Consider the following 72,089-nt stretch of genomic DNA (forward strand, 5'->3'; position numbering starts at 1 on the left):
ACTGTTTTTTCTTTCTTTAATTAAAAGCTTTTCTTGTTTAAGAACCTGATTGTTTTTTTTATTCTGGTGTGAGATCCCAGGGGACTGGGTCTGGATCCACCAGGGAATTGGTGGGGAGAAAGGAGGGAAGGGGGAGAGAAATTTCTCTCTGTGTTAGGATTACTTTCTCTCTCAGGGAGAGTCTGGGGGGGGGAGAGAGAAGGAGGGGGGAAGGTGAATTTTCCTCTCTGTTTTAAGATTCAAGGAGTTTGAATCACAGTAATTTTCCAGGGTAAACCAGGGAGGGGAAGCCTGGGAGAGGCAACGGTGAGGGAAAGGGTTTACTTTCCTTGTGTTAAGATCCAGAGGGACTGGGTCTTGGGGGTCCCCGGGCAAGGTTTTGGGGGGACCAGAGTGTACCAGGCACTGGAATTCCTGGTTGGTGGCAGTGCTACAAGTACTAAGCTGGTTGACCTTAGAGGAATTCATGCTGGTACCCCATCTTTTGGATGCTAAGGTTCAGAGTGGGGAATTATAAAAAAATTATTTAAAAAAAAGCCACATCTGAGGCCTTTGAGGCCACAGTAGTTGACACTAATGCATTAGTGAATGCATCAAAAGACTATTTCCATCCACCTACCAAAAAAACTAAGTGTTTTACATCTGTGACTATTGTACGTCACAACCCAGGAAGCATGAGTCCTCTGCTATATTTCTGAGCTAGGGCCTGTCGCATGTGTTAGCATGACATTGGACCAGTGTGGAATTCTTCTTTATACACAAGTTAAACCTGTAGAATAGTCACATCATGATTTGTTTTCCATTGTGCTGAACATCCTCTGTATAAAATAAAGAAACAGAGCATCACCTTGTTCTCCAAAAACACAATTTTTGACCTTCACCATTAGTGCAAAAACTGTTGATTACCTGCAATACTGTACTACACCAGCAGAGGCTAGCCTGAAGCTAACAGAGTAAGATGCTATTTACATCTTCTGAATGAAAAATGGCTAGCAGTTATCTCATAGTCTTTGGTGAAAGAAAACAAATGCCACCTTGGTAGAAAACACATCTATCTAATGATTAAAATGGTAACAAAAATGGGACTTACCTTACTTGTTAAGTCCAGTTTTTAATCTGAGTCTATTAGCAGTTCCTCAGTAGCAGTGGTTAAATTGCTAGAGCTCACTGTTTAAAAAATTACAGGGAAGCATAAAATACTGGTTATTATTTTTTCCAGCACATTCAAACTGCTTCCCAGACGATATACAACTCTGCAAAGCTTTGACATGTGGGAAGAAATAAGAAAAACCAGGCTGCTTATGAAAATAACTCTTCCAAATCAATATTAGCTCAAAGATGCAGCCATTCTGCTTTCTAGCACCGTTAACACTATTCTCTTGAATTGTTTGGTAAAGTGAAATTTCATGTCAGCTTTACAAGATGAGTAATTTTTATGCAAATCAATTTCCAACAATTCTTTCAGTTTCTAAAACGAATAGACTTTCAGGCAGTAACTGATACATTTACATCTGAAAAGCTATAGTATTGTTTTCTCTTTTGGAACAGTGTTTAAAAAAAGACAAGCTACTTAGTTTACAAATAAGACTATTTGCTAAAATATTGGCTACACTGGTCATTTCTACCCTGAAGGAATTATTTCAGCAATTCTGTGTTCATTGCATTATGTCAAATTATCCAGACAGTGATGCAAGTTGTGACAGATATGAGAAGTTCCTGTCATATCTAAGAAAAAAAATATGGACTGCAAAAGTTGTGTATTATGAGCTTGGATAATCAAAGGATTATATTGAACAAGATGGTAGACAAAGACTTTTTTTCGGACAATACATATGACGTGAACTTCTTGGGAAAATATCTAGGGGGAAGTAAAGACAAACTCCCCACCCATGGTTATCCAAAAGCCTATCTTTTTGAAGCTACATCCTAAGGAGTGGGCCTCTATCTGCTGATCACCTGAGCTACTCATGGGCGTGGTTATTCTGAACTAAGACTGTTATGAATTTGTAACCACAGGAAAACCTGTTGTGGGATTCGAAGGACTGACTCCTATCATGGTCCTTATTGGAGCTGGGAGTGCAGGGGGGAGATTATCGCTTGTAAGCTTATTAGCATGTGTGTTATGATTAGTGTTTTTAATATGTTCTCAACTTCAAAATAAATGTGCTTGCTTATAAAGGATTGTGTGGTAATTTATTACTGTTGGCAATTAGTGCTATTCATAGCCTTCAAAGAAAACGCAAAGTGCAGACGCTAGCCTGTTTAGGAAATATCACAGTGTAGCAGTGCTTAATTTGTGCCGAGGCTTGTCCAGGCTGAGCCCCGGCACCTCTGGTTTGGCAGTTCATAGCCCTGGCACCTCTGGGCTTGTTGCATCAGTTATGAAAGTAAAAATAACTTGTTTTCTTAAACAAGTTCTTCCCTGTGCATAAGAGATTCAAGCAGCAGCAGTACAATGCTCCTCCTCCACTCACAAGTCATTCAGCTGCCAGAGTAACCTCCCTGGAGAGTTATGTTACTAACACCTCTTGCTTGAGTGTTGTCACCTCTTTCAAATGTGTTCAGGGAACTGTGCAGCCTGGAAAAAAACCTTGTCAAGAGGGAGAGAGAGACATGGGTCTCTCTGCCCAGGAGAGGTGAGGAGCCGGGAGCCAACAGTGGGTATCCTCGACTCAAGGGACCACAGAGGGGGAATACAGGTGCAGTGGCCCCAAACAAAGACACAAGTAATGGACACTATTGTAATCTAGGGAAACAAGATCATTGCTGCTTTATTGATGCTGCACCAGTTTAACATTTAGTCTGATTTGACTGAAATTGATGGACATTATGTGAATAAAATGTTGTATAGTTTACTTGTCTGAAGCAGTTAATCAAATCACACTTACATGCCAAGGGCCTCAGATCAGGAGTTGGCTCTACGATAAACCTGCTCTACTAACTCCAAAAGAAGTATGTAAAGTTCCAGTGGCATGATAGTGTGCTAAGGTAAGTCACAGATACAGAAATTATCTACCAACTGAAGGAGTGAATAATAGGGGATAGTATTAACAAAAATACCTGGAGGAAAGCAATCAAATGTGGAAATATATGGAAATATGTTCAAGATAAAATAATGGTGTTTTTATACTCTTAGTATCACACTGCCATAGGACAGATGTTCCTTGAAGAATTTATGGGAAATCATAACACAGCAGTTTTACAAAACTGGGGGGAGGAGGAGGGAAGAGGAGATAAACTATAGATGCATAAGGCCCTTGTTGCGAAGAAGGCTAACAGCATTTTGGGCTGTATAAGTAGGGGCATTGCCAGCAGATCGAGGGACGTGATCATTCCCCTCTATTCGACATTGGTAAGGCTTCATCTGGAGTACTGTGTCCAGTTTTGGGCCCCACACTACAAGAAGGATGTGGAAAAATTGGAAAGAGTCCAGTGGAGGGCAACAAAAATGATTAGGGGCCTGGAGCACATGACTTATGAGGAGAGGCTGAGGGAAGTGGGATTGTTTAGTCTGCAGAAAAGAAGAATGAGGAGGGATTTGATAGCTGCTTTCAACTACCTGAAAGGGGGTTCCAAACATGGATCTAGACTGTTCTCAGTGATACCTGATGACAGAACAAGGAGTAATGGTCTCAAGTTGCAGTGGGGGAGATTTAGGTTAGATATTAGGAAAAACTTTTTCACTAGGAGGGTAGTGAAGCACTGGAATGGGTTACCTAGGGAGGTGATAGAAACTCTTTCCTTAGAGGTTTTTAAGGTCAGGCTTGACAAAGCCCTGGCTGAGATGATTTAGCTGGGAATTGGTCCTACTTTGAGCAGGGAGTTGGACTAGATGACCTCCTGAGGTGGCTTCCAACCCTGATATTCTATGATTCTATGATTTTATGATTTTATTGCTTGTAATGAAATAACTTCAGTTATTTGCAGAATTGTATTAAAATGCAATATACTATATACATTTGTGTCAGTGTTACCTTTGTTAAATCAAAGAGATTAGATAGTAATTTTTCTGCTGTCTCAGATATTGTGACCTGAAGTAGAGACTCCAAGATGGATACTTTTCACTGGTGATAACACTGTAAAGATCTCACAATCTGTAATAAGGATTATAAAGGACTGATATTCCTGCTTCTTTGACACAAAGGTTTTTGATGTCCTCATCAGTTTGAAAGCAATATAACAAAGATGTGATGTTAGTTACAATATATAATAAAGCAAAATTGGCTAGAAAGTATCATAGAAATCAGAACAGCAAACTTAGGAACTACCAGATTGTGTGCCAAATTCTACCTCTTATATGCCACTTTGAAAATCTGAATATTGATAGGGAAATAAATACATTCTGAGCAGCATAACAGAAACCCAGCCCTTTAAATGAAAAAAAAAACAATAGATACAATTTTGACAAAAATATTGGCTGATGCTTTGTAAAGATATTTACATTTGCATTTTCATTCATGAAATTTCTAGGGCTTCTTTTCATTTTGTCATTTTTAAATATATGTCTCCACACTCTATTGCATGTGTACACTCAGTAAAGAACATGTAAGCTACACCCTTTTGTTTTATAACTTCTTGTTAGAGGGAGAGCAGCAGTGGGGAACAGGAAGGAAGGGATTTGCTGCAATCCGCTGTGTTTCTATATGTACGCAGAAAGCAAAGCAGGGAAACAGCTACAAGTGCAGGGACCAAAAAAAAAGATCTAGAGGAGAGGGTGTTGATTAGTACTTGAAGCCAACATGGAACCTGTCATGACAGCCGAGTCTCAACAATCAGCACACAGGGATAAGTGAGCTGAGATTATATGTGTGGGCCAGAGCCCTCCATTTTGTGTAAATTGGCTTAGGCCAATCATTGTCTAAGACCATTAATAATGCCACAGCTGAAAGCCATATTATAGACACTTGTGAAGACTGTGTATTGAGGCACTGTGGGATGCATTACTATTTGCTGCCAATAGGAGACTGCTAGAGGGGTTGGAGTTTGCACTAGTTTGGGGAGTTTCTACCTGGGGAACTTGTAGCTCTCACTAAAGGAGAGTATCAGAGGGGTAGCCACGTTAGTCTGGATCTGTAAAAGCAGCAAAGAGTCCTGTGGCACCTTATAGACTAACAGATGTACATGTGACGGATGTGTCCGACGAAACGGGTATTCACCCATGAAAGCTCATGCTCCTATATGTCTGTTAGACTATAAAGTGCCATAGGACTCTTTGCTGCTTCTACTAAAGGAGAAGCTATTCTGGATTTGTTTCTGACAAACAGCAAGGAACTAGTTGTTGAGAACTAGAGGGTGGAAGGCAGTTTGGTTGAAAGTGATCATGAAATGGTAGAGTTCATGATCCTAAGGAATAGTAGGAGGGAAAACAACAGAATAAAGACAGTTGACTACAAGAAGGCAGACTTTAGCAAACCAGAAGTCCTTTCTTCAGCAATAGACTGGAGGCAGCACAGGAAGGAGCAGAGCACAGCAGATTTCAATGAGTTAATTCAAATTAGCCCCCTAGAGACAAACTGTGGTGGTTTCTGCATGTTTGTTAACTGCCTGCAGCAAAAGTCTCTCCCTATTACCCTGCTCTGGGAATATCAGGCCCAGCAATAGGCAAGTTTTTTCCCCTCAGTTTGGGTGAGAGGAAGAGCTTTCAGAGCTGTGGGGGGATCCTGAGCCTGGAAGGGGTGTTAGGTAGAAGGGGGAAGGATTCTGAGCCAGCAGATGGATTTTCTGAGAGAGTTGGAGAGTTTTTTGTTGGGAGGGAGGCATATGGGGTGGTCTGAGCTGGGGTTCTCAAGTAGCAGAGGGTTCAGAACTGAATGTTTGCCTTCTAGCTGTGGAAAATTTAAAAAAGCAAGAGGAGGGGTTCTCAGTCTGGGGAAATGGGTTCGGGGCGATTGTTACTGAGTTGGAGAGGACTGCAGTGTTAGGGAGGATCTGAGCAAGGAAGGGAATGGTTGGATTAGCAGAAATGAGTGCAGGGTTGAATGGAGCCAATTGGTGAATGGGGATATGGGTGAATTAGTGAGTCAGCTGGATGGGAGGGGAATGGCTGAGAAAAAGCTAGATTGGAGGATGAGAGGTTGGAACTACGAGAAAAACGAAAAAAGTATCATGGAGAAATAAATACTGTTTTATATCCACTTACTCTTTACCCACTTCCCCACAAACATGCTTCTCATGCAATCTGTTTGAAAGGATGGTAAACCTGCAGTGGAGGGAAGGCAGCCATAGCCCTCTCATATGCCTGGTTGGTTCTATCAATGGGCTTCTACAAGGCGGTGAGCTCTCCCTTCTTAATCCAGCAAAATATTTAAGTGACATGGGGAGAGGCTATTCTGGATTTGTTTATGACAAACAGGGAGGAACTAGTTGAGAACTTGAAGGTGGAAGGCAGCTTGGGTGAAAGTGATTATGAAATGGTAAGAAATGGTAGGAGGGAAAACAGCAGAAGAAAAACAGTGAATAAAGACAATGGATAATAAGAAGGAAGACTTCAGCAAACTCAGAGAATTGGTAGGTAAAATATTGTAATCCCTGAATGGATAGCCCTGTCATTGCCACTCAGGGAATTTGTAGAAAATAAAGATAAGGTGGACCTAAGTTGCCTGTATATGGAAATAGGCACAGGCAGCTCCTAAGGCTAATGCTGAATCAATCTGCAGAGAAAAAAAATGTACTTTTGGAAAAGCTTTCAATCCCATGACATAGCCCTGAGACATTTATCTGAAAGGTTGCTCTGTTTTCTATCTGCTTAAACTAAGTTTTGAAATATTGAAATAAATCCAGGGGAAAGGAGTGGGCAGAGGACAGGTATGGCAGTCAATGGGTGCATGATAAACGTATATTGTAACTTAGATATTTATGTAATAAATTGCTATCTCTATCTAAAATGTCATCTGCTACCCCCACGCTAATTACACAGCCTTACCAATAGTGGAGTATCAAATAGCAATTGGGGTTCTTTTTCAATGTACTCAAATACTTTTGTATTACAATATTTGCTGATATGAACCATTTCAAAATTGCCAAAGGCTCCTGAAAAGGAGAACCCAAAATCACGTCTATATGTCATTAGATTCCAGGGGATGATCTAAAATGACCAATGCCACACCTTTTATAATAATGTAAAGAGTCGTCATAACCAAAGTCATATGGATATTAACTAAGTACCGAGATACTGTGTGTCAGCTCATCTAAGGAATGCGTATGTACAATTTCACAGGTCAAGCTATGTCTGTTAGTTCCTTTCTCTCAAGGTACAGAGTGAAGTTGTACCAACTAATGAAATGGATCATTCTGTAATTTATGGATTGATAAATAGCCTCCTTTACTTTGTAGCAGGCCTCCTTGAGTCAACTACCACTACAGTCTTTTATGATCTCCAGTGTGTAGTAGTAGTTTTATTTTTGTTGTTGCTTTGTACTAGAAAACTAACTGCATAGATATCAGTGCAGAGTTTCAGCAAAATAATTTTCAACATGCATCCTATCTACATTTCACATACACTCACATTATGTTACCCAGTTACAATATGGTAGAAACTTGTCATATGGCTGAGATCTAACTGTGTTGGAACTGGGATAAAGGCTCAAGGCTTTAATTCAACTTTACAACACTGCCAAATCACGTGCACTGTACAGACTTAGCCATGTTGCTACAGGTTCCCCTAAATGCTGCTATTGCAAATGGGTTGGGTCTTACATTGTATATTTCTCGTTTTTCTTATCCTTTTCTATCATTTTTTACAATGTTGCCTCATTGCTTATTACACAGACTTGATTGCTCTTGATTCTTTGGCTTTCCCTAGCTGCTTTTTATAAATATAACTATCTTTCCTTTGAAATCCACAAGTTCCTTTGGCATGCACAACTCTCTTGGGAATCCTCTCTTGATCCAAGTGAACCATATCATCAGTGAAAACTACATCTTAATAAGAAAAGGGACCAATGGCCCTACTGTCCTGATGTTAAGCTTATCTCCCACTGAGTTCCCAGCCCCAGGGTCAAGGCTACCAGCTTCTAATTTAAAACAAAAAACCAAGAGTTGCACCAGTGGAAGTAATAATGTAACTCCTATCTGATGATGATAAGCTAAGCAATGTAGTACAGTGAGAGTTACCCTGAATACACAGAATAGTTCTTGAAGCTATAGGAAAAGTTGCTTCCAGAATCAAGGCTAATCTCCACTAACATTCAAGACTGATTCCTATTTGAAATAGGAAGATCACTACAAGACCCATTCCAATTACATAGATTTTTGGACTTCTATAGAGAGATCAACATGCAATAACAGATCCAATAAGTTATCATTCAAGTGTTCTGTGCCATGAAACTTAGAAATGATAAACAGATGTTGCTGAAAGGTGCTTATCTTTGAACTGCCAAATGAGCCTAAGCAAAATGGTTGGTTGCTTTTTTTTCAAAGTATATATATGAAAAGTTAATCAGACCTCTTCTACTTGAGCTAAAGAAGCAATTGAGAGAAGAAGGCTGTCTTATGTCCTATGTGGCCAGCCACTAGAAAGGGACATGACACACACTTTGCCAGTGGGTTATACGGCTATTTGTAAGAACGTTGGTTAGAAGGGTGTCTGGATTCTGCTCCTCAGTCAGGGAACAGAGTGTGATAGCCATAGATCTGGCAGTCACTCTGAAAAGCATTGTAGTTCACATTTCAAACTGCTACATTAAAGACCAGGATCTATTTCCAGCTCTATCTGAAGTGACCTCGTGCAGCCTCTTAGGTACCTTCTTTGGAAAATAGGGGAATGAGAATTGCTTCTGGAATAGAAATAATAACTATGAAGTATACAGAAATATTAAAAGCATTTAGTAGAAGAGGTGAGATCAGACCCAGAATACCGGAGCTTTGGGCCCAGAGCACCTTCACCCACAGCAAAGTGTACTTTGACAGCACACTCTTCCCCCACAATTTCACCATGACAGTCATGTCGTCAGTCAGTCTTTTCTCTGGATGAAAAGGCCTTTATGCACATACATACTTACACAAAGGAACAGAAAACCCCTTAAATTAAAATACATAAGTAAATAAATAAATTGGAACATGCTATTTCAAAGGAACTCAGATACTGGAATGTCTGAAATCAGTCAATTAAAAAATCAATTTGACAATGTTTTAAGATTTTTAGATTTCTATACAAAAGGATGGTGCAGTTCACAATCTTTACTGATCTGAATGAGTTAAGGGTGTGCAGCATATTGTTAGGTTGAGCCATGAATCTGCAATTTTGGCTTTTTAATCTGTGATTCTCTCCAGTAAACAAAAATCATAGTCCAGGAGGACTTCAACCTTTACATTAGATTACACTTATCTTAAGTAAACTGAGGGGTGAAGGTACGTAGGTTTAATGAATGCATTATTTTGAGTTTTACTGTGTAAGAGGGTACTGGAGTATGCAGCATACATGTGTGTCCACTGCTCTTAAGGCTTTTGGGTCCTTGAAGACTGAAAGCTGTAATTGCAGGTCACATATTGGTTTCCTGTCACTTATGCATGAAGTGGAAGACACCGTATCACCAACCAACTAACATCCCAGTATTGATGCCCACTGTGATGCTCTGTACCTCAGCGGAACACTCTACACCCCCATGTTCATCTTTATCGAATGACTGTGTGGTATCCAATCAACAGTTGTCATGTTGGGTGTCTTCGGAAGGCTCATGATGCACTGAGCATGGTTGTTATAGTGATGTTATAGTAATTGTTACAGTACTGTTATAGGTTATAATTTCATGTATATAGTTATGAGGCTGAAAATGTATCCTCATGGCTTAAAATAAGACCAGGCAAAAACTCTCCAAGAGCAGAGAGGCAGTTCACATCTCATCAGGGCTGGTATGGGACAAACCCAGCCCAGCTTCAGAGGAACAAAGGATTCTGGCCCAGGTGCCAGTCCTCCTGCTCTACTGAATATTTAATTATTTGTAAAAAGTGGAAGAGCTTCAAAAACAGAGACTGAAATTCAAATCTTTCCTCCACATCACGCAGAGGATACTGAACCCAGCTCTCTGGGTGACTGCTCTACCACTGCACTAAAAGTTCCAGGAAGGCACCACCTCCTCTGGTTGTTTTTTGTGGGTTTAGATGTGCTCAGAACACATCTCCTGGATTAGGTTCCAAAGATAAGAGAGGCAGGTGAATGGCTTGTTTGTGAATTCTCCTGGGTCATAGGCATCCGCTAGACACTGAGCTTCTGGGTGGTAACAGGATACAGGCAGCTGTGTGCATGCCTGCTACTTAAATTTAGGAGCCATGGGGACTTTAATGGCAGAAAATTATGCATCTATAGACTTTAGGCACTTATGGGGTTATGCAGCAGCTGAGTGTGGTTTTTGTCAATGCCATAGGTGCCTAAATGTTGAGTTTTGTGGCTTAAGTCCTATTGTGAACTCTACCTCTAGGCTCTAGTGCGATGCCAACATCTGTTTTTTGTAGCCACTATTCTTCCCTGACTTCTTGGGGTATGTCTATGCTGGGAGGGAAGGGAGTACTAAAAAACCCTGATGTAGCAAGTCTCTACAGACTCGGGCTTGCACTGTGGTGCTGAAAATAGCAGCATAGAGGTTCCCATTCGGGCTGGAGATTGGGCTCTGAAACCTGGCAATAGGGGTAGGCTTCAGAGCCCAGACAGGATTATCTACACTGCTATTTTTAGTGCTGTAGTATGAGCCCCACAATCCTAAGACTCTAGACCTGGGCTCTGAGACTTGCTGCCATGGGTTTTGTTTTGGGCAGTGTTGTCAGTTGGCATGTGCGTGCTCTCTCCATATAGCGCATCGGCTGTGAAGACAGCCGGCTCAGCAGACCTCAGTAGTACTGGTCAGAAAGGCCAGACTTGGTTTGATGGCGAAGGCGCTCGGCCAGGCTTATTGCTGATGAAGCCTGGTACCAGTGCCTAATAAGCTCTAAGGGTACACTAATGCACGTATGCCCATGACAATGGACTCAACTCAGTCAGCAGTGGGACTTTCTGCTTCCACCGAGGCTGGACCAAGGTACCCCTCCTATGATTTCTCTTTTATACATTGATACAAATAAGTTACGTATTACACTCTTGATGTGGTTAGTTACCAACCCTACACCTTGTATCTGTTAGTTCAAACAAAACATTTTCATCCATCATCCTATCCTGTCCTCCAATCCTTGTTTTACACAGGGGTGTGTTCCTGAACTTTCTCCTATGATTGTGTTTGTGGGGGGGGGGTACCTTACTAACCTTCTCGAATGTATACATAAATACCTTGTGCCTCATACTTCTTACGAGTGCTTGTGTTTTTGCAATGCTCAGTGCTTTTGCCAAGTTCCTGTACCAGACAGTGAACCTGTAAGCAAGCATTTGCTTTATGATCGGGCCTTTTCTCATAGCATGGCTTTTGCTGACTTTGGTTCAAGCCTCAAGCCTTGCACGAGGCCCTCTGCTCCAGGCTCACTCGCTCTCTCTCCCTCTCCAGTACTACAGACATTGCCTTAGTTGCTTATTCTGGTCAACATATGAGACTAGTGCTTTGTCTAGATGCACCACAACTAGAAACTTTTTGATATCCTGTGGAGATTTAGTTGCAAGCTTTCCCTCCTATGCAACTAGAGTGCAACAGACTCCCTTCCACTATGCCCTTCCCAAGCCAGGGTCACTATCCCTATCTATCTACTATTTATACAGGTTGCTCTTCTATGCACAAAAAGAGCATAAGGTTCTGTTTGTATATGGAGCAAAAAATGATGATTCAGAGAGTAAATAACGGCCAGATAAACAGAAAAGCTGATTATAGGAAGTGTAAACAGGCAAAGAATGAAATGAGGAGTTGTGTAACTACAAAGCAGTAATGGAAGAATAGTCATTGGAATAAACCTTTTGGGATGTCACATAGTATCTGTGGAACACTGAATCCAGGTTTTTCTTAGAAAATGAGCTGCTATTGAAACAAAGGAAATTAAAAAAGAGAATCTTCCCTGAAATAAGATTGAAAAAGTATTAGGAAAAACTGGGGGAAATCTCAAAAACATGTCAAGAACAGTAATTCTCATATTCTGGGCATTAGAGAGGGTTTAGAAGGTAAAAATATATTTTTTGCCCTTCAGCAAAAGCTCTCACGGGCTACCAAACCTTCCTCCATTCATTATGGAGACAGTGCAGTGAATATGCTAAAAATGGTAGAAAAATGCTAAAGCAAGGGCTGTGATATTTAAACTAATAATAATGGATTAAGTCTTTTCTTTTGATATCTTATTGCAATATAAAATGTTAAATAATATAACCTTCAACCAGAGACTCCATGTCTCCTCACTCCCTTAAAAACAAATCAAGTATGAAATTATAAATTTAACCTCATGAGAGAACTTGAACAAGTGGTTCTAGTGAAACTTTTTACATTATTCCTATCTTAATACTTTTGGAAAATCATCAATTTATGTAAAACAGTGAGCTGTATGAATTCAACCAGTGACAGCCAGAGAGAACGGTGAAAGCAGAATACTGTGTCTATTAAAGAAAGATGGAGCATTTCTTCCAGCTCCTGTTTTCATCAATGGCAAAATTTCTATTGATCTAAATAGGAGAGGGATTGCCCTACTGCTAAGTACATTTTTTTCCCCTCTGAAATAAACTGTAGTTAGTTTACAGCCACAATGTGGAGTAATAGAACAGGGAATGATAATCAGAACTCTTGGGTTCTATTCACAGCACTGCCACTGTGTAATTTTGAAAAGGTCAATTGAAAAAAATTTCTGAAACTTCCATTAGTTTTGGGTTCCTCTGTTTGTGTATCCAGCCTGAGACACTAAAGGCCTGACAGTCAGAAATGCTTAATACCTGCAACTCCCATTTACCTCAGCCATTGCTTTACAGTGTATGTGTAAGGTCTACAGCGTGGCTTTTAGCCAAGAAAAACTCAGGTCCTTGCAAGCTCTGCCTAGCGGAGTTCCTGCTAAGTCACTGCTGCCTACAAAATCAGAAGTGCTCTACTTCAAGGAGTGTGATAATGAGCACACTAGTGTTTTGCCAATGAACTGAGACCTGAGCAGTTTCTGAACTATCTGCCCTTTAGTTTCCAGACACAATGTGTATCAGTGGGTGCTTGTGTACTTAAGAGTAGGATCCAAACCCTCATTGATTTTTCTTTCTATGGGGAATTTTCACATTTTATAATGCCGAGTAAAGCCCAAATTAAAATGTAGTAACATGCCATATTAACTTTAGGCATCTGAGACAGAATAAAAGGGAAGTCTGGACATGCTTGCAGATACTTGTTTACTTCACAATGAAAGCTGAACAAGTCTTGATAAGGAAGATATGAAAGGGCTTTAATAGTTTTGAAAAAAAAATAATCCTCCTTCACCATCAACCCCTGGAATCTTGAAACATATCACCTTCTTGTGCACAGCTTGGGTGTTTTGTTTTTTAAATGGTGATCATTATTATTGGGCTGCTTGTAATCAACTCCTACATAAATATTAAAGCTTTAATTCTAGGCCTAGAAGCCACATTACCAAGAAGTCAGAATATGTGGACTTTGCAACATATTCAGAGCAAAGCCAATTGTTGGGCTCTAAAATTCTTTTCATTGTCACTGATGGGTCATGTGATTCAAGTGCTAATAGGCAACACCAATGGCCAAGGAGGAAAATACACACTACAATTCATTCCGAAGTGATGATATTGTGGAACTGGTATTTGGATAACCACATGCACATGGTGGCCATTCACTAAGGAAGCAAGGAAAAGAGACAGGAAGACCAGCTGATAGTGGCAGCTTCATTCCAGCATCTCCAGGATTCTTGGTTTAACCATTGCCCTCAGTGTTGTTTTAAACGTAGCAATTTCTACATAGTCCATGTTTAACAGAATCAGATTACTTAAAATACACTCAAAAAGGTTTGAAAATAATGCCACTACGTTACAGGAAACTGCTAAAAGTCCAGATTACATTTTGCATACCAATATGGAACACCTTTCATCCCAAAAGATTCCAAAGGCTCTTGTAGAATTCACCTGAGATACAAGCTTTGGGCATAGTCCTGGGCCCACTGAGGTCAGTAATAAAATTCCAAACTGACTTAAATGAAAACAGAATTGGGCCTTTTCATTTACCACTGAAATGTAGCCAGTTCTAGCTAGAATAGTACACAGCAGCTCTACAGGCTTAGGGCAGGTAAGTAATATATCCAACTGAACCTGTAACAGAGATTTATACAACCTTAAATAAATTAGCAGAGCTGGTATCTGGCAAAGGTAAAAAATTGTACTGGATTCTGAAAACTGTTAGTCTCCTGAACAACTAACATTTATTCAAAAGAAAGTAGTTGATAGGTGGTATATTTAGTAACCATTATCTGCAGTTCAACTACTTATAGCCAAAAAAAAAAAAGTGCCACATTTGGTTAACTGCAAGCAATTTTATTGTAAAATTTAAACTTTAAATGATTAGAAACAAAATTACTATTTTCATCACTACCTCCCTTGCATAAAATATACCCAACCTGATATTTTCATAAGTAAGCAAAACCAACTTTAGCTTTCAGTTGTTATTCCACCTAGATATGAATTAACTACTTACAGATACATTGTACTGCAGGAAACTAGAGTTAAGCAAGAAAGTTACTGTATGTATGAAGTTCCTTTACTTCTTGCAATGTATTTATTTATTTATTTTTAACTGTAATGCTCACATTACACATACTGGGCAATTTATTTGTGACAAAATCAAGTGAAGTTCTATCAACTTGAACACCCTATTAGTTCACCTATATTGATAATCACAGTATTTTTAAGTTGTTTTCAGAAGTTTAGCCAGAAATTAGGGTCCTTACCTCAAAAAACCAATTGAAACACAATCTTTTCATTTAAGTATTTTGAGTTAATTTCCAAAACTAAACAAAAATAAATGTTTAGCCTTGAAGAGAGATCTGCATAAAATCATTACCAGCCTAGAGCACTTAGTGTTAGAAGGTACTAAATTATTAGTCAGTCAATCACTTTTGATTGCAGACATAAGAATAGACACTTTGTATTACTGCATCAAGCCTGAAAAGCATTTCTATCTTGTGCGGACATCTGCTACATTTGTTAACATCTTTGACAGCTTATACTCCAGCTAGGTGGATGTAAAATCCATGGACGGACCAAACGCATGTAGCAACCAGGTTACAGATTAGATCGTTCCTTTGGAGACGCTGGACGTGTAGGTTGTGTATACGTTCTAATCACATCCTAAAAGCAACATGAAATTAATTAGGCTATGAAAAACACATTTAGGGCAAATTCTACTAAAAGACGTTTCTTAAATGTGAATGCAGTCAAATCAACATTTTAAAGAAATTAACCAGGGCTTATTTAGTAAACAGCACAAGTGAAACATTTTGTTTAGTAATTGCCATTTTTATCCCTTTTCCTTTATGCAATTTTAGCAGGTAAGGTTATCATGTGTTAAGCTAACTAGCGTATCAAGTATATGCATGAGCACTTTCTGAAATATAAAACCACTAAATTCAGTCCTTGTAATGCATCAACTAATTTGTACCAATTATCATTGCAATTAAAGGTAATTATCTCATTGTTTTGCAATTAAAGGTAATTATCTCATTGTATGACTGACTATCAAAACACTGAATTACCTCCAAGTTTAAAAAAAAAAACAAACCTCAATTATATTCCATCAAGGTAGAGAGTCACAAAACAAGTTAAGGTATTCAGCCACTCAAAGCCTTGTTAACTAGAAAGAAACCATCCCTAACATACCTGTTTGCCAGCTTCAGCATTGTATTTGTCCAGCAGAGCTTGAACACGGGCACCATACTCAGGATGAACATCAGTGAAGTTTTTCACCTGAAATAGTAAGGAAAATCACGGCATGAACAATTTCTCAGTTTCACCTTCATGCTTGGCTCTTGCCAATTCCAAAGCCTGCCATCAATATGCAGTACCTAATAAGAATTATCATCAAGAAGTCCCCAAACTCAAGCACCAGTTCATATCAATAGACCAGGTAGCAAGGAGTGAATGAGAGGTATTAAGTCACCTAGGACAACATCCTGATTTACTGCAAACTAAACAAACATTGCACAGGCGTTTTCCATTGGAGATGATGAAGCCATTCTTCTTCCTAGCACCATTAATGCTACTCTCCTGGATATTTCAGTGAAGTTAAATTTTGGGAAATTTTCATCCTCCAAATAAAACCTTTATGGCCTTGACCAAATGAGAGTGGTTGGGGTTTTTTGTTTTTGTTTTGTTTTGAGTAAGAGATCCCTATTTTAAACACCTAGTGCAAAGCACTTATGCAGTTTAATACCTTTACAATTCTGTTAGCCCACCCCACAATACAGGAAGCACAAATCACTATACTTCCACATTTGTGTGTTGAAAGTGTCAGCTCATCATGCTGCCAGCTTTAGCATTCTCCTTGTTAATTATGTAAAAAAATTGTTATTTCTTTACACTCTACTGGTCTTTTTCGCATAAAATAAAGAACAGATCACCTTATTCTCCAAAAATACAATTTCTGACCCTCTTTTCATTCCCAAATTTGTTGATCAACTGCAATACTGTAACACACCAGCAGAAGCTAGATTTAAGCTAACACAGTAAGATCCTACAGTAAAAGTTGTGTTAGCTGGCACTTTACTAACCAGAAAGCTCTAAAACCAGCACTACTGGTATCCATTAAAAGCCTGGTTAGTGTGGGGCCAGCAGGCTCCCTTCCTGGCTTTGTGTGGCTCCTCTGAAGCGGGAATCATGTCCCTACTGCTCCTAGGCAGAGGATCAGCCACTGGGGCTCCGTGTGCTGCCCCTGCCCTGAGCGATGGCTCCACAGCTCTCATCGGCTGGGAACCATGGCCAATGGGAAATGCGGGGGCAGCGCCTGCGGGAAGAGGCAGCGCGCACAGCCGCCTGGCCACTCCTCTGTCTAGGAGCAGAAAGATATGATGCAGTTATGGGGAATTTCCCAAGGTGAGAGCTGCCCAGATCCAGCACACTGAAACCATTCCTACCCCAAGTCCCCTCTCACAACAAAACTCCCTCCCAGAGCCTGTGCCCCGCACTCTTTTCCATGTCCCAATCCTAAGCCGCCTCCTGCACTCAAACTCCTCTCTCCATAGATAAGTATAACTCTTAGTTAACCGGAATTTTTGATGACTTGGCACGCTCTCTTTCCCCAACACACCATATAAAGCTTTTACTGTACTTACAGCTTTCTTCTGGATGAAATGCTGAGCATCTTTAAGATGGCTAGCAATGTTCTCACAGAGTCTTTGGCGTTCATCTTCTTTCAGCACTTTGGTATAGAACACTCTCACCTTAGGATCAAAGTCAGTAGTTTAGTTTATGCAAGGCAAGGCCAGTTTTTAAACTGATTCTATCAAAAGCTCTTCATTAATAATAGTGAAACTGTTAAAGCTCAGATCTTTACACTATTACAAGAAAGCATGAAATACTGGTTTGTATTTTCCCAGCACATTCAAAACTGCTTCCTGCCATAATGTACAACTTTAAGTTTTTAGAGGAGGGAAGAAATAAGAAAGCGGCAAAGAGAAGGACATGCTGATGATGAAACTAGCACTTCCAAATCAACATTAGATTAAAGATGCAGCCATTCTACTTCCTAGAACCATTAACACTATTCTGCTGGACAGTTTTGCAAAATTAAATTTTGAAATTTTACATCTGCTTTATAAGACAAATCAATTTTAACTACTCTTCCAGTTTCTAAAATTAGACTATTTCAGGAAGTAACTGTTACAATTGTATCTTTCAATTACATATTTCTCCTTTATGACACTATCTGTAAAAAAAAAAAAATGTATGAATGAGATTTGCAAATGTACTGGTAACACTGTTTCTAGCAGTATGTCACAAATTTGGTGTTCACTGCTGTTTGTCTAATTACTTTAATTCTTATATATCAATGTAATTCAGTTCTGTTGGAACCGATTAACACTATGTGATACGAATGTTATAGTTTAGATATCCGCAGCAACTAATTACATCAAGCTTGGAAAAAATCAGGACTAAATTTTGCATCTGGGTATTAGTGTTCAGGTTGGCCCAAAAAATTTACTATTTGCATTACATAGTGTAAAGAAACATTTTTTAAAGGTTCTCTGAAATGACAGTATTCTAAAGGGAAATGTGGTACTTAAGAGTAGGGGTAGTGTTACCAAGATACCTAGAGAAAAATGATGAAATATGGAGAAATACGTTCCTGGTAAAATATTGGACTTCATATTTTCTTGGTATCACACTGCAATAAAAGAGGTGATCTCACCTTTGCAGGTGCAATTTTGCATGCTTCAGTCTCAAAGGCATGTACATGAAAATTTGAACATGTCATGTCTGTTAAATTGAACAAAATGCTGTGCAAGAAGAATTTGAGAGGAACCAGTTTGTTTGCTGGGCAGTCAAACTCAAAGCAGTCCATTACATTAAGGCTGTCAAACTATTCAAAAATTAATCTTTATTAAATTGCGAGATTTAAAAAGCATATCAATTAGCTGCAGTTTTAATTGCACTGTTAAACAATAGAATACCAATTAAAATTTATTATAAATGTATGGAGGTTTCTGTATTTTCAAATATTCTGATTTCAATTACAAAGCGTACAGCATTCACTTTATATTTTTTATTACAAGTATTTGCACTATAAAAAGAATATTTTTCAATTCACCTCATACAAGTACTGTAATGTGATCTCTTTATTGTGAAACTGCAACTTACAAATGTAGATTTTTTCTTTTTGCTACACGATTCCCCTAAAAAACAATGTAAAACTTCAGAGCTCAGAAGTCCACTCAGTCCCATTTTTTATTCAGCCCATTGCTAAGACAAACAAGTTTGTTTACGTACACGGAATTATAATGCTGCCCACTTCTTATTTACAATGTCCCTTGAAAGTGAGAACCGGCATTCACATGGCACCTTTGTAGCTAGCATTGCAAGGTATTTACATGCCAGATATGCTAAATATTCATGGTTCAGCCACCATTCCAGAGGACATGCTTCCATGCTGATGACACACATTAAAAAAATGTGTTAATTAAATTTGTGACTGAATTCCTTGGGGGAGAACTGTATGTCTCCTGCTCTGTACCCGCATTCTGCCATATATTTGTAAGCTGCACTTTCACAATAGGGATCAGACTATAGTACTTGTATGAGGTAAATTGAAAAATACAAATTTAAAAAAAAGTGAGCACTGTACGCTTTGTATTCTGTGTTGTAATTGAAATCAATATATTTGAAAAATGTAGAAACATCAAGTATTTATAAATTTCAGTTGGTATTCTACTATTGTTTAGAAATGTGATTAATCATGATTAATCACAATTTTTCTTTTAGTTAATCACAAGTTAACTGCAATTAATTTGCAGCCATACTTGAAATGAATTGGCAAAGATCTTTCAAAGCCTCCTCAGAATGGTCCTTAAATTTAGGCTCGATGCTTCAAAGGAAAACCCACATCCAGATAACACAATCAAGTTCTATGACAGACAATGTAATAAGTCCTTTTCACATAGTTTACCTGAGACACATTATCCTCATTTGCACTATTGAAGCGCTGCACATCACAGCTTGCGACAGACATGTGGCTCTCCTTCAAACTGGGCTGATCTTCAGGACCAGTAAAACTGTTTGGATAATAATTTGGGGCACCACCTTTAAGAGAAAAGATCAGAATATCAGTCCTTTTAGTCTAAATTAGGAGACAGTGAAATTATAAAGCACATTTGAAGGAATATATTCAAACTGATTTAGATAATCCTTTTACCCTGCTATCATGCCTATATTTCCTTCGCTTTCTTTGTAAAAGAACTGCGAACACTTTGCCTCACACTCTTCAAAAGATACAGCTCAGCAGTTACAATGTCCTGCATTCTGAAACGTGTATCTGATATAGTTGGCCAAAACTTGGAATTTTGAACATTTGTTTTTGTTCTAAATCAGAACAAAAGCAAAGTTTCCTGTGAAATGGAAATTCTGAAAAAATAAAATAAGAGTATTTCAAATGTCAATCACATTAAGCACTATTACTACAGGTGTCATGAAATAAAGCACCTAAAAATATACAAAAAGTTAGTTTTGAAACAATATTTCCATTTTTCTGAAATGACGTCCGCAAACAAAAAAAAATTCTATTTTGGAAAATTTGCTTTTGTGGGAAATTTCTTTTAAAAAACCCCAGAACCCCACAGTTTTGTCAAAATGATGTTTTCTGAAGGCAAACTTTCAACAAAAATTTTCCAACCAGCTCTAATATCTGAATTTGAATCTACCTATTTCTCATTTTCTGAGTTTTCTTAAAAATTTCTGGTATTAAAACTTACGACAGGCTCTAAACCCCACGCCCTGTGTGGAGGGAACCTGTTCCGTGCAAAAAGGAGGCTCAGTCACCTGCACATACAGTCTCTCATCACATTTTTAATGGCTCAGTTATGCAAGATGCCGAGAGCTCTGACCACAATCGCAAAACACTTGAACACATGCTTAGCTTTAAGCCTATGAGTAGTCCCATTTACTTGATATATACCACTGACGTCAATGGGACCACTCACATTCCTAACAATTAATCATGTGTTTGATTGCTTTGCTGGAACAGGGGCCAGAATGCTCAGCATCTTGTAGGATCAAGGCCTGTGGGAGATAAAAAGGGTGTTTAAAATTGTTGAGCACCAACTACCTTTATCCCAAAAATTACTTAATTAGTCTAGTAAAACAAAAAATGGCAGGCCATATCTTAATTGTCTCTCAATACCAATTCAGGGATGCTACTCCCACAATTTTAGTCAAATGGGGTTCATCACTCCTCAGGGAACACCACAATTAAAGACAAACAAAAGAATCTATTAATGACTACCAACAAAAGCGCTGGTGTGGACAGTGCTGTTGGTGGGAGACACTCTCCTACTGACATAGCCTCCATTGCTCGTCATTTAATTATGCTAATGGGAGAGAGCACTCCTGTTCGCATAGAACAGCTACACAGGAGACCTTACAGCGGTGCAGCTGCAGTGATACAGCTCTGCTGCTGTAAGGACTGTAGTGCAGACACAGCCTTATTGTCTCATGGATAACCATGAACAAAGACATTTTGTTTAGGGGTTGATGAATCCTGTTTGATTTATCACGGACAACCTAAATAGTTTATAAATGAGCAGAGTTATGTAATCTTAACTATGGTCCTATGAAATCAAAGTTTTTGACTTGGTTAATTTAAAGAAGCCAGTCAAGATAGAGTTTTGATGCAGGAAAATGAAAGAAAACTAAGAATCTTACATTCAAATTAAATCCCATTATTTCTTGCAGTTTACCAAGGATAGCTCATGTTTCCTTTCTAGGAATACATAGTCTAAATATTCTGGCATTTAACAAGAGAAGCTGTTAATACCTTAAATTACAATACCATTTCACTATCCCATTAAAATTATTACAGGAAAAATTTAAAGCAAATCCTTTGGCACTGCTTTTGTTATCTCCATCTCACCAATGATGCTATACTCTAGGTGGCAGAGGCAGTGCTGCATTGGGAGGGTGTTTCTTCCTGATGCTGTGTTGCGGCTTCTTTGCCTTCTCAGCTATCTTGTTGCTGCTGCTTCTTGCTTGTAAAGAGGCGAACTGTGCTGATCTGAGTGCTGCTTTTACTCCTTTAGTTCAGAGAGGTTTATTTATTCCTCTCTTCTCTTTCCATTATCTTTCTGTAGAGGAAAGAAACCCCTCTTTCAGGGGCTTGGTTGCCTCGGATATCAGTCATAGTTCAGTAACTTAACACCTTTGTCTGATGATTTTAGTATCTTCATCTTACGAATATGCCGTATGCTACTGAATATGCAGCAGGATTGTAATTCTTCAACTTTATGGTTATTTTGCATTAGTCTTTGTGGTGGTAAATTAGCAGAACATCTTTAAGGATAGAATTTTAACTTTTTATTCAGCATATTTTGTTAGATTAATTCTTTGAACTCCACCAGGGCTCACAAGTTGAAATTCCCTTTCAAATGAATCCAAACACTATTTCCTCTGAGCTCTGAAAGTAATTTTTGTAAAATTAAATAGTTCTTAACAGTAGGGATGTAAAATGTTAACCGGTTAACCCATCTTAACTGCTTACCCTTGCACTAGCCCCAGCTACACGCCAGCCGGCCCTTTAATCAGTTAGCCATTTAAACTATTACAAAATATTTTGTTTAAATGGTTAGCTTTTTAAATGGTATTTAGATCCCTACTTAAGAGTGTCTTTGAACTTAAATGGTCATCACAGATGGTATTGTCTTTTTTTCTTACCATTCTTGGAAAGAAGGTTCTTGTCTTTGAGTTTGGTAACTAGTTGCTTAAGCAATCCCAGATATTAATTGGAGAATTAGTTATCAATACTTTATATTAAAATGGCTTCTTAGTAACCAGTTATAGCACTGAATTATCTTGTTATATTTGTACATAATATCTCACTATTCACACAACCATGGATCAGGCAGCTATTATATGATGGCTTGCATTTAGATGCAAAACTGCAAATATCTCAAAAACAATTTTATGCCATTTTAAGAATTTGAGAAGCAACGGTTTTCTTTCACCTTAAACATGGAAAGGATGGAAGTAACTAATAGCTTCTGTAAAATATTTCCCAATCAAATATTCTCCTTCAAATTTAAACCATGAAAACTTCAGAGTGTTTACATAGGAAATCAACTTCAAGAAGGATTTTTCTAGAATTCTTTGTGTGGGTTTAAACTAAGGGTTTTCTTGGCAAAGAGGAGGAAGACACTCATTTTTCCCCCTTCGTTTATAATTCTGGTAACACATCCTGCCAGGGTTCCTTCCTCACTCTGAACTCTGGAGTATAGATGTGGAGATCCGCATGAAAGACCCTCTAAGTTTATTTTTATCAGCTTAGATTAAAAACTTTCCCAAGGCACAAATTCCACCTTGTCCTTGAACAGTATGCTGCCACCACCAAGTGATTTAGACAAAGACTCAGGGAAAGGACCACTTGGAGTCCTATTCCCCCCAAGCCCTACACCCCCATTCCTGGGGAAGGCTTGAGAATAATATCCTCCCCAATTGGTACAGGCGAACACAGACCCAAACCCTTGAATCTTAAGAACAATGAAAAATCAAATCAGGTTCTTAAAAGAAGAATTTATTAAAAAAAAGATAAAAGAATCATCTCTGTAAAATCAGGATGGAAGATAACTTTACAGGGTAACAAAAAGATTCAAAACACAGAGGATTTCCCCTCAAGGCAAAACTTTAAAGTTACAAAAACAGGGATAAGTCTCCCTCTTAGCACAGGGAAAATTCACAAGCTGCAACAAAAGATAGTTTAATGCATTTCCTTACTATTACTTACCATTTCTGCAATATTAGATGCTTAGTTCAGATATGGCTTCGGGAAATGTATTTTCCCTGCCTTGGTTCCTCGGTGACTCCGAGAGAACAAAAACAAAACGTTCCCCCACAGATTTGAAAACATCTTCTCCCCTTATTGGTCCTTTTGGTCAGGTGCCAACCAGGTTATCTGAGCTTCTTAACTCTTTACAGCTAAGGAGGGATTTTATAAACAAGGCAGTATGCTTAAAGGGGAAATGCGCATCTCTCACACACACACACACCTCTGTCTGCAATGTCTCCCGTCCCTCCATTCCTGCTGCCTTGTAGAGTGGAACAGTTAACCCTTGAGGGCTCAGCCAATTGCTAGTTCATCATTTAGCAGTAAGGGAAATATCCCACGCTCTGACTTCTCCACCTCAACCAAGCTTCACAATTATCACTGTGTACCAGTATTAAATTGTTTGTTTAAAAACAGAGAGAGAGAGAGAGAGACTGTGCGTGTGTGTCTGGGTGTGTGTGTGTGTGTCTGGTGAAAAAAATTTCCCTAGAACCTAACCCCCTCGTTTACATTAATTCTTATGGGGAAATTGGATTCACTTAACATCATTTCACTTCGAGTTGCATTTTTCAGGACTGTAACTACAATGTTAAGTAGGACTTACAGTAATTAAATAAGTAACTAAATATAAGCATGTAAGCTATTATATTCTCCAAGCATTGTATGTATGAAAACAATTGTGAGTAACATAAGAATAAATTATAACCATTTTTGTATCAATACTGAGGTCTATACCTGCATCTCTATGCATAAGTGATAAAAATTGATCAGATATTAACAATGATATGCACTTAAATATTATGGATCCATGATTGAAAATTTAGTAAAGTTCTTATTAAGGAGCAGCTTCTGCATACTTCTACTACACTTTAATTACAAAAAAGGTAAACCTCGTTATTTAGAAAAAACAAAATCTATATGGAGCTGAATATATTCAGTCTGTTTACTGCTACAAAGACACTGAAGAGTATTTTAATGTTTCACTGCTCAGTTTGTTTTCAACTACTCCTGCTAAGTGACGGGTTGATTTTGTTCTGAAATGACCTATCTTCAAGATTAAACAAATAATTTTAATGACTCTATACATAATGCAAATATATTACTTTCTAAAAAGTATTTTTCAGGATACCTTGGTTGTCAGACACACACATAGGTCCATCTCTCTGATAGTTGGCCACACGAGTCCTGTAGGGACAATTCACAGGTATTTGTAGGTAGTTGGGTCCTAAACGGTGTCGGTGAGTATCAGGATACGAGAAAAGACGACCCTAAAAATCACAATGACATGTTGTATAGTCAACATTTTTTATATTTAGTCAGAGTTTAAGGCCAGAAGGGACCACTAGATGATCTAGTCTGAACTCCTATATATCACAGGCCACCATGCAGCACCCTCATGCTAAATCCAACAACCTAAATTAGACCAAAGTATTACAGATAACAGGAGACTAGGCTATTGTGTGTCACGGGCAGCGAATAGGAAGACTGAGGTGTACCAATGCCTGAAGTCTCCACGATGGCAGGGAAATTGAGATATACTCGGATAATCCTGGAAAGTGACTAGCATCCCACCCCACAGGAGATGACCAGAACCTCCCACAGTCACTGCCAAATTGACTGGGGGGAAAATTCCTTCCCAACTCCACAAATGGCAATCAGTTTGACCCTGGGCATATTTTTCATGACTACCTTTTGAAACTAAACACTGAAATAAGCAGTTGTGTGAGGAAATGCACATTTTGCAACATGGAAATAATCATTTCATAATCCTTAATCCTTATATAGATAAAGAGTCAAAATAACAAGCTGTTCTGAACTTTCAATGATTCTTTCTGAAATTCTGTTTGTCTCTCATACACCTCCCTTTATTTTTCTTTCATATTTCCATAACAACATTGCAGTGACTATTTTTGAAACGAGGCTTTGAAGTAGGTAATGTGGCATAAGCACAAGTGACTCCTTATGTAATACTAGAAAAAAATTGTTCACTACTTTATAGAAACAAATTAAAATCCCCACTGTAAACCAAACCATGAAGGGGCTGACAGAAGGAGTGATCAAAAGAATGTCTGACTGAAAATAGAAAATGTTGTTGTAGCTCCACAACAATCACGTGAACTATTTACTACGGACTGCCCCTAGCCCAAAAACTTATTAGTTAGTTAAAGCCTTTAATCTTTTATTGTTTAACTAATCACATCAATTTTGTAATTGATTAAACCAGTTTCCTGCCATTAAATCATGGAAACAGGTGAGTTTTATAATCCCTGTAGTTCTAGGAGTAAGTGTGTGTATTGAATGAAGTATCTGCAGAAAGTAGAAGCTTCCCAGAATTATGGTTTGGGAGAAAGAAGTTAATTTGCAAACCAGGTGAGAGAAGTGTACAAAAAACCTGTGCTCAGAAATCAGAGATCTTTTAAATTATTCATAAATGAATTATAAAGATTTATACTTGTAAAAGCATAAATATATGCAAACACATTACTAGAAGCAGTATGAGCAGTTACTTAAAATGGACTTCCATTAATTCTAAAAATTTGGGGGCTTGTTTTTGAGAAATGGCCACTGATTTTGCAACTGGTAATAAATGCAGGTGTATTTTACACCACTTGAAGTGCACCTGTACACCCCTGATATCAATGTAAGTGGCTATAGACTGTAGGCATTCTAGGCTACACAGTAATAAGTAATTCAATTACTTATTTCCAAATGCTTGAGACATATTGACTTGATTGTTCAACATTTAATTAAAAAGCCTGACTAAAGAGAGAGAAGGAGTTAAGAGGAGAATAAGATGATTAAAGGAAAATGCAAAGCTCAGCGTGACTCAGTATAGAAATTAGGTTATCAAAGCGGATATGGAATTCACCAGTCCAAAAGAAGAGATCAGTACAGGGTAAAATCATAAACATGGGATAATCAAAAGATGTTATATTGCCTACCAGGATATGTAACACCCATGCTAATAAGAAAGCTTTAGGCATAAACACTAAAAAGTTAGGCTGATCCAACTACATCGCTCAGGGATGTGAAAAATCCACATCTCTAAGTGATGTTGTTAAACCAACCTAATCCCTGGTGTAGACTGCACAAGGTCAATGGAAGAATTTTTCTCTGGACCTAGCTACTATCTCTCGCTGAGGTGGCTTAAATATAGTGACGTAAGAACCCTTTTGGTCACTGTAATGAGTATCTACACTGAAATGCTGCAGCTGTGCCACTGAAGTGGTTTAAGTGTAGACATAGCCTTACAAAGAGGAAATGACACTTAGGAGATTTCTCTGTGTCAGAGTAATATACCAAGCTGCTCTGTTTACCTGTAACATTTTATCAGGGCTAGGTTCAATGCCTGCTGGCATGTTGCTTGGATCAAAAGCTATTTGTTCTACTTCTGCAAAATAATTGACAGGGTTCCTGTTCAAGACAAGTTTTCCCACAGGAATTAGAGGATACGATTTGTGAGGCCAAACCTAGAAAACATAATACATATATTGTGATTACTACATGTTATAAAACACAGCAAGAAAACAGATTCAACTACCTAATGCAGTCATTGTGCCTAGATTTAATCTTGGTAATGAATGATATTGGGTGGTGGGGTTGGGGGGGAAGTATACACTTTAAGAAACATAGTAGTACTTTCCATTATAAGATTTTGCTTTCAGCAGCTTATAAATTTGCCAAATTTGGGTGGAAATTTTCCATGCTGGCCCAGGCTGGATTTTTTTTTTTTAAACTAAAAGTACTTGAGCAAAAATAGTTTAACCACTTTCAAGAGGAATGTTAGATAAAAGCATGCAGGGCTTGCCAATGTTAACATTTTCCCCTACTGTTCTTTTTTAAGCACTCTAGCATTGCCATACTTTGAAGCAAGAACTTGATGATTGGCAGAGGATTAGACCTGATATCAGAGAAGTACATTTTACTGTTCTCCAGGAAAACCCACCTAAATTTAGCTAAGTTATGAGACTCTGAAAAAAAAAAAAAAAAACAACCCTGCCATTTGAACACGCTCTGAAGAGCTTGTCAGAGCTTGCTGATACAATCACAGAACATGGTCCATCTATAAGAAGCATGCTCCCAGGCACCTACACAGCTTCCTATGTGGTAGGTACAGAGATTATGCTTGAGTTGGACCCCAGAAGCAGCAGTCATCCCATCCTTTTGGCCTCACGGAAGTTGTGCTGAGCAAGGAAGAGATCATAAGTTCCAGTCTCAATTCCTCTTCCACTGACTGGTGTTAATGCTTTGTACTGCAAAGTCATCATTATTGAGGAAGGCTTCATGCTCCTATTTTACATGATAAAGTAACCGAGAGGCTGTTCAAGGTAGTTTCTATCAGAGCTGGGGAAAGAACTCAGGTTTCTAACATTGCAGAGCCAAGCCTGATCCAAACAGCAACACAGCCTTTCAAAAAGAACATTCCCAATCTATCTACTAGATCACAGCCTTCCAGAGCCAATACCAGAAACCAAGATTCCCAACTCCAAATATCTACTACCTACTTAGTTGCATAATCCACTGGTAAACTGTATCACATCACCCTATGCTGTTTAATAGCCTTTTCTTGCTACCATCTCCACAGGTAATAGAGGTCTGTGGTATGAATCTAGAAATCCTGGGCTCAAATCCTGCTCATTAACCCCCCCCCCTTTTTTTTTTCCTTTTTCTTTTTTTTCTTGGAGCAGGAGTGGAAGGAGGGACAGGAATAGTTCCACGGGATGGAATTTTTCTCTTTTTGAAAGAAAGCTGAAAACAAAGATCTAGGAAATTACACGTTAAGGTTGCAAAGTCAAGCACCCAAATATTAGACAATTCCAGAATTAAGGTTGCTATGCAGCCCTATTTTGGCCCCATTATGTGTATGCATTATGATATGCTCTTTATTCACATGATCACATTATCTGACTAAGATTCCCTCCTCATTCAGAGCACATAATGAATAGTGAATGAAGAGGGAGGTAGTAAAAAAAGAGGATATTCTTTTGTGTTTCAGGCATTAGACTGGGACCCAGGAGAGGAAGGTCTATTGCTGGTTCTGTGAGATGTTAGGACACAATGTATATGTAGAAGGGGAAGGGAAGAATTAAGTTTGCACAAACAACTTTAATACTGGCATTTCCTCTCTGACTGCTTGACTTTGTAACTTTAATTTTTTTTTGTATACACTGACACATACATACACCACAGTTAGTTACCTTAGTTACATCAAAAGGATTAAATGGGAACTTCTCTGCTTCTTCAAATGTCATAATCTGAATGCAGAAAGTCCAGGATGGACAGTTTCCATTGGCAATGGCATTATAAAGGTCACGCAATCCATAGTCAGGATCAGTGGAAGCCAATCTTCCTGCTTCTTCGACAGAAAGGTTTTTGATGCCCTGATCAGTCTAATAGTAATTAAATGAAGTGACACTCATTATCATTTGTAATTAAACAAAACTGGGTATGAAATACCACAGGAATAAAAAAAGCGCAAACTGAAGAACTATTAGACTGTTTGCATATTCCACTTTACATCTGAATTTCAGCAGGTAAACTAAATGCCACTCAACAGTACAATCTGAACATTGTCCTCTTTATTAATTTGAGCTCGGCAAAGTAACAGAATATTTTTAAAATAATAAAATTAGGTAACTGCTTAATGTACTCTTTGTTTGGTACTAGAGGTCAGATTCTATATTCCCTTTTATGCCACCCAAGAGGCATAAAAGGGGCATGAATGGAACAAAAACATCCCCTAGGGTACATCCTCTGAAAAAGAGGGCTTCCTACCCAGCTAGAGCTGATCTACATAAATCTACTCTCTCCTGTAAAGGGTGTTTTGGGGGTGAAGAGAGGGCAAGAGGGATGCAGTCTTTGGTGTTGAAAGACTGATTAAAAGTATCTTCTTGAGAATAGTGCTTTTTATTTCTGGAATATTTTTCAGTGCTTAGAAACTGCACTCTCATTTATTTGTGTTTTGGAGCGAAGAAAAAAGGCTCAGAGTTGCCTCAAAGCAGCTAGGAAGGGCCCAAGGATTCAAAGGCCTACATCAGCAGTAGAAAAAGCAAGTTCTCAGGGAACCTCTTTTAGCTTTATATTGGGGAATTAATGCAACAGCAATAGTTTCTGGAGCCTTAATTAGCTTAAGATCCTAAGGACATTTCAGCACCCTCTTGGACGGGCTAGGCCCTAAAGCTCCCTTCTAGCCTGGGGACAGGGGTCTGAGGGCTTTGGTTCCAAAGAGCTACCAAAACCAGAGCCCTTGACTTGAGGTCTTTGGCTTGACTCCAACTGGAGCTACAACCACATTAGACTTAGTCTTATCTCTGGCAAGTGATGGTAAGAATTCAAATTCGCTCAGGTGTTAATGACAGCCAGTCCAGACCTCGCATGTAACCCAGACCATGGACCTCAGACTGTTCTACAGATTTTGCCTGCTGAAACTTCAGCATTAGGAAGATCTGGAGCCTTGCCTGACTGTTTTTATGGACTTTGGATGTGAAAGCCCAACACACCTCTCACCCATCAGGAGATATGATTCTCCTAAGCAAAAAGGGAACTAGAAGTAAGCACTGGACTCCAAAAAAATCCTTGATAAGAAAGTCCAGAGAGGGATTCAGTAGATGCACTATATCCTAGGCTGTATGAACCAAGTGCATCACATGCACAAAATAGACTAAAATACACACAAAACCCCCAAAATCCTTACTATACTAGAAATTATTCTTAGTACTTAAATAAATATATATAAAAGAACTTTAAGGAAAATAAAGTGTGATAGGGCTGGGCATGGGTATATGTAGGATTCCTACATCTGCACTGAATGGCAGCAAGAAAGGTGTTCAGGATTGTTCCTCCCTTACACAACCTCAGACCCAAAACCTATGGTGTCATAAGAGAGAGCTGCAGCAGACACAACCAGCAAGGTTTTCCAGAAGCTCACTGTGTAAACACCTTGAATACCATAAGTGGTAACATACCAAGATCTCTGAAGAATCATCTCTGCTAATCACAGCATATGGGAAGCAGAGTGGAAATCAAAGCAGGGACAACCTGGCCCTTTATGTATGTTTAATGATGGATTGAAAAGATTCTTGTAATAACAGCCAGTAAAACATACAGAAAAACCTTTTACAGATCTCTTAAATTAGACTATTACTCTAATGCCTGTAAGATCTTTCCTGAATGAGACCTGCAAGATTACATAATATTGCCAAGATTTACATACAAATTTGCAGAACCACCTATTGCAGAACATTTTGACCTATTGTACCTCTAATTTATAATGGTGGATTCGTATTTAGCACAAAGTAGGTGAACTTAAAACCAATACCTTAGCATGAAACTTGCAGTAAACGGCTTTGCCATGAGCATTAATCAGTTTAAAGGTATGAGATCCATATCCATTCATATGACGGTGCCCATCTGGAATACCACGATCACTGAACATGAAGGACACCTAAATAAAAAGCATAGTCAATTCTAGTAACTAATAAACTGATCCAATATAAAGTCATTAATCCATAAACAGCACATAGGCTCCTCTAATCAAAAGGTATAAATGGAAATGGTCTTATACTGCAGGACCATAATGACTGTTCATGTGCCAAGCCCTGTTTGACTAAATTTCTTGTTTGAAAACTTCTGAAACTAATCACAACAGCTCTAATAACTGGATCATTGAAGATGCTGAACATGCAATAAAGTTAAGTCTATATGAAATATTTAACAAGGAAGTGAAAGATGGGAACCAACCTAATGTGTGATTAAAATGATTTTTTTCAAAAGGAAAAAGTTAGCTACTGTAGTTTTAGGGCTAACTGTGACAACTTTTCCAGCAAGCACCATATTTTGAACTTAAAAAAATAAAAGTTAAAATCCTGAACAAACCAGTTTTAGCAAAACCCTTCAAGGCAGAGTAATTCCATCCATAGCATTCAATAGCCCAGAGAATGCTGTTTGTTCTTGAATTTGGGGTTGCACAAAACCCTTTAGTGTCAAGCACTTTTTCTTAAAGTTACTGAGCTTTTCACCTTTTACCAATGTTTACTTTTACACTAACATTCCAAATGTATACCGCACTCTTTATATACTGTTTTCTGACCATCACTGTTTCAGAAGAATTAAAATTTATGATGTGTGCTGATATCAATCCCTAAACATTTAGGCAGAAGAAAAAATTACAGCTTTATACAGATTTAAAAGTATATCAGCATTATCTTCCCAGAAATATTTTTAATTTTTTAACATTACTTTTCTAATACTTGGTTGACTAAACAGCAAGTCTTTGCTGTTTCTTAATGGTTCAGCTGCTTTAATTCAACAGTACCATACTGATAGTCTTAAATTCTTTACTTTTGTGTTGGTCCGAGTAAAATACAGCCAAGAAAAATAAGGACACTAGATAATCACTTTAATCATTGGCTAACTTTACAGAAAATTTTAAAAAGACCCAAAATCTAGTAGTTACAGTTTAACAGGTGGCTAAAAGTATATAATTTGAGTTTCACTGTATTTTGGTTAACTGTTAATAATTTAAGATTATTATATAGCCCTATTGGTCCAAAAAGATAATAGAAATTTCCAGACTGTCCAAGAAACTGAAATGTTAAAAAAAAACTGAACAAAATATGACCTGACTTAATATGCGAGTTCCCTGTTCATGGAAGAATAAGTTGAGTTCAAAACACAATAAGCTCCCACCTGGTGCAGAGATTCAGGGCGAAGGCTCCAGAAGTCCCATACCATGTCTGGATCCTTCAGATGAGTCTGAGGGTTCCTCTTTTGGCTATGTATAAAGGATGGAAACTAAATTTCAAACAAAAACAAAATTAAGATGAATTTACTGGAATTAAAAGTTTGAAGATTGCAAGAACTGACTAAGTACTCTACAATTATGCTCAGAGTCCCTTTACATATTACTAGTATTTCAAGAAAACAGATCACATAGTATCTTGATATATAGAACTGACATCAGCCACAATAAATGGAACATGGCTCTTGACTTAAAGTATATTTTAAGCTACTGTGGGGCAAGTATGAAATCATCAGCACTTTGAGATGGTATTAGGAGTGACAGGTCAGAGTTAGAGGTGGGAGAAGCTGTAACAAACAAAAGGAAAAAACAGAGCATTGAGGAGTTTTCAGCTTTGTCCAGATACTACCAACAAAACGATTATGTTAATTTCACCCTCAAGCCTGAACTGCTGAAATATCTATATATAAACAAGAATCAGCAGCATGATGAGCCAGCTGGTCAAAAAGTATGGAAGTTCTAAGGTCCTTATAGCCTGGAAATCTCTACTGTGGGGCTGCCCTAGAGCTGCAAATCCTGGGAGTTGACCCCAGGACTACCTGGCTCTCAGCTCTGCAGCAGGGAACCTGGAAGCCCTGATAGCCCCAATTCAAGTTCCAGGTGCCCTCCTGAGGAAACCCCAGCTACAGCTAAGGGCTTCCAAGGTTTTCAACATCACTACTCCATGGCAGGGAGCCTGGAAACCCTGGCAAAGCAAGGTTTTCCTGGAGTCACAGACCCTGGAAACCCTGAGGCAGTCCAAAGGGCTGAACTGCTGGAAGACCCTGGAAGCCCATTTTCCCAAGAAGCTTGGTGGGGAAGCTGGCAGAGAACCAAGCAGGTTTCCGACAGACATTTTGAGTTTGATTACAGGCTGAAACAGATGCCAGTTAAAGCTATCATTTTACTGTGCCTTTCAGTTCCTCTACGTTGTCATGAGGGAGCTTGGCAAGGAAGCATGTCACCCTCCCTGTCCCATGTCTAAGTCATACCTAGTCACCAGGGCCAGACATAAGCCACTCCCAGCTGTAGCAATGCTGATGAGTAGGATTTCCACCCAAACAGGTTTAAGCATTTGGAGTCTCTGTCCTTCAGCATACTCATTTGACTTTAGTTATTTCAACTATACTTGAAAAGTCAAAGGAGCCAGTGTTCTGGTGTAGAAGTACTCAACCCCCACAGAGGGTACCTGGTACCTCTTCTCAACATGTTTTGCTGCTGGGGATATAACAGCTGTCATCTGCCACAGAGATTTCACTGGATCTAGTAATCTCTCATTAATGGGGAAGACGATTCTCCAAGGACCAGAAGCTAACAGGATGTTGAATAGCTTGTGGGGCTTTTCTGAGATGACTGAAGTCTTGCTCTCTAGAGTCTCAGCAATCCACACAAGAAGCTCCTGGACAACTCTGACATCTTCCAGTACTAGTGCCAAGCATATTACTTCATCTGGCAATGATGTGGAAATATGCCTAGGAGGCAAGACAGGGTGTTGATTTTGTGCCCCTGGATGCCATTCCTCTTGATATTTCAGTGTTGACAATCCCGCCAGGGAAGCTGCTGGAGCAAACTTCTCCCGCATGGTGGATATAGATTTCTCAGTGTCTGTGAAGGTAGACTCAAAACCCAAACAGGCCCATGGTGGCATCCCATATGGGTACAGGTGACTGGACCAATTCCAATCTTGGTTGCTGCTGGCCACTGGGGTCTGTAAAAGTCCATAGATCTCTTGGTGATGACACACCTGCAGACTTCAAAAGGGATGCTTTTCCTGGTCGTCATACAGGGAACCATGCCCAAGTGATGGTACAGAGTAAGTAGACCTTCTCGGGGAGTGGCATTAATGAATAAGGTGCTTTTGGTATCTGTGGCAGTGGATATCTTGGCACCGGGATGTACCTGGTTCAACCCAAGCCTCCTCCCCCAACGCTGGGGTCAATGCCACTGGGAGCACCTTTGTCACTGGGGTCAATGCTGGTAATCTGCTGCATTGCTGTCTTCTTCTCCCCAGCCCTGGATACTGTGGGTTTCGAGAACTTATCAAGAAATGTTTTGCTTTACCAGTTCTTGTTGGAGGACACTGACCTTCTTCAGTTGCTCCAATTACTAAGGCAAGAGGCTCCTTTCAATGCACAACTTCTATGCCTGAAATGTAGGCGTTTGCTTTGGTCCTGATGCCAATGCTGTCACCAGGTCTCTCTTTGGTGCCAACTGCTCCATAGTATTAAGAGTCACTTGTTTGTTCTATGGGATGCTAGATGATGCAGGATTGTCTATTAACGAGGATTTTGGAGCTCCTTTCCTCTGAATCTGATGAGACCTTCATGGATTGCTCTAGAAGGTGGTGATACTGCTTAACAACTTAAAAGTCCTTGAGGAGCAGGATAAGTATACCAAGCATCTTCTCAGAATATGATATTTTCCAAGATGGAAGAGGCACCTATTGTGCCTGTCCTTAACGATAATGATTCCATCACAGTATAGCCAGGACCTGAAGCCCCTGCAGGTTTTGAGTCTGCCATTACAGAAATACTGTATAGGGTGGGAGCATATAGAGGGGTGTCTGACCAAACAAGTCAAAACAGAAGAAGATCATGCATAATTACGATGATTTTTCAGACTATTAAGGAGTTTAGCCTGAGCAAAGAACCAGGGGGTTGGTCTTCAGATCTTTTTATGCTTTTATATGGGCACATAAGGAGACATGGGGCACAAACATGTCCCCTAGTCTCAGATGCATGAGGTTCAGGCAACCCTATATTTTGGATGCATACTAGCACATACAAAAAGCATTTAAGACAGAAAGGGACAAAACTTATACTGGACCAAATTCTATGGTTCTAAATTAAGCAAGACTTCCATTGAACTCAATGGGAGTTTTGCACAATTAAAGGCTGTCAAATTTGGCCCTGACTGAGTGAACTATAGTGATATATTAGGCAACTATCTCCAATGTCTTAACTGAATTTGAAAGAGATAATAATCCTGCACTCTCATTCAAAATAGGCCTGCATTTTATAAAAGTTTTAATGTCAATGTAACTACTTTACACATTTAAAAGACTATCCCCTTACCAAATAACATAAAAATGGATAATGAGTAATAAGCAAGGTCTAAATTTGTTTCAACATTTAAACAGGTTACAGGAACTTTTTAAAAGTGAAAATTTTTTTAAATGATCCAAATTCAAATGACAGCTGGAAAATTTCTTACCCATTTTGACTCACATACTAGTGATATTGATCACACGAAAAGTAAAAATACAAACATTTTAAATACTAAGCCTATTTACTAGCCATTCTGAAGTTATACAGATTGTTTCTTTAAATGTGAATACGCATAATTACTTCTCAAAGTAACTTCATTTTCAGTCAAAAATTTTCAAATTTATACTGAACTATCAGGGTACAATAAGATTTCAGTGCCAATCTGTATTTTATGTTTCTCTGTACTCTTTCTTCACCACTTGTACAAATCCTTGGACTTCTTTATCTCATCTGCTGAAACTACCTACATGCATGGTCTCACTCACCAGAATGGCATCACGGACAAAGAAGATGGGAGTGTTGTTGCCTACAAGATCCCAGATACCCTCTTCTGTGTAGAATTTCATTGCAAAGCCTCGAGGGTCACGAACTGTGTCAGCTGAACCAGACTCTCCAGCTAGAAGAAAAGCATATATGTAAAGATGTCAAGATGTGGGGGCATTCTTTTTAAACCTTATCCACACTGGAGAATTTTAGTATATTTCAAGCACTTGAATGCTTATAACACATTGTAGACAAAGTGAGCAATGCATCTGCAGATCCATGAACAACTCTTGTGCAACTGAATAAGTTATACCAACCTGACCTATTAGAAGTTTTTACACCAGAATTCCTTACATGTAGACAAGAGCTCCTAATTAACCTAGTTTACTTCTGAAAAAGTATGTCTACACAGCAATTTATTATGCTTTAATACGCCTTACCTTCACACCACTAGTTAAATTGTCATGAATTTCCTGAGTGTCCACGGATAGACAAGCCCTATGATGCTATACAGACAGGAGAAAACCCACGTAAGCAGTGCTGAAAAAGCTCAGCAGCCTATTTTAGTACATGCTCTGTTCTGTTAGTAACTCCAGATCCTAAGCGCAAATAAGTGTTGCTCGGCTTCCAGAACTTTGAACCACACAAGGAAATCCACCGGGTTACTAAGATCTATAGACTCTTTATATTGTTCCAGAAGACTCAAGAATCCTCATGATTTGACCATCTTCAAGATTTTAGAACAACTATCACAAAAGATCCAAAAAGTTGTAAGTAACTATAAAAGTACTGCAAAATATGAATAGCTTTAGAACCTCCCACTTTCTAATAAAGCGCCAAAGAGTCCTGTGGCACCTTATAGACTAACAGACGTATTGGAGCATGAGCTTTCATGGGGGAATACCCACTTCGTTGTATTCACCCATGAAAGCTCATGCTCCAATAAATCTGTTAGTCTATAAGGTGGCACAGGACTCTTTGCTGCTTTTACAAATCCAGACTAACATGGCTACCCCTCTGATACTTGCCATTTTCTAATGACATAAAAAAAGATTACATTTTCAGTCATATAATGTGCAAGATATTGGCCTTTGAAGTCGTTTGTAAAAAGCTGTAACTTATCCCTCTTTGGATTTGAGAAAGGATAGTTTATTTTATTTTATTTTACAGGAAGCTGTTTTGTTATGGTCCTCATTCCAATAATATTCCAATCATGAATTTATCCTCACAACATTGCTGCCAGGTAAGAATGAAAAATAGTGATAATTATTCTAATGGAGGATCAAGGCAGAAAGACGTTAATCACATCCTGCCCACATTCATAAAGAAAGCCTATGGCAGAGCAAGGAATAGAACCAAAGACTCCCGAAAATACCATACTTCCTCTTATACTTGGAGGAAAAATGTCTATGGTAGACTGATGTTACATGAAATGGCAGCAGCTTAACACTACTCAAGATTTTAGAATAAATCTAGGGGAGAGGAGTAAGTTGGCAGAGGGCAGATGAAAGTGGTCAAAAGTACATGAAATTTTACACAGTTCCACAATATATTACACTAGCAACTCTATACATGTGTTATATAAGAGGCCACACATAATAATTATACCACTTTACCAACAGTGGAGAATCGAATGGCTATTGGTGTTCTTTTTCCAATGTGCTCAAATACCTTCGCCTTACAATATTTGGTGATATCATGAGTCACTTCAAAATAGCCAAAAGCTCCTGAAAAAACAAAACAAAATTACTTTTATACATGATTGGATGAACAACTGTGAACAGCAAAGAGGCCAGAAGACTTTGGCTAATATCAGGAGCACAACCAACGTACTGGATGTTGGAGAAGGGCAACTGTGGAGAAATAATTATGGCAGTTGGACAAAACTCATAACATTCTCTTCCACCTCAACCCACCACTCTGCTGGCTTCTCTGCTCTACCCGTCTCTGCCTCTAGATACCTTTACTTCTTTTGTAGCTTTCCCTCTTTCAATATTATGAAATGAACTTTTTGCTCACTGTATCTGTGTTTGCTGGGCTCTGACGCTACACCTTCCAATCAGATTGCTCAATATTCTCTTATGCAGGAAACAGGTTCCTGATCCTAGTATGCAACCAGAGATATGGAGCATGTCAGACTTCACAAATCTTAACGTACAGCATTTCAGGAGAGAACATTAGTGACTAGTACAAATACACCTAGGCTGGCATGCTGCTGTGAGCAGCAGAGGTTTCTGTGGGCCATCCATCCCAGAATCACAACAGAGCATCACATGGCTATAAGACTTCCCTAGCATAAAATAAATCATAGCCTAGAAGTCTAAGTTTGACTTAGTATTCAACGTGAGTGATATTTTAAATGTATTTCCCCATTTATGGATATATAGTACACTGGACATGTTTTTATAGTTGCAGGTTGTACACGATCTCAGATAATAAAGACAGGTAACTAAGGTCTTTGTTTAGTGTTCCGCAGCCTTGATAACTTAAGACACCTCAGAAGAGTTTGATAGGAAATGGAGGAGAAACAGCTAATGGTAGTTGTTGCAGTGTTATCAGCAGATGAGTTGGTGTACCTATCTATGAGGACATCCGTTCCACCAAAGACCTCATGTAAAGGCAAAAAGATGTAATCATCTCATTTAGGAAGTGGGAGATCCCACACAATAAGTTTTATTTTCCCCTCTCTAAAATTCTTACCTGTAATTTGACTGGTAAATTCCTCTACTCAAGAGCAAAATTCTGTCATGGGACAGGCAAAGTCTCATTTTATGAAGAAGTATAGCCTGTAACTTTCTACAGTTTCTGTAATACCACTTAACTAAACAAATATGGTAACTTCATAAAACCTAAGAAGCAGTGATAATGGATAACTAAAAGCATGAAGGGAAAAAATCTGCAGAGAGAAATTTCTGTCAAACTCTTAATTATACACTCATAATTGACCTGCCTTCATGGGAATTTGGTCTATGAGAGTCTTTTTCTTTGGGGTTGACGACTTTTCTCCTCCTTTTCTGTTGCTGTATAATTTCTCTCATTCTAATAGTGGCAATACTGTGGCTTTTACCACAAAAATCACACAAAAATTAGGGATTATAAATTAGACAGGCTAATTACTAAATGCTCATCAGCTAATAATTTGCAGCTGTAGGTGGTATGGCATAACTAGCAGCTATGATCCTAAGGACTCAGACAGCCATGTGAGTAAAGAGTATAAATACTTATGAATATATTTGTGCTGAATGAAAAGATAACCACAGTGAACCAGAAACTCAAAAGCTATTGAAATCAATGGAAGTTAGGAGCCTAAATACCTATGAAGATCTAGGTCAATAAGCTTGTTGTCATTGACAACAATGTATGTTAGTGTTGTTAACAAACTCTTACCTATTGGTTTGAGGGAGGCACTTGTAGTTGATGGGGAAGGGATATAGGGAAGAGGGGCATCATTTCTGATTTCCAATTAGCAAAACAAGTTAAGAGTTAACTCTCATAAAATTAACTTGGGGATGAATAAACCTCAGCTTGAGACAAATGCATCACTGCTGGACAGGTACTGTTGGGGAAAAGAGCTCTTAGACATATGTGAGTACTCCTTTATATGTTTTCATTTGCATGCACTGAAAGTTGTTTTACTTAATGAAACTTTCTATATACTTCACTAAAACTAGATACTTATTTTTATGAACCTTGAAAATCTACTAATCCTTCATGTTAATGCCATAAACCCATATGAGACTAACAAAAATAGCATGTTACATCATGTAAACTGAAAACATAATCCAAATTCTCAAACTGACACTAGAAATAAGTAATCAATGCTATTCTGACCATGAAACCTTGATCAAAAACAAGCTATGAAAGGCTTACAGTTTTTGCTAGTCCCTCCTCTTTTATATGAGCCAACTTGATTACTCATTTTAAATATAGAAGTCTTATTAAAGCATAGGTGATAGAGAAAGAAATAATTCCTTTAAAAAGGAGTACAGACGTGAATAAGAACATTTTTACTGTTGCTAGTAAAAGTTTATTCAGATATGAAGTTACAGATTTTATTTTTTTTAATAGGTTGTCCTAAAGGGTAATTGAACTGGCATTTATCTGCTTAGTAAACTATGTAAGTACTGACATCTAATCATTCCCTAGGTAAACACTAGATCTGGTAATTAAGGTTTTATTCCAGGACAGAATTTTGACCAATTGTAAAACAAATGCCTCTACTCCTCTTACTTTAAATAACTAAGTATAGACACCGAATTGGTGTCAGATTCTTAAGTTCTCTGAAAAGAGAAAAATACAACACAGAAGTGTTTGCAGGTCCCTGAAAGACTTTTCTTAGGAGGTAAGCTACTTTGCCTCCCCAGTTATTTCTCTCTGTCACATGGGGGTGGAGGACACCACCACTTTTCTTTGTTTTCTCTGGCTAGAGTTCACACGCACACATCCCTGATAACAGGATTTGGCCTAATATTAATATCATACATCATGCCTTTTTTTGCCTCATTACATAATCTTGATTGCAATATTAATTCACTGGCATTCTCTAGCAGACTTTTACGCAGCTAAGGAACATATGCCTTTTAAACCCACCTGCTCCTTTGGCATGCACAACTCTCTCAGGAATCCTCTCTCTGTCAAAATGAGCCATTTCATCAGTGAAAACAACATCCTGAACAAGAAGAGGGCCCCGTGGCCCTACTGTCATGATGTTAAGTTTATCGCCTACTGGGATCCCAGCTCCAGTGGTCAAGGCATCTGGTTTCTAAATGCAAAAATGATTTTTAAGAAATCAAGTTACTACAATGGAAAAACTAAAATAAACTTCTATACCCTTTTAAGTGGTCAACCAAATAGAACTCAGTGAAAATAACTCTAATCATATAGACCTGAGGAACAAATAGTATGACTCCTGAAGGTACAGGAAAAACTGCTTCCTGCATCGAGGCAGATTATTTAATGATAATGGTTACTGTAGGGGTATCAATAATTTTAAATGTAAAAAACAAAAACATTGAGTTAACATTAAAGTTTGATAGTTGTGTGAAGCTGGAAAAATACTACAAGGCATACTACTTATTCAATATAGTTTTTGTACTTCAATAACTAAAAGAACAAGCATTTAGAAGCAGATAAAACATGCTAACTTTCAAGAGTTTAATGTCAGTGGACTTAGAAATAACTAGTGTAACTTTTTTAAGTTTTGCATTTTTTTACATTGGAACTTGCAAAATAAGCAAGTGGTTTGGTTTTCAAATTTACGAAGTATTTTAGTGATTAAATTCTTAAATGTAACTCTAGGAGTAATGGTATATGTTCTACACCCCTCTTGCTCTCCTAATATGCTTTGTTTTAAAGAATGTTAATAATCCTTATAGATTTTTCCAAGTCATTCAAAATCCAGGAACTCTGCTGAAATGTTACTTCAGAGTTGCTTGCTAAGCTCTCATGCCTCACTCTAGAAGCCAAAAATACATTTGTACTATACTGGAATGATAACGCTCCTAGTAGTTAGAAGTCCACTCTTGCCCTCTTCTAGCCTCAATATTGAACAAGTAGTTCAGAATGCACTTCTGAAAGTCTAGCACTGAAATGCCATCAGCACTGACAATGTAACCAGTTTCTGACAGTGTCCAACAGCCACTCTGTGCCCTCAAAATGAGATGGCTGGTCCACTGGAGTGGCCAGACAATTAAGTTAAACACCTATTGCTACAAAGTGTGATCATGACTGCTATAGCAAAAGTAATCAAGCTTATTTTGCTAGCTTAGGCAGCCTGAGGTAAGTGTCTAAAGATGTGGTTTCTGCACTACAACGAATATGTAGGAAGCAAGGCAGAAGAGAGGCAGCAATATCAGAACAATCTTGAAATCCCTAGTTGACTCTCTCTGTACACTCCACCAGCCAGAACGTTATTTTAATAGCTACCACAAATCCACTACTTTTTGAGGACATGCACCTTTTGTATAACTGCATAAGAATGTTTTTCTTCGCCATCACAAGGCAGATCATTCTAAATTGTATTAATGCTTACAGCACCTGCTGTAACTTTTTAAACTGAGTGACTTTTCTACTCCCACAGCTTCATTGACTGGTCTAACCATGGAAAAATTTGAAAGCTAAACCTTAAATGAGTTATTTAATCCTTCCTCATCTCACAAATACAGTCATTTCAAGTACGATAGAGTCGGGCAGTCTGAATATTTTCTTGACAGGCTTTTGGGGCATATTTTAACTCTACACGGGTTAACCTTAAAAAGTTAAGTTTGATACATTATATGCTGTTTGAAGGGCCTTTATTACTTATTTAAAAAGGTATTTGTTTGCTTCTGTAAGAGATCGTACTGCTTCTGATAAAATGGCATTTAGCTTTAGAATAGTTAAGTTCTGAAAGTTGGCCCCACATGACTAAGATTTTAAACACTTAGTTTATCTTGAAAAACATAATACTTGTGCATGCACAGAAACAAGTTTTTCATTATTCATTCTATAGATCAGAGGGTGGGGTTTGTTCTTTAGTTTTAAGTGGGAGGTGTTCTGTACAACAGGAACACTTATCCATGCTTCCCTGAACGGGTCATTACTTCTAGTAGCAAGGTCCACAGATCTTTGATGTCTTCAGCCTACTTGCAGCTGAAGAGGTACAATCAGACTTGTCAATTACTGGAACAATGTAAATAATCCAAGCCCTAAAGAGCATCCAAGTGTTCAGAGTCTGTGGGGGTGAGGGGCTAAATATATTTATCTAAAAACTCCAAGTAAAAGAGTACCTATCCAAACTTCTGAATTCCCTTGACATACATTTTAAAGATAATACTTTGACTTTACAAAACAAATTAGCCAAGGCAATAGTAGTCTTCTACCATGACCAGCATCACAGAATGTATTCAAGTCAATTCACTTGTGTATTAGCATAGATCAAAGTGAGGGATAAATGTGTAAATTGTGTTCAGATGTTTAAACTTCACAAAAACTAGTGGAATGTTATTTGTATTATTTTTACTTATCTATTCCTGTTATAATGTAACAAAACATTTACAGTGAGTATTGTAACTAAATAACCCATCAAACACAAATGAAACCTTGGGGAATGCAAATGAAAAGTAGTATCTTAAAAGTGATCATTGTGTGTAATGATTGGAGGTCAAAAATTCAAAATGCATTCCTCACTCTGTCAAAGGAAAAGCTCATGTGGGTAAAGCCACCGTCAGCTTGCTTTTTATTTCTAGGCCCGCTACATATGGATTCAAGAAATGATACATTATCTTTGACAGTTTGGACTCTTACAAGGAAGCCTAGCAGATGCAAAACAGAGATTTCAAAGACCATCTGGGTACTCTGAAAAGACTTCTTTGGAAAACTGACAGATTGTAAATCAAATGATGGCAGTGATGTAATAAACAATGGCCTACTTATTAATATATTCCACCTGCTTTAACCGCTAACTCATTTCTTTTTCTTAGCTAATACACCTATAGTTAGTATACTATAGAACTGACTGCCAGTCTTGTCTCCGGTGAAAGGTTTGGAGTATCAACTGATCTGGGGTAAGTGGGTAGTCCCTTGGGACTGGGGGCAACTTGATAAGGATTGATTTTTGGGGAGCGGGGTTTCTCTCTAAATCCAGTTTGTCTGGGTGGCAAGATAGGCTGGAGAGCCTAAGGGACTGTCTGTGACTCCATAGTAAGACTGGTATAGTGATGAAAGAGTTCACATGTGTTACTTACTGGCTTGGTGAAATCCAATTATAGAATATACCACCAGTCTGAGGTGTCTGCCCTGTTTTCTGACAGTCTGATCTGAGACTGGCACTCAGAGTTGTGAGACACTCCAGATAGCATGACAAATTCCTCCTCATCCAAACCCTACCACATTTTATCTAATCACCAGGCAGCAGACATGTACAAGTAAAACCCACAGCATCTCACTGGGTGGGTATGACCCCACCCCTGAAGAGTTCATCAGCTCTGAGTTTAATTATCGATAGCAGCAGCTGTGAAAATTTTGCAACATTAAAAACTTTTGAACAAATCAGAATATATTCTCATTCCTTCAAAACAACCACACGGCAGAGGGTATTATTAGTTTGTATTGCAATAAACCTACAGGCCCCATTTAGGATGAGAGCCCATTTTGCCACACAGTGTACAAAACACATAGCAAGATAAGGTTCTCTGGCCCAAAGAGCTTACAATCTAAACAAAGAGGCAAAAAACAGTGAGAAAGGAATACAACACACACCAACCAGCATTTTCAGCCTGTTGCTTATGTTTTAATTCCACAGGGATTTTTTTTATTGTAGGCCATTTATGGATTATGGGGGCCAGGATTATGTGAGACAGGGATGAGATAATAGGAGTAAGTAAGTGAAGGAGAGTAGGCAGGAAGCAGAGGGCTTGCGAGAAGGTCAGAATAAATAGATAATTGAGTCTGACATCAGAAAAATACAGTGGGACATGAAGGGATGTTATACTAGAGTTCCAAAAGCTCTTTAGACTTCTTCCACTTTAAGTGTTCCTGATTCTCATCTCTCCTGAGCATACACATTTGGGAGTGAGAGCCACGGGAAAACTGGTGTTCCTTGATCCATGTAAATGGAAGGAAATGGGGAGTCCTTACTTGTGCCTCATCGTTTGCTACTCCAGCTGCTTCTAAGATAGTCATCCTTGGATCCCAAGCAAGATAGCATGGAAGTTTCTATAGCAGCTCTGAGACACGTGTACCTGTGTGGTCTGCTACTTCACTTGCTATTTAACACGAGAATGTTCTCTTTGCTGGATTGAAGGCCTCCGTCAGAAAAGGTGAGAGTGGGCACAGCCATGTTTGTTCTTGCAGAACACTGCTATCATGTTGTCTGTGAACACTAAAAATCCTAAGCATATTCAACTATTTAAAAATTCTCAAGCAAAAATAGAGAAGAAGTAAGAATCTGGGCATTGTAAGGCCCCTCTCCTCAAATCTGACTGGAAAGGGAAATGAGGCTCAGTTTAATGTAACCTCAGCTATCTTACGTGCATTGTTGGGAAGAGAGACTTGTGCAACACCCAAAAAGCAGAGGGTTTTTTTCTAGAAAAATTCAAAGACAAATGCCACATCTCAAAACAGGCAACATAGTGGCAATTTGCAAAGAACCACCTGTAAATAGAGTGCATCACTACTAAAAAGAGTAAGTTCAATTCTTACTGTTACTGAGGAAACTTGAAAATATCTGAAGAAGTGGTCTTTTACCCATGAAAGCTTATGCCCAAATAAATCTGTTAGTCTTTAAGGTGCCACCAAACTCCTCGTTGTTTTTGTGGATACAGACTAACACAGCTACCCCCCTCTGATACTTGAGGAAACTTGTATCATTGGGCCTGAGAATCTGGAGTTATCCTGCCATTTTATGCAGCAAAATTCACATTTTAAAGTTCATAAAATTTACACTGCGTAGGACTGTGCCCCAAGGCTTTTACAAAAAGCAAATCATAAGACTCGAAGAACAATCAGCATTCTGAACAAGGCAGAGCACACTGGAAAGAGTTGCACATGACTTTTCATATTAACTCTCAAGTGCATTAGTAAGGAAACAAAGGGTGCTATTCGATAGGATAATCACACTTCTAAAACAGATCTAACTTCTTTACAATTATTATTATTCTACAGAGTCAAGGATTAATGTTTTCAAACTTCTATTTGCACTCACATGAAAAAAAAATACTTTCAATGATAACCAAATGGCATTCGACCCCACAACTTTCCCACGAGTTTCTGAAATCTATGAGAAATCTGCAGGTTTGAGCTTCATCTGACTGGTGGGATTTTGTTTTTTTTTTTTAATTAAAATGAGAGGAATATTAGCTTGAATCAAATCCTTAATCTGCAAGTTTAGTTTAATACAACCTTAATCCCTTCACAGTACAAGGACTTTGGCTTTTAGATTAACCATAACCACACAGCAATCATAGTCTACTGACAAACTTAAGGTACCTATTTTGAGTATAACTAGTTGCTGTCTACAAGTCACTTTTAAAATTCTAGGTTTCAGAGTAGCAGCCGTGTTAGTCTGTATCAGCAAAATGAACAGGAGTTACTTGTGGCACCTTAGAGACTAACACATTTATTTCAGCATGAGCTTTCGTGAGCTACAGCTCACTTCTTCGGATGCATAGAATGGAACACACAGACAGGCAATATTTATACATACAGAGAACATGAAAAGATGGAAGTATGCATACCAACAGGAAGAGTCTAATCAATTGAGATGAGCTATCATCAGCAGGAGGAAAAAAACAAACACTTTTGAAGTGATGATATTAAGATGATCCATAGAAGGTGTGAGAACTTAACATAGGGAAATAGATTCAATTAGTGTAATGACCCAACCATTCCCAGTCTGTTTTTAAGCCTGACTTAATTTATCTAATTTGCATATTAATTCGAGTGAAGCAGTCTCTCTTTGGAGTCTGTTTTTGAAGTTTTTTTGTTGCAAAACTGCCACCTTCAAGTCCGTCACTGAGCGGTTAGAGAGGTTGAAATGTTCTCCCACTCGTTTTTGAATGTTATGATTCCTGATGTCAGATTTGTGTCCATTTATTCTTGTGTAGAGACTGTCCGGTTTGGCCAATGTACATGACAGAGGGGCATTGCTGGCACATAATGGCATATATCACATTGGTAGATGTGCAGGTGAATGAGCCCCTGATGGCATGGCTGATGTGAATAGGTCCTATGATGGTGTCACTTGAATAGATATGTGGACAGAACTGGCATTGGGCTTTGTTGCAAGGATAGGTTCCTGGGTTAGTGTTTATGTTGTATGGTGCATGGTTGCTAGTGAGTATTTGCTTCAGGTTGGGACGCTGTTTGTAAGCGAGGACTGGCCTGTCTCCCTCACTCTCACACAGATCTTGGGATCGTCCTTCAGGATAGGTTGTAGATCCTTGATGATGCGCTGGAGAGGTTTTACTTGGGGGCTGTAGGTGATGGCTAGTGGCGTTCTGTTATTTTCTTTGTTGGGCCTGTCCTGTAGTAGGTGGCAAGAGCCAGAAGAGTATCCAGAAGCAAAGTAAATACTGCTTTTATCAGAGATGTCCACCTGCCCAACAGTGAATATTACAGTACACAAATACAAATTGTGAAGTGTATTAGTGATACCAACCAGTGTGTTCATTTGTAATTATCTCCTCAGGTTTTTATGAAATATCTTTTTATAACATTGGATCAAGTTCATATTAACTCAACAGAGCAAAGTGGGAGCTAAGCTACCTTTCAAATTAGTACTTTGTAAAAAAAAATGAGTATTAAACTGCTTGTACTCATCTGTATTGGGGTATGTTTGAACACTTTCTTCCAACCTCTATTCTGTAAAGATGGAGCAAGGAGGAATCTGAAACCTATATTTTAATTTTGTTAGAGTGGGAGGTAAGTGACTAAAATCACCATAACTATTGCAGTACTCATTGACTTACAGAAATGTTTTAATAGTATGCATTTATAGGAGTAAAAGCACTATATAACGTGTGGACACATAATCTACTTTCAAGACTGATAAACGATAGAGCTTCCCTGTTGCATCCACCTGACATAGCATCTATTGCCTGTGTAGGAATCTCAATCATACTTTTGCTTAAACTGAAGTATAAAACAATATGTCTAAGGCCAGACAAAAACAAAGTCTTACTATATAAAGTGGTAGCAGAATCTTAGGTCCTGATTTTTCAGAAATATAAAGTATCTGCAGCTACAGTGCACTTCAATAGGTGTTTTGGGGTGTTAACAGTTTGGAAAATCAGGTCTCAAACTATCATTGAGAGCAAGGGACTAGGAGGCTGCAATCTGGGGGTTCTATTCCCAGCTCAGCCTCTCTGTACCTGTTTTGTCATCTGTAAAATGAAGATACCTCCTTCGAGATGACCTGTGAGACTGAGGGGTATGCCCATGCTACAGTAGCATAGGTAGGGTCCTGCACCATCCCAGTGTAGACATTTCAGTCAATGGAGTTAAGCCATCTCTCTGGCAGAACAGCTTTTTCCACTGACCTAGCCACATCACAGCAGTTGGGAGTGAAAAACTGCCACAGACCTCAGCAAGGTGTCTAGGTCAATCTAATTTTTAAGAGTAAACTAGGCCTAGGTCCTGCTGACGCTGAAATGAAGTGCTCCGCTAAGGGGCAAAGTATTATCCTCTCCAGGGCCCGTGCGCAGCTCTCCATGGCTGCAGCCCAGTGAGCCTCCCGCAGGCACGCGCCGTAGAATCAGCGTGGTCGCCGCTCTCCCACCAAGCCCGTCGCTACCATCGCACCCGCCCCCCCTAAGGTGGAATGTACCATCTCCCCGCCCGCTCCCTTCGCACCGCTACCATCTCGCGCACCCGTCCCCTCAGGAGGCAGCCACAGGAGCGCGCCCTGCGACCGTTAGCCTGCACAACGCGCAGGCTGGGGAAGGGGACGCTCTGGGATGCCCCGGGGCGGGACAGCGCCAGGCGGGGAGCGAGGCCCCTCGGAAAGAGAAGACCCAGCCTCACGGGCCCCTCGTTGGCCCGCTTAAGGGGCCCCCTGAGCCGCGGGGACCCGAAGCACGGAACCCCTACTGGGATACCTGAAAGCCTCGCTGATCCTGCCATTGCTTCAGCTGGTCCTCGGCGTGATTCCGCCTGCCGGCCATTTCGTAGCTAGGGGACCCCTGCAGTGGAAACGGTTCGTTAAGAAAGGGCTGCTGCCGCCCAACTCCCCTCTCCCAGCGCTTCTCGCCGACTCGCAGCCGGAGAGCGCTGCTGCCACCTCTATCTTTCAGCTATGCCCGCCCCTCACTTCCTCATTGGTCAGCAGTCCTTCGATGGCTCCATCTCGAGTTCTGATTGGGTTCAGAATACGCCAATCACCAAAGGAAGGCGGGGAATTAAGTAAGGGGCAGCTCGAGGAGCAGAGGGGTTGTGTGCTGTGCTCTGCTGTTTACTCCCAAGAATGGTCTTGGCACAGCTCCCTCTTGTATTTCATCCCCCCACACCCCCTCACACGTCTGAAGTGTGCCAAAGGTCAGAGAAGGAAAAACAATGATGGGAGGACCCTAGTTCTCAATTTTGTTGGACTTTAGAATAGTTTCTGGCTTCTTCGTTGTTTTGTTTTATTCTTAGTCCTCAAAACCTTCCAGAGCTGAAAAATAAAGGGGAACAGAAAGGAGAAGGAGACACTGCGGAAACTCTAATGTGTATATATATTTATCACACAGCAAAAAAGCTATTTAGAGAGATAAGATGGGTGAGGTGATCTTTTATTGGACCAACTTCTTTTAATGAGAGACCGGCTTTGGACTTTGCACAGACCAAGGCTAAACACTGGAGAGTTAGGAATACCATTTTCACAGTTGCCTGGGTAGTCTTAGTTCTATCCATTTGTGCATCTATTCTGTGCACTTAAGGAGGCAGGAGTACCTTGAAAAAAACATGATCATCTAATTAAAGATTAGTATTGCATATGCACAAGTGACAGAGTTAACGTAACAGTCATACATTTTATGTTTATTAATTTTCCAGGGCTTGAATTTGAAATCTAAATAACATTTCTAACAGGAGTGTGTTTTTGCAATTTCCTAGGGTTTTTTGGAGGGAAAGAGGTAAAACCAAGTTCTATTATGTAACTGTAACTCTACTTCCTAGGATTCATGCATTAACAGCGGTGGTTGAATTTTGAGCCCTGTAGCACAGACTTCTATGACTTGAGCTATACGACAAACAACAGTAGCTAGAAGCATGAGATGTTGTGTTCTTTTTGTTTTTTGTATTTGTTTTTTTAAACCCTAGAGAGGATAGAACACTGGGTCCAGGAATGGTTGACAGTGACCAAGCTTAAGTCTCTTTCTCCTTCCCCTTCTTGGGAACTCAGAGAGTTTGTGCTTCATGTGGTTCCTCCAAAGGTGTGGATGGGCCATGTGGACAGTGTGTTGCCAATGCATTGGCACTAGAATGTCTATGCTTAATTATTTTTGGCCACGCTGCCAAAAACTACTAGAGGCATGTGAGTAAGAAAAAGTAAATGGTGATTTTATATCTCAGCAAAACCTGAACAGAATTTCAGGAGATAAAGAAAAGGCGCTTCTCTAGCCTGAGGACTTTACTCCTACCTCATTTCTATGGCTTGTTGTAAATAACGGAAGTGGTAGAGCAATTTTAAAAAGTCTCAGGTCACATACCAGCTCCCCATATAACATATCATAGCAACTACTCAGTGCTGGATGGAAAACATACTCCCAGCTATACATACAAAATGATGGGGTCTCAATTAGCTGCTACCACTCAAAAATCATCATGAAGAGTTCTCTAAAAACATCAGTTCAATGTGCAGTGGCAGTCAAAAAAGGTAACAATATTAAGAACCATTAGGAAAGGGGCAAATAATAAGACAGAAGATACCATAGTGCCACCATAAAAATCCATGGCACATCCACACTTTGAATATGGTATGCTGTTCTGGTGGCCCCATCACAAAAAAGATATATTAAAATTGGAAAAGGTACAGAAAAGGACACCAAAAATGATTAGCGATATAGAACATATGAGGAGAGGTTAAAAAGACTGTGACTCTTCAGACTGGAAAAGAGATGACTAAGGGGGGATATGTTTATAAAATCATGAATGGCATGGAGAAAGTGAATAGGGAATTATTTATCCCTTCACACAATGAACCAGGGTCACCCAATGAAATTCATAGGCCGCAGGTTGAAATAAAATACTTTTTCACATGAGCACAATCAACCTGTAGAACTCTTTATCAGGGGATGTTGTGAAGGACAAAAGTATACATAGGTTTGAAAAAAAGAATTAGAGAAGTTTGTGGAGGATAGGTCCATCAATGACTGTTATCCAAGATGGTCAGGGATGCAACCTCACTCAACTAGAGTCTAGGCAATCTCTTAATCATGTCTAAAAATATTTCTGTACTGAAGATCTGCAGGGCAGGTACTTGGAGTTTAGCTCATACTTTGACCCAACATTACATCCTGGAATGGATGATTAGATCAGATGCCAAATTCCAAAAAACAGTTCTGCAATCCTTATTTAGCCAGCTGTAGTGAGGACTTGTCAGAGCCTCCTCTTGACAATCTGGGAACTGCTAGCTACTGAAGTTAGACGTTTTTAAATCAAAAGGTCCAGCTTACTTGCATCCAATAATTTAAAGGAGCTAGCTGATATTGATTTTCAATTAGGGATGTAAAAGATTAAACAGTTAATCAGTAAGTATTAATCTTACCTCTAACCCACCCTAACCGTTAACACCCGGGCTGGCTGGAGCAACCCCAACCCTGGGCCGGCTGGAACAGCCTCAGCCCCCCTCCCTTTAATCAGTTAACTGGTTAAATGATATAATTTTAATAGTTTAAATGGTTAATTTTTAAAATGATATTTGCATTTCTATTTTCAATAAGTCTTAGAACTGTTGGGAAATTCCATAAGACTGGAAGAAAGCTAAAGTGCCAACGTTTAAAAAGTATAAGCATAATGACCCAGGTAATTATAGGCCTGACAGTCTGACATCAGTCCTGGACAAGATAATGGAGTGGCTGATACAAGACTCAATTAATACAAAATTAAAGAAGGGTAATATAATTCATGCCAATCAATGTGGATTTATGGAAAATAGATCCTGTCGTACTAACAATGTCTTTTTTGTCAGATTACAAGTTTGATAAAGGTAATACTGTTGATGTAACGTATTTAGACTTGTGTAAGGCGTTTGATTTGGCACAGCACAACATTTTGAGTAAAAAAAACTAGAAAGATAAAATGAATATGGCACACATTAGATGGATTAAAAACTGGCTAATTGATAAGTCTCAAAATGTAATTGTAAACCTGGAATCATCAAGCAGGTGCGTATCTAGTGGGTTCATGCAAGGATCTGTCCTTGGTCCTACACTACTTAACATTTCTGTCAATGACTTGGAAGAAAACATAATATGAGTGTGCAAGTTTGCAGATGACACACAAATTGGGGAACTGGTAAATAATGAAGAGCCCAGATCACTAATACAGAGCGATCTGGAGCAGTTGGTACACTGGGTACAAGTGAATAATATATGATTTAATACAGCTAAATGTAAATGTGTACATCTAGGAACAAAAAAAGTAAGCCATACTTACAGGATGGAGGACTCTATCCTGGGAAGCAATGAGTGAAAATGATTTGGTGTCGTAGTGGATAATCAGCTAAACATGAGCTCCTAATGTGCCACTGTGACGAAAAGGACTAAGAGATCTTTGGATGAATAAACGGGGAAATCTCAAGTAGGAGTAAAGAGGTTATTTTACTTCTGTATTTGGCAATGGTGTGATTGCTGCTGGAATACTGTGTCCAGTTCAGGTGTCCACAATTCAAGAAGGATGTTGACAAATTGGAGAGGCTTCAGAGAATAGCCATGATAATTATAGAATTAGAAAACTTGCATTACAGTGATACACTAAGGGAGCTCAATCCATTTAGCTTAACAAAGAGAAGGTTAAAGAGTGACTTGATTACAATCTGTAAGTACATCTATGGGGAACAAATATTTGATGTGATCTTCCGTCTAGTAGAGAAAACTAAAGCAGAGACAGTTAAAGCTAGACAAATTCAAACTGGAACTAAGGCATAATTTTTTAACTATTGGAATAATTTAACAAGGGTCGTCGTGGATTCTCTATCATTGGTAATTTTAGAATCAAGATTGTATGTTTCTCTAAAAGCTATGCTCTAGCAATTATTTAGGGAAATTCTATGGCCTGTGTTATACAGGAGGTCAGACTAGATCAGGGATCAGCAACCATTCAGAAGTTGTATGCCAAGTCTTCATTTATTCATTCTAATTTAAGATTTCGCATGCCAGTAATACATTTTAATGTTTTTAGAAGATCTCTTTCTAAAAAAATCTATATAAAAACATATATATAAAAATGTATAACTAAACTATTGTTGCATGTAAAGTAAATAAGGTTTTTAAAATGTTTAAGAAACTTCATTTAAAATTAAATACTGAGATTCTGAACTATTGAGAAACTGAAAGGCAGTTGCATTTCTTGGGTTGCAAGTGAGCATGAGACCAAAAGCTGGTCAAAGGATTCTGAACTCATGCACTTCATAAATGGGATCAACACAGGCAAAAATTCTCAGAGTACCACTGCTAGTGTAAGATAGATAACTGTTCTTTGTGAAAGGTTTTTATAGATAACCTAAGGGGAAGATTAGGTGAGAAGTCTCACTTGTGCAGGGCTCTATTTTGTCATTTTAAGCAAACCCTATGTTGAAACATGACAGTTATATTAACATTAGTCATATAACTAAAGGAACAAAGGAAATGTGGATTGTGCTTGTGTTCTTTTGTTGTCTCCTTTGCACTGAAGGTCACACTACTTAGCAGAAAGCTATGTGGGTATTGTTAATATAACCTTTATCATGTTGAAACAGATTTCCATTTTATAGAAATTGCTTCTCCTTTATCTCCTCTGGACTCAGGCTGCTAATTACAGCTAGGCTGCTTGGATGTACTGTCCTATGTATATGGAAAATATAAAGGAATGAAATATTGGCTTGGGAAACACATGCAGTATGTCATTAATTTTGCAGAGATTATGGAGCAACTGCAGCGACTCCAGAGTTGCATAAATTGCATATTTGTTCTTGTATGTTGGTTAGGGTTCCCATATTTAAACTTTCAAAAAAGAGGACATTCCTTGGGGGGGGTTAGCCCTGCCCCCTATCCACTCCCTCCCACTTCCTGCCCCCGACTGCCCCCCACAGAACCGCCAACCTATCCAACTCCCCCTGCTCCTTGTCCCCTCTGCCTCCGGGACCCCTGCCCCAACTGCCCCTTGGGACCCCACCACCTATCTAAGCCTCTCTTCTCCTTGTCCCTGATTGCCCCCTCCTGAGACCCCCCCACACCCTGACTGCCACCTAGCACCCACCCTCTACCAGTCCCCTGAGTGTCCCGGCTCCTATCCACTCCCCCGACTCCTATCCACTCCCCCACCTCCTGACAGCCCCCCCCAGAACACCTGGCCCATCCAACCCTCCCTGCTCCCTGTCCCTTGACTGCCCTGACCCCTCTCCACACCCCTGCCCTCGACAGCCCCACCCCCAGGAACCCTGGACGCATCCAACCCCCCCATCTCCCTGTCCCCTGACTTCCCCCCGGGACCTTCTGCATCTTCTCCAACCCTCCAACCCCCTTACCATGCCGCTCAGACCAGCATGCTGTGCTCCCCAGCTGAGCGCACAACCCCTTCTCCCCCGAAGCGCTGCCAGTGCAGTGCGCTGAGGCTGTGGGGGAGGAGGGAGCAGGGAAGGGGCTCTGGCTGCTGGAGTCCCCAATGTGAGCAGCTCAATCCATCCTGGCCGCTCTGTCAGCTGTGCCATGCTCTGCATTGGGAGGGACATCCTGGACCTCTTTAGATTTTCTCCCGGACGGCTATTTAAAACCCCAAAATCCGGACATGTCCGGGATAATCTGGACATATGGTAACCCTAATGTTGGTAGGCACAAAATGAGGAGGTTGTGACTGAAAATCTGATCTGAAATATGACCTGTTTAAAATTAATATCAGTTGTGAATTTGTTCATTTTTCATTTTTAATAGAGAATCTGCTGCCTCCTCAGTGATTAAGTGTGCACTTAGTTTGAATTGGAGAGGTCCCAGGCCTTGGTGGCTGAGCTAATCTCTTTTATTGGACGAACTCCTTGGCTATGTCATTTCTGACTTTTGTGGCCTACCTATCATACTCCAAAAATCTTGTTTTTCTGTTTTGATTTTTTGGTTCCTGTGACATTTTATTTGCCTGAGTAAGTCTCCTACTATAAGTTCAGTAAGTAACATAGCTTCACACAATTCTAAATTAATCAACTTTGTTTGCCTGAGGAAGCTAGGTCTCTAGCTGCATGTTTTCCTCAGGTGCAATCTAAACCATGCTCCCCCTTTAATTAAGTTTTTGTGAGATTAATAATGATGTATACTTAGAATTTACTCGTGTTATACTGCTTGCTTTTAAAGTACTGTATAAACTACATAGTTAAAGCACTTTGTTTCTCACTTTTTTTTTGCTGCCTAATTAAACCAATGAAACTATTCTCCTGTGATATTGCATAAAACAAGTATTCAGAACAACAATAGAAATAAATTCCCTTATATTCCATAAAAGCTGGTCCGTTTGATATTACTATGAATATAGAAATGTGTATATATAGTAATATTTTGTGCTTCTCTAGTGTTTTTCATCTGAAGATCTCAAAGTGCTTTATAAACATTTAGTATATTATTGTTTGTACTGAAGTAGTATCTATGGGCCCCAGTAAAGAATCAGAACTCCATTATGCTAAACACTGTGTACATGTAATAAGAGAGAGAGTTCATATCCCAAAGAGCTTACATATTAAGTACAAAACAAGAATCAATATGTGGATACAACAAACATTTGGGGAGAAGCTATTAGATAACAGTGAGAAGATTAAGTGTAATAAGTAGTGCTCACAATACACCACGTGTAATATTTTGTAATAATCACAGCAGAGGTGAGATTTGAAGGCGCGTAGGGTGTAGTAGCTTTGTGGACATATATGGGGAGCACCTCCTGGGCATTAGAGTAGCCTGGGAGAAAGTGTGAAGGAGCTTGTGGAGAAAATGACTAACAGGCAAATCAGAGTTAAGATCCTGAATATCAGGTCAATAAATATTCTTAGTCAACAAATGGAGAAACTTGAGTTGAGGTGAATTGCCCAAGGATATTCAAAAAAATGTGGCAATATTGGGAATAGAACCTTGATTTAATCACAAGATCATCCTTTCATTCAATACCACACTTTCAAATAGGTGTATTACTCTCAAGATTTTACATATTCTATACCTTGTGCACCATCTAAAGAATGTTTTCCTATGAAAGGCAACCCTGTCAGAACAAAAGCCCTTCTGAGTTACCCCCCTACTTCATACTGCTTAATGCTTTACATTGTCAAAGTGCTGTACAGTTGGTAATTAGACCATGAAAACCAACAAGTTTCCTTGGTTTCTATCTGCTTTATTAAAGAAAAATACAGAGAAGAGCTGTGCATTTTTTGTATGAGTAACCTAGTTCAATATACTAGGTTTTGCATGCTTTGTTCACTGTCATTTTTATGGTTTAGTGCCATTTGTGTTGCTATTTGTTGATATAACATGTTTTGCAGTAATTTACTTTCATGATTGGACACAGACTATAAGCTAACTTTTTATATTAAAAAGCCAGCTCTATATGTTTCAAGTGGCTCTGTATTTGAAGGGCTTCTTTAATACATCAGTGGCTCCTCACCTAATATGACTCTTCCTCATCTTAAAGGATGAACTAGGAGAATCAACTTTCATAAAACATGCCATGTGAGTGCAAACTGTCATTACCAATAGAGTCTGCTGTTCAGATAACATTCAGCGCCAATGTGCCAATTCATTGTGGTCTTGGACCATTGGACCAAAAGACCCCAGGAAAGAAAAGTATGGACAATCTGCTCAGGGCCAAACAGATGTGCACCACACTGCACCAAAAAAATAGGATAGCTTGATACCCTACAGGCATGCTTCTCTACAATGAAAATCAGATTTTTTTTCCTTTGTCTGATCTTCCACCATCACATTCTTGGGTATCTAAAAGCAAATTGTCATAAAATTACTGGCTTCAAACAACCATGAGTTCAGATAAGACCCCTCTATTCATTTCCTATTTAATGTTGCTTTCACAGTTGGGGCAATTGTGACCATGAAAGTCGTGATAGCCACAGTGCCACTGAAAGCTCAGAGAACATAAAGATGGTATGAAGGACATGAGAAACCCAGGGGCAGGAGGTATACCCTAGAGATCACGAAATAAATTCTAAGGGATAGCTTTTGTTTCTAGTGTATGAGTTATTAAAGCCACACAACAATATATATATCCAAAAATGTAGAGACTATCAGACAGCAGGCCAGAGATATGATCACATTAACAAAAATACCACAGAAACTGACAACTTCATTGGATTTCAAATGAAATCACAGGAAAGGTAACACATGCTTTCCAAAAGTCATGAGCCAGGTACAGTTATTGCATGTGTTCCCAATGCAAAATGACATAATCATGAAAATATCAGAGACCCTGTAACATATTCCAATAACCTCACTAAAGTTCAAATGATAAAGTCATGGAGCGCCAATAGCAATGTTTTACACATATATACACAAACCCATGACACAAGCATCAGTGCATATAAAGGCAATAGAATAGAATAGAAACATAAACCACCACCTATTCCACTGTAATAGAAGGGAACAAAAAGTCTACTGTCAAGGAAAACTAAATAGAGGTAGGGAAAAGGTGTGACAGATGCTGTGGAATCAGGAATATTATATTGTCTTTATAAATGCCATATGTATCTGTACGGCCTTGCTAGTGATTTAATTCCAAGCTAAATGGGTAAAATAAAGAATAGTTCCAGGAATTAAAGACAAATGGAGATGATTAAAGCAAATCTGCAGTACTGAAACAAGGTAACAAGTATTCTGAAGTTTCACACGCACACCCTTAGGAAAAAGCATACAGATTAGTTTGACCTGATTAAAAAACCAGAGCAGACAAATAACTTGAAACTGCATGAAAATAACAGCCCTGACCTGCGAAGAAATAGATGCAGATATCATGCAAGAACTGACAAGCATGAAACTGTGACCAACAGAAACAGGCTTTCTGACAAGTTCCTTAAGTATTTTAGATCTACCAGAGTCTCTAGGTAGAAGATGAGTGACCAACCACCTGGTAAGTTAGGCATGCATATAAGCTGTTCCTTTTTAAGCTATGTTTTTGTCCTGAATAAATCAGTAGTTTGCTGTAGGAAAGCTGGCTGATCACTGGTTAACCATGCCATTGTCCTTGAGAGAACCAAACTGCAGGGGCAGAACTGAAGTCAAATCTACTGAGGCAATAATAGTGAATTGCTAGGATCTGCAACCTAAGGGCCTTGTCTGGAGGGAGATAACTGTGGGATTCCAGCCTCTGAAACATCAAAGGCCTCCAGCTGTCATCTAAGTAGGGTGCCCTTGAGGAGACTGAGAGATCAGAGTTGCAGTTAACTCAGAAACTGAGATTAACTGTTCAAATAGTTACATGTCAGAATGAACAAAAAGGGAAACAGTAATGTAAGTGGCTAGGTAAAATCTCCTGCAATACATATTGGAGGGAAATTCCATTAGCACTCAGAAGCAAAGATGCATTCAGTTCCAAGCATGGATACATAGCATAAAGAGCATGATATGCCAGAACTTCAAAGTATGCTCTGGTATAGGTCAAAGGCTAGTTATATGCAACATTAGAGAAAGAATGGCCAACCACAAACTGCCTCTGCAGAGCAGATGCTGAACCATTAGATGTGTAGCATGTGGGCCAGGAAGGCTGATGGAATGCAAGATGGGAATCAATTAACTAGGTGTCTGTGTACATAGATTCTTATGTTATCCTCATGGAAAATCCTTAATTTGTTTCTCATAGATCGAGCACCATCCCAGCTGATCTTCATTAGTTCCTTAAGACCGTCTGGCTGCATGTTTAGTCTATATCTGTCACTGGCAATCTTATGATCACTGACAGTGTAGCAGCATTCCTCGGTAAACATGCTTTATAATTGATTGGGCTTCCATCTTAATATATCAATATCAAAAAAGCCACCAAATATGAACCAATGTTGATGAAGGCACTTGCTGATATTGTCTTGCCACTCAATGGCAGCTCCAGGCACCAGCACGCCAAGCGGGTGCTTTGGGCGGCAAGCCACAGGGGGCACTCTGCTGGTTGCTGTGGCAGGCAGGTTGCCTTCAGCGGCATGCCTGCAGAGGGTCCACTGGTCCTGCGGCTTCGGCGGACCTCCCGCAGACGGGCCACTGAATCCACGGGACCGGGGACCTCCCGCAGGCAGGGCCGGGCCGGCTTTAGGCCAATTCAACTAATTCACCTGAATCGGGCCCCTCCCCTAAGAGGACCCCGTGCCCAAGCCCCAGTACGGCATACGGGCAAGAGCCGGTGCGCTTTACTGGGGTGGCCTGGCTTCCCCAGGGCGAAATTTAAAGTGTCTGGGGCTCCCACAAGAGCCACCAGAGCCCCACTGCTGGAGCCGTGGGGTAGGGCTGCAGGGGTCTGGGGGCTATTTAAAAAGTCTGGGGCTCCCATTGCTTCTATTGCCCCGTCCCTTTAAACAGCCACTGGAGCCCTGCAGCTTCCCCAGGTGGTAGAAGCAGGGGAGCCACAGGACCTTTAAATATCCCCCAGAGCCCTGGGGTAGCACGGGGGGCTCCAGCTGCCTCTGCCACCCCAGTCCTTTAAATAGACGCCAAAGCCACACCGCTTCCCCAGGGCTCCCTCAGCTATCTAAAGGGCCTGGGCAGTGGAAGCAGCTTTAAATAGCCCCTGAGCCCCAGGCTGCTGCTGCTACCCTGGTGGGGAAAGGAAGAGGAGGGGGCACTTACCATACAGGGTGGGGAGTACCCCCTGTACCTGCACCCCCTGCCCGCACAAGCCCCGTACCCCCTGCCCTGCCTGCACCATTTCCTGTCTGCAACCAGCCCTGCACCCCCTGCCCACAGCCAGCCCATCTCCAGCCAGCTCCTGCCCACACCAGCCCTGCACCCCCTGCCCTATCTCCAGCCAACCCGAGGCACCCCCCTGCCTGAAGCCAGCCAGTCCCACACTCCTTTGTCTCCAGCCCTGCCAACCCATGCCGCACCCCCCTGTGGCCCTGCCTGAAGCCAGCCAGCCCACCCCACCCCACATCCCCCTGTCTCCAGCCACCCCCGCACCCCTTGCCCTGCCTGCAGCCAGACCCTACCTCCAGTCAGGAGCAGCTCGAGGGTTTTTGGCGCCCTAGGCTCGCCGCTCCCGCAGCTCCAGTGGACCTCCCGCAGGCTTTCCTGAGGACGGTCCGCTGGTTCTGCAGCTCCGGTGGACCTGCCGCAGGCATCCCTGTGGATGCTCCACCGGAGCCGTGGGACCAGCGGACCGTACGCAGGCATGCCTGCGGGAGGCTCACCGGAGCAGTCTGCCGCCTTCCCAAATCCTGGCGCCCTAGGCAACCGCCTAGATCGCCTAAATGGAAGCACCAGCCCTGCCTCCACCCAGCCCCTGCCCTGCCTCCAGCCAGCCCCATGTCCACTGGTGCCCTGCAGTTCCCAGGGCAGTAACCCTGCACACCTGCTTCAATGAGGGGGGCAGAGAGCAGCTGGGACCCACACATGTGCACACCACCCCCAGGGAGTGGCGGGGACCCAAACATATAAAATGGAGCTCATTTCTAGTTCAGGCCCATCTTTTTAAAAAGAACTTTAGGTAGGATTAACATACATCTGTATTTTCCTGGACATGTCAGGCTTTTTGGTTCTTAAAATCACCATCTGGAAGGAAAATACGACATATGGTAATCCTATTGGTACAAAAAATACATACTGTGGCACATTCCTTAAATCAGAACTTTTTATAGGGAGCCGGTTGCTAAGAAATGAGAGTCTTTTTTTTAACATTTTTTTTTTAGTCATCCCTGCCAGGGCCACGCCAAAAATATTCGAATTGGGCCCCGCACTTCCTAAAGCCGGCCCTGCCCACTGGCAAGCTGCCGAAGGCCACCTGCCTGCCGTGTTTGGGGCAGCAAAATACCTAGAGCCACCCCTGCTGCCACATAACATGGAGCAGTTGGTTCAATAAGAGATGATATAACCATAGGTCTGTAGAGCCACAACTTTGTAGTAAACTTGATGTCCTAATGTTGCCACAGAGATTGCTGAAAAGCCTGGAATAAGGCTGGGACTGCTATTTGAGCATCCACATCTTTCAAATATTCTCCAGCATTATCTATGAGGCTTCACAAATTTTTGAGAGTTGCCACTTGCTCAATATTCCATCCAGACCAGGGACTTCTTTCTGTCCAGATTAGTAACCTGACCAATACGAGCTGCCTCTTACCCAACCAGACCAGCCATCAGCTGCAGCAATTCACCAAACTGAGCCAAAAAAGACAATGGAATCTTATTCAAAACACACACAAGATCCTGAAGCAAAATGGTGTTCAGCTCAGTGCCACTAAGAGCCACCATGTAAATGACTCTCATAACAGCTTACACTTTAAGCTGTCACATGATACAAAATGTATTGTTCAGTAATTTTTGCTACCTTCTGTTTACATCTTTGATTAAGGTTGTATTTTCAGTCATCACAAATTTTAAGGAAGACATTAAAGGAACCATTTGCTGTGAAAAACAAAATCTCAGGAGGGAAGGGAGTCTCAGACAGCATGATATGTTTGATCTTAGTGAGGTGGGCCTGAGAATGCAGGAAGGCAAGTGGGAGCCAGCTGGTCTGGTATGTTTTACTTTTTACTGCTAAAATAGTTGTGTTTTTACCTCATGGTAACTAACTGGTGCAAGCCCTATCTTCCCCTTGTCCCCTGAATTTGTTGTGTTCTTTATCTCCTTTCGGTTGTGCTCTGTAGTTCTCGGCATAGGCTCCTTCTTTAAACTTCTTGGAAGGGGGAGGAAGAAAGAAAGTAACCCATTCAGAGATGGGAGAGAAAGAAACAGTCCAAGATTTATAGCACTGTTTTTCCAGGGACATGCTTATGCTCCTGATTTCTAGTTTTTTCCTTTCCTCTGCAGACTTGTTTGATTCCACACAGATTACACAGGCTTTGATGATCCTAGCGCAGCTGTATCTGTAAACAAAACAAAATGAGGCCCGCTGAAAAGCATAACAGGCAAACTGTTGCAAAGTAGTGCAGTGTTTTGAGTATAGTTTTCTGTTTTGGTTTTAATGTGAAAGTTACTATACGTGGACAGTAAATGTCAAGGTAGGCAAAAGCTGATTCTGAAGTAAAATATTTTGGTAGCAAAAAGGCAGGCAGAGTGTTTTTTCTGTCTATCTGTATATTTTGCACTAAATGCAGTTTTCTAGATGAGCAAAAAAGAAAAGATACATGTGATCACGATCTAGGAACTCAAGCACATATTTAGAAACAGAAAAAGAGTTGCCACAACCTGCTTTGGGGTCAGCAGGGGAGGAGGGGGAAACAGATTACTGTGAAGAGTTTAGCAGAAAAATAATCCAGCAAGAAACATGGCCCTTTTTTATATGGAAAAAGTATGTTCCCTGCCTTTGATGCTCTGGAAGCAATACTACTAAAATCTACTTTTCTATGGCAAACGTTCCTAAAAGTTTCTAACACGCACATTTTCCTTGGATTCTTTCAATCATGTATTACTGTAACTTTTTTAGCAATGTATAAAGAATTTAATTGATAATCATCTTATTCTTACATAAATAAATACATATTCTTATGAAACTTAATGTTGCCTTGTGACATTTGCCATTTTTTCTAGAACAAATTATGCTTTTTCTGGGATGGAATACAGCCTCAATTATTATTTGAAGGATTTTATAGCCACAAAATAAAATTAATCCATATTATGAGTTTTCTGTATAAATAATGGAATATGTCTGCCATCCACACCACTTACTTGGCCCTTCTGGAAGGAAAACCATAGTAATAGTCTATTGTTACTGCAGATCAGAAGGTCTTACTATAATGCTTTTAAATATGGCACCTATCCAGCATCAGATACTTATTTGCTTCAAGTTAGGCACGTATTTTTAGGTTGTTTGCTGGAAGGTGGCCTCTATGTGGATTCTTGTTATAACAAAACAACTATAATTGCTGTAAACTTACATGGTGTTTAACATGCATGGAAATAGGTATGTTCCTTGCAAAAACGGTTACACCCTGTCCTATGGGGGAACTCTCAGTTATTAAATGAAAATACAGGTGAAGCCTACAATCAAAGAATTTCATTGCATTCTTGCCAGGGATAATCCAGATAAGGGATTAATTACATAGGCCTTGACAAATGCAGATACCTAGATACTTGGGACGTAAGATGCATTTAGTGCTGCTCCTGAAAAACGAAACTATTTTATTTAAAATATATTACTATGGTAACCTTGGTATTTGAAGTATTGCACTGTATTTTCTTAAACTTACGCTAGGAAATATCTTTCATAGTGAATAAATCCTAGTTACCTAAATTAACTTTTGGCTTCCTAAGGGCATTGCTATAATTAAATATATTGTACATAAGGTATTACTTCATTAACCTGCTGCCATTTGTTTCTGAAGTGGCCTGTATTTTTCCTTTTCATACCACACAGGTGATTGTAGTTACAAGTAATTAACAAATAAATGCCAGATGTGTTTATAGTAGCAAACAGTGCCATAAAATAATAGCTGATACTGCATAAGTGACACCATATGAAACTTATTGGGCTGCAGAAAGTAAGATAAAACTAGAGCATTATCAGAAAGATGCCACAGTAAATGGCAACAGATTGCCTGTAACGATACATTGCCCATACCAATCAATACTGTGATGCTTTTCTCAATAGTACTTAGTACATTTTACATTTTCAAAAGTATGGACTATAGCAGTTCTTTTAGAAAAATATACAATCTTGATTTTAAAATTACTAGTGATGGAGAATCCTCAACAACCTTTGGTAAATTGTTCCAATGGCTAATTACCCTTACTGTCAAAAATGTACATCTTGTGTCCAGTCTGAATATGGACTCCAGGGAGATTACTGATGAACCCAGCAAGCTGAGTAACATATACTGCCTCCTCAGCCATCCCAGAACTAGCATGGGGCATATCAAAATCTCAGGTTTTTCTTCGAGAAGAGAGGTGCTTTTGACTTTCCCCTGGGGCAGCTTGGGGTCTGCGGAGGGGCTCCTCCAAGCAGGTTAGGTGGGGGACTCAGAGCTCTGGCTGGCCTGGGACTCCTCTGGCCACGGAGGAGGAATAGTGGGTCTCAGGCCCTGGGGATCCAGCCATGGGGGGGCACCAGGGCAGGGGTCTTGGGGCTCCGGCCACGAAAGTGGGGGCATCAGGGCAGGGGGTATCTCGGGGCTCTGGTCATGGGGGGGTATCTTGGGGCTCTGGCCACAGGGGGGACAGGGGATCTCGGGGCTCTGGCTGGGGAAGGCAGGGGGTTTTGGGGCTCCAGCCATGGGGAGAGGCAAGGCAGAAGAGGTGGAGCTGGGGAACTAGCCTTCCATCGCCCTCACCAGTTCCAAATATGGAGGTAAAATAACCTCTCTACTTCTACTAGAGAGTCCCCTATTTATGTATCCAAGAATTGCATTGGCCCATTTGGCCACAGCATGGGAGTTCATGTTCAGCTGATTATCCTGCACAACCTCCAAATCTTTCTTAAAGTCACAGCTTCCGAGGATAGAGTCCTCCACCAGGTAAGTATGACCTATATTTTTTTGTTCCTTGATATACATTTAATCACATTAAAACATGTTGTTTTTGCCATCTTACCAAGCAATCTGGTTTGCTTTGTATCAACAACCTGTCCTCTGCTCAGTTTCTGGCTGTACGGAAGGTTTCCTATGGAACTTGGGCAAGTCATTTAACCTATCAGTGCCTCATTTCCACATTTCTTTCTCCCAGTCTTGTATGTCTTGTCAGTTTAGACTGTAAAGTGTGCAGAGGCCATTTACTATGTGAATGTACAGTGCCTGGCTTTGGGATCCTGGTATCAGATGGGGCTTGTAGGCATTACTCAGTTACAAAGAATTCAGTTCCTAAGTGCATATTTAGATACCTAAATAAGTGGCCTTATTTTCCCAAGATTACCTGAACACTCAGCAATTCTTAATTAGTGGGAGCTGTTGGTGGGATTTAAGTACCTGATATTAGGCACCCAAATTTGAAAATCATGGCAATACATGTGTAGCTAGGTGTATCAACACTTGTCCATGGACCAAGATGTGGTATTGAGAGAATATTCACACAGATTATTGTTAAACACCCAATTAGCCTACCAATAATAATTACCGTAAGTTGAAGCTGATAGTCATGTATATATGAAGATCACATGTATGCAGTTGTATATTGCTTAGACACCATGGTGAGGATGAGGACCACATAAGCACCTAGACAGACATAAAAGCTAACCATGCTCAGTTACCATGATGCCCTGTTCTGTGGTATTAATTGCATGAATGAGTTTGCACCCTATGTACTATTGCAGATAACTAATGATTCTTGAGCATTTTTCTAAGGTTGGGCACATTTCTTCAGAAGTTGGCAGCAAGAAGCAACACCCAAGCAGTAGTGTGTATGACAGCATTTTTTACAGATACGGCAGTATTTGTGGGACACTGATAAATGCTACAACACTAGCATGCTCATGTAGTTTTATCTTGAATATAAGATGTTTGTAATTTTGTGCTGGAAGTGGGGAGCCATGTCTGATGAAAGCTTTAATACAGACCAGTAGAATGCAAGGAGAGGAAAATGGTTTTCAAAAATAGCCAATAATACTGAACCTTGATGTGTGGACTAAGCATTCAGGTGAAAGAAATAATGGTGTTTCTTTGTTGTGTGGTACTTGTAACAGGCATCCTATAAGATTATTAATAAATGAGAGGCTGGTTAAAAATGCACACAAGACCCTGCCTATACAATTACTTTGAAATGAATTTGTAACTAACTGATTTCTGAAGTGGCTGACTCTAACTATGGTATTTGTCATCTTATACAACTGTTAATACTTGGTTAGTAACTATGGCAGCTAATCACGTGTTGCCCTTGCCAGCAAGCTACAATGGCACTTAGTTGTCTTCTGTAAGCAGAATCTAATGCTATTTTATAGGATAGATTGCACCATAGCAATGTCTGTCTGAGCTGGCTGGCTGATCTTCCTTCCTTCCAGCTCTCTCTGCGGTAGCATTGGTGTTCTGTGTGCCTATTCTTTGGCCACTCTATATCTTGCTGAGGCAGTATGAATAGGATTCCAGACTTTCCCAGAATGTATTGATACAATTATGATTGGGCAATGTGGTAAGTGTGGATACACACACACATACACACACAAACATAGTTCATATGCAGTGTTATGAAAAAAAAGCATTAAGAGGCCACGAATCAACCATTTTTGCTGTAATCAGATCACCAATTGCCAGAGAGGGGGACACACAATGTATATGGGATCTAAGAGAAGTGGCAGTGTCCACTGGTGAGAGCAATGGACAAGTAGCCTGGAATTTTTCCACATATGGCCTTAAGACAGGGGTTCTCAAACTGGGGGTCGGGACCCCTCAGGGTGTCTGGAGGTTATTACATGGGGGGTCGCAAGCTGCCAGCCTTCACCCCCAACCCCACTTCACTTCCAACATTTATAATGGTGTTAAATACATTAAAAAGTGTTTTTAATGTATAAGGGGGGGTCGCACTCAGAGGCTTGCTGTGTGAAAGCGGTCACCAGTACAAAAGTCTGAGAACCACTGCCTTAAGATCTCAACATTTTCAAACCTGGTTTCTTAAAGTTGGGCACCTACGTCCAAATTTAGGCACCTAAACAAATGTGGCTTGATTTTCAAAGACACTAAACACCCACAAATACTATCTGAATCAATAGGAGCAGCAGGTTCTCAGCACCTTTCAAAGTCAGACACTTTTTATTTAGGTGTCTATAGCTTTAGGAGCTTTGCTTTAAGCACCCACGTTTGTATATTTTAGCCATATAGAGATTCATTGATTTTTATCACTAAATCAACTGCTGCTGTCAATACATTTTACATTATAATTGTAGGCACCCAAGGATACAAAACTAGACAAGAGTCCATAGACAATCTGTCTACATATCTTAATTTTAATAGTAAGAAAAAATATTAAAAATGCATAACTGTTGCTATCAAGGGTGTTTATTATATTTTTATATATTATATTGTATTCAAGTAAAGGGACTCAGTCATGGTGGAATATAGAGATATTAGTACCATATTCCACCTGACCTTAAAATAATGGTTCATCACAGTACCTGCTGTACAGCCACCAACTTGATAATATCTGGTGCTCAAAGCTGTCTTGTGTAATGGCAGCATGTAGCTTATTATTACAGACATCCTGATTAAAGAATCTTTTCAGATTGATTAGGGATCTGTCACTATATGTCACAAAAATATCTATTATTTTGTCTAAAATGCATTCACAAATGGTAGGACAACTTCTTATTTCTGTTAATGTTTAATTAAACTCTCTAGACAATCACCTGAACATTTTAACTGGTGCATAGAAAGTAAACATAAAAAAATTCTCCTTACTCATTGTAGGTGTGGCTGTTCTTGTTTTTAGCCAAGGCCCTGTGTGTTCTTTAATAAACTTGGCCTAAATTCTGCAGCAAGGCTCCAACTTATTCTGGCACTCCAGGGCAGCAGACTGGAAAATCTACAGAGCGTCTGCTAAATTAAAAAAAAAAAAGAGGATTGTTTTGAACTAAATATGAAAATCAATACTGTGATCACTATAGTATTCCCTGTATTAAATTTTACATTCAGTTCAATTTTAGACTTCCCATACATTTTCAGTCTTCAGTGGATTAGGACAATTTGCGTTAAAAATGTATATCTGTTTTGTAGAAGTTATCTGAAGGGAAGCTAGATGTGTTGGTAGCCAGGCAGATGACTTTGTTGTTGTTTTGTGTTGTTTTTGCACCTGGGAAGACTTGAAACTGGTTTGGAATTGTCGCAAAGCACATTACCTGGATGTTTCACTAAAATTACAAGCAGTGACCTAGTCAATTATGCTGATATATAAAATGTGTAGTAATTTAGTCTTCAGAATTAACATCTCATTGAAATAAATGGGGCAGGCCACATCACTCACAGCTATTGTTTCAGTATGCCTACCAATCCAGGAAACTTTTAAACCAGGAGAAAAACAAGTGACCAATAGTTCAAACTCAAATAATTAGGAAGCTTTTCATTTGTAACCACAAGGGTTAAATGAAAGCTTAAATTGTGCCACACAGTTCTGCAACAAAGGGTGAATTTCATGACAAATATCACAACCTCAGATCAGTTAAATACACTGCACCTAGTTATAGGTAATGCCACAAATAATGATGTGCAGTGACATACACAATGTCCAGCCACTGCTGATTGAATACCTATGCACTGTGTTCCCAGTGGGATTATTATTGTAGCTAATCATTCACTACTTCTTGAAATAGTGTCAATCACTGGGTAGCTCACCAGTGTTCTGAATGATGATATACTAGACATCATTTTCAATGTTAACGCCATCTTATGTTCACTGTGATTTTATATGGAATTACATCCCAAAAAAATACGTTAAAAGAAGTTTAAATTTGCAAAGTCAAGCACTCCAATGTTATGAGTTACTAGAATTCAATTTTAATTCAGCCCCCTTGTGTATATGCATTGTGATAGTCTTTAACTTCATGATCACATACAATTTTTTCACAATTCCTATGATCTCACTGCATTCAGCTCCTGCCCCTATCTCTCCCTCCCTCACATTGAGAGCACAGGAAAGCGAGGTTCCCAGTTCCCAATTATGGATTTCCATAGATTCCAAAGACAGAAGGGACAATTATGATCATCTAATTTGACCACCAGCAAATTGGCTCCTGCACCACACTGACCCCCAGCAGGTGGGAAAAAGTCCTGCTCAGCCCCTGCAATCCTAGGATGTATCATGCTCACTGCAGACAGATTCTCTGGAGAGTTTGGCTGCCAAACCCTAATGTGCTTCTACTGAGCATGTATGAACTGCTATTTTTTTCAGAGAATCATAGCTTAGGCATTCTTTCACAGACACAACAAAAAGCCACATTTCTGGCACCAAGGCAACATCCTTGCCTAATTTCAAGTTCTTGCTTGAAACAACTGAAAACAGGTGCTTATAATGGGAAATTTAAGTCAACCTTAACTATAGGTTGTAGTAATTTAGTCTACATTGCTATCTCTACCATGTATCAGAACATCAGCTGAGTTGTCTCTGGAGCTGGTAGAATACTACAATGGCAGTTCAATCCTACTATGTTTGTATCCCTGTTTATTCACTATTGCTGAGCATTTGTGAGAATGGGGGTTCTGTACGCATGAACACCCATAGACAATATTTTTCACATAAACTGTTCAAATGATTATTGTGAACAAAGCCATAAAAATCAAATTTGGTTTGTGAATGATTCACAAACAGAAATAAGAACTAAATTTCATCAGATAGTTAATAATTCACTAGCTCTACTTATCTTCTTAGTTGTCTGTTTTTTACTGTGTCAAATTGACATTTTGTGTTTGGATATATGTACTATTGTTATTCCCCATCCCCCATGTACTTATTGGTGAAAAATGTCTTGACTTCCTCAGTGTATGCCAACTTCTGGAGCCTATCATATTCTTATTAGACTTTTGTTCATGCTGCTGCTGCCTGTCATGATTGTAGTCAACAAATGTTCACCAAGGGGCACATATTGCTTGAATATAATTGCCATATATACTAGAATAGGTACTAACTAGAGATGGGCCCAAGGCACAACATTCAAATCTGGATTTCAACCCACTCTATAACATCCATCTGCTGCTCATCTTTGAGTGCCTTTCTCACTCAGTTTCATCATCTTGTCAGTGTCTGCTGGCCCCATACCTCATGATCCTGGCACAAGTCCATGCAAGCCTCTTCTGTCTGAATCATATGGCTTATCTTTATACGTTTTTTGTAGGATCCATTGGATGGCACCTGCCACAGACTGGAAAGTCTTTCTTCATATTAGCCTGCTCTGTGTTACATCCATTACTTCTGATGTGTCACTAGTTATACGTGCTGCCTTGTCAACAACGTGGGTGACAGGAAAGGGATTGTGTAATTCTCTACCCATATCTTGTCCAAAGTGCTTTATCCTCAGTGGCCGTAGCAGCTTGGCCTGTATCAATGGTTTACTTATTGAACGAAATATCAGTGGATAGCATATCAAGCAGTTTAATACCATGACCAGAAATCAGAACATTCAAAGGGTAAGCATGGCTAGTAATGCTGCCTTGACCTGACTTCATAATATCAATCAACGTCCCATTTAGGCGTGGATATGTTTGTATAAGCTGACCTATCACAATGAGATCAGCATTGGGTACTGGGAGAGGTCATGGGTGTAGCTTATTGTGTCCTTTATCTAGGCTGGGCATTGCAGGGGATGGTGGCAATTGTCTTGGAAGAATTTATGTTATCCTGCAGTGGCAGAGTACATAGTGGAGTGCACATTAACAATTTAACTTTGCACAGCAAAAATGGAGATACAGCAGAACCTTTCTAATTTAGATTAATGACTGGGAAGAAATGTAAAATAAAAAGTAAAGCTAATGCATCACAAAATGTACTTGGTTCATTTATTTTGTCACTTCATTACTAAGAATGATACTTCATAGTATACTAGCTAATGTGCTGTAATATATAAAGAAAGAAAGAAATCTCAATAATAAAGACTTTACTACAGCACCAGCTGTTAAACCTTTGTTGAGAGGTAGAGAAACACAAATTTTCATGTGTATTATATAAGTGCAGGTAAGTATAAAAATGCGGTGAAAAACAATAATTAAATTAATTCCTGTGACACTAATCAAAGCCCTTGTGAAAGTAATAGCAGGATCATTGTATACTAGACTTTTATATTTCTTTTTCCCACCTGTATGACTGTAAACCAGTTATTAGTATTCTTGTTTGACATTATATGCAGAGCAGCTTTTCTATATATTGCCGTGGCCATCTGACCAACATCTAATTTAGTGTTTCCTAAGAATATTATCACCAGCTATAGCATGATGCTTCATTACTACATTAAGTAGCCTGTCAATCTTATCATGTGCTTTGGTCGGCATGGTCTCAGGCCTATACACCACCACAGCCTTGAAAATAAGGCTTAAATGGGACTTCTGTGATTCATAGGCCACTTGTGCTGGTCATCTATGCATAGGTGATTTCATTCTCCATGAATACTTTAAGCTCCTTAATTGAAAAACTGTATACATACACCAATTATCAGATACATCCATTACAGTATTAAAAATAAATAGAAAGAATGTGAAAACATATTTCTAATATACAGTGTATTTGAACCCTTGTAACCTATTACAGTCACAAACTTGTAATTCCCAATACTCACTCACTCACTCACGCCCGTCACCCCAATCGGGGTATGGGCCGCCAACCACAGATCTCCAGAGTCCTCTATCCTGGGCCATTCGCTCTAGCTGGTTCCAGGTATAGCCCATTTTTTTGCTATCAGCCTGAAGGTCGCGTCACCAGGTGTTTCTTGAACGGCCTCTTTTCCACTTGCCTTGGGGGTTCCACTGCAGTGCCTGTCTGGTGATGTTAGTTGGCTGCTTATGTAGTGTATGTCCTATCCAACCCCACCTTCTTCTTCTGATTTCTTCCTCTGCTGGGAGTTGACAGGTCCTCTTCAAGAGGTGGATGTTACTGATGGTGTCTGGCCAGCGGATCTGGAGAATCCTTTTGAGGCAGCTATTAATGAAGGTCTGGATCTTCCTGATGGTTGTTTTGGTTGTCCTCCAGGTTTCAGCTCCATACAGTAGGACTGATTTCACATTGGAGTTGAACAGTCGAATTTTTATTGCCAAAGACAGCTCTCTGGAGCTCCAGATGTTCTTGAGCTGTAAGAAGGCTGCTCTTGCCTTACCAATCCTTACTTTGATGTCTGCGTCTGTGCCACCCTGCTGGTCGATGATGCTACCTAGGTAGGTGAAGGACTGCACTTCTTCCAGGGGGCTTCCATTCAGTATGACTGGGTCATTGCTAGTGGAGTTAATCCTAAGGATCTTGGTCTTGTCCTTGTGAATGCGGAGGCCAACCTGTGATGACGTGGCTGCCACTACGTTGGTCTTCTCTTGCATCTGCTGTTTACTGTGCGAAAGGAGCGCAAGGTCGTCAGCAAAGTCCAGGTCATCAAGCTGGGTCCACAACGTCCACTGGATTCCGTTCCTAAGCTCGTAAGTGGATGTCCTCATAATCCAATCGATGACAAGGAGAAAGAGAAGTGGTGGCAACAAGCATCCTTGCCTGACTCCAGTTTGCACCTGGAAGCTGTTAGTAAGCTGCCCTCCATGGATCACTCTACAGTGTATACCGTCATATGAGTTCTTGATCAGGTTGACCACCTTTGCTGGGATGCCGTAGTGCCGAAGGAGCTTCCAGAGGGTCTCTCAATCCATGCTATCAAACGCTTTCTCATAATCAACAAAGTTGATGTACAACGAGGAGTTCCACTCCATAGACTGCTCGACTATGATGCAAAGCGTTGCTATCTGGTCCGTGCATGATCTATTCTGCCGGAAACCTGCCTGTTCATCTCGTAGCTGTGGATTGACGGCATCCTTCATTCTCTCTAAGAGGACTCGGTTGAAGACCTTCCCTGGCACCGACAGGAGTGTGATTCCTCTATAATTGGCACAGTTGCTAAGATCTCTATTCTTGGGGATTTTGATAAGATATCCCTCTTTCCAGTCTACCGGAATCACTTCTTCTTCCCATATCT

General features: G+C 39.8%; 1 protein-coding gene across 2 annotated transcripts; it reads right to left on the reverse strand.

Moving 5' to 3' along the window:
• Positions 1-14,388: 14,388 nt before the first annotated feature.
• CAT (catalase) lies at positions 14,389-48,460 on the reverse strand. 2 transcript variants are annotated; one of them, XM_030560066.1, is made up of 13 exons: positions 48,275-48,459; positions 40,290-40,461; positions 37,316-37,426; positions 35,702-35,832; positions 32,079-32,183; positions 30,709-30,834; positions 28,589-28,780; positions 26,708-26,860; positions 24,520-24,658; positions 19,530-19,663; positions 17,200-17,307; positions 15,749-15,835; positions 14,389-15,220 (listed from the first exon to the last, which is right to left on the reverse strand). In XM_030560066.1, the coding sequence occupies exons 1-13, from the start codon at positions 48,338-48,340 to the stop codon at positions 15,155-15,157; spliced, it is 1,590 nt and encodes a 529-aa protein (XP_030415926.1). In that variant the 5' UTR covers positions 48,341-48,459; the 3' UTR covers positions 14,389-15,154. The 2 variants fall into 2 exon arrangements, with proteins under 2 accessions (XP_030415926.1, XP_030415927.1); XM_030560067.1 differs by lacking the exon at positions 40,290-40,461 and having other exon boundaries at positions 48,275-48,460.
• Between the last annotated feature and the right edge of the window lie 23,629 nt (positions 48,461-72,089).

This window comes from Gopherus evgoodei, chromosome 4, assembly GCF_007399415.2.
Source record: "Gopherus evgoodei ecotype Sinaloan lineage chromosome 4, rGopEvg1_v1.p, whole genome shotgun sequence".
NCBI classification, from domain to species: Eukaryota; Metazoa; Chordata; order Testudines; family Testudinidae; genus Gopherus; species Gopherus evgoodei.

Excerpts from the sequence above, each read along its gene's own strand:
- CAT (XM_030560066.1), bottom strand. The coding sequence starts at position 48,340 with ATGGCCGGCAGGCGGAATCACGCCGAGGACCAGCTGAAGCAATGGCAG. Across the intron at positions 17,308-19,529 it reads ATGAGGATAATGTGTCTCAG|GTGAGAGTGTTCTATACCAA; the intron begins GTAAACTATGTG and ends TTTGATCCTAAG. Across the intron at positions 15,221-15,748 it reads ATGCTGAAGCTGGCAAACAG|GATGTGATTAGAACGTATAC; the intron begins GTATGTTAGGGA and ends TGTTGCTTTTAG.